At 35.8% G+C, this 72,089-nt stretch overlaps 1 protein-coding gene across 4 annotated transcripts; it reads left to right on the plus strand.

Moving 5' to 3' along the window:
* The first annotated feature begins 7,196 nt into the window (after positions 1–7,196).
* Positions 7,197–36,837, plus strand: DCUN1D5 (defective in cullin neddylation 1 domain containing 5). Of its 4 annotated transcripts, XM_060018035.1 has the most exons (8): positions 7,197–8,278; positions 10,291–10,382; positions 15,491–15,561; positions 15,973–16,064; positions 29,483–29,591; positions 29,675–29,779; positions 31,506–31,608; positions 33,423–36,837. In XM_060018035.1, exons 1-8 carry the CDS (start codon positions 8,193–8,195, stop codon positions 33,476–33,478), a joined length of 714 nt encoding a protein of 237 aa, XP_059874018.1. In that variant the 5' UTR covers positions 7,197–8,192; the 3' UTR covers positions 33,479–36,837. The 4 variants fall into 4 exon arrangements, with proteins under 4 accessions (XP_059874018.1, XP_059874019.1, XP_059874020.1 ...); XM_060018036.1 differs by lacking the exon at positions 10,291–10,382 and having other exon boundaries at positions 7,204–8,278; XM_060018037.1 differs by lacking the exons at positions 10,291–10,382; positions 15,973–16,064 and having other exon boundaries at positions 8,219–8,278.
* Positions 36,838–72,089: the final 35,252 nt, after the last annotated feature.

Here is a 72,089-nt window from a genome sequence, read left to right on the forward strand (position 1 = left end):
AATGATAAGAAATGCCAACATCGTCATTTTCAGGGCCCAGAGCAGTGTGGGTGCGAAGTAAATGTCTGAGACTATTTGCAGATCATTTATTGCCTTTCTAGGAATCACTGCCTTCGCTGACTAGGCTGCAGAGTCATGTGAACTAATCTGCTCAGTGCTGAGTAGGGAGGGCCTTCAGTAAATGCCCACATGTCACCTGTGGACTTTCCAAAGAAGTGATGCCTAACCAAAGCCAAAGAACTTGCTAAGTCCTAGTCAAACTGCCCTGTGTAGATCACGCTATTTTTTTCTTTTTTTCGGTATGCAGGCCTCTCACTGTTGCGGCCTCTCCCGTTGCAGAGCACAGGCTCCGGACGCGCAGGCTCAGCGGCCATGACTCACGAGCCCAGCTGCTCCGCGGCATGTGGGATCTTCCCGGACCGGGGCACGCCTCCTTCTTTGCAATCCTTCTTTGATTATGTGGACTACCTTAAGTAAATATCCTTTCTAGACTAGTAGAACTTGACTTTTGGTTGGCTGTACACTAAGGACTCCAGCTGATACATAATTATGTTCCCCTTAGAAGTTTTGATAGCACCTTCATATTTTCTTACTGTTTTCTTTGTTTGTCTTTTGTTTGGGATGCTTCCCGACCAGGGATCAAACCCACGCCCCCTACAGTGGAAGCACAGATTCTTAACCACTGGACCACCAGGGAAGTCCCTTACTTTCTCAACAATACAATGCTGTGATGTCTAGATAAAGCATATATTATTATTATATTATACAGATGCCAAAACTGAATCACAACACGATTAAATGTTTTATCCAAGGTTGCAAAGTTAAAAACGGCAAATACATCACTTTAATCGTGGTTCTTATTTTAAGAAACCATTTCCACTATGCCAACTTTCTAATATCAAGTTTGGGAAGTATATAGTGAGACAAAAACACGACATCCATGTATGCTTAAGGCTGTGAAAATGTTTATAAGAAAATACCTAAACATAAGCTCCCTGCACTCACTTGTGGTTTTCTCTGCCACCCATCCAAAAACACATGTTCACCATGTTTTCCTTTCCCTCTGTCATCATGACAAGCAATGTTCCAGATAGTGGCTACTCTCTCAATCTGAGTCCTGGAGTGGATGATAGCCAGTGTCAGGCTGTAACTGATGTGCTCTAGCACATTGCTTTAGGATGTAAGGGGAACATGGCATATGCTACATAGTTCTGCACTGCTGGGCCTCTTGAAAACACTAGGAGTTCTTGTAGGCTTTACTAAAGCTCCAAGATAGGAATTTCTGTTTTAACATCCCATTTATACTGTTTTCTTTTTCATTTTTTTTTCTTACGGGTATATAGTTGCTTTACAATGTTCTCTTAGTTTCAGGTGTATGGCAAAGTGAGTTATACATATATAAATACATATCCACTCTTTTTTGGATCCTTTTCCCATATAGGCTCATTACAAAGTACTGAGTAGAGTTCCCTGTGCTATACAGTAGGTCCTTATTAGTTATCTATTTTATATATAGTAGTGTGTATATGTCAATCCAATCTCCCAATTAATCACTCCCTCGCCTTACCCCCTAGTAACCATAGTGTGTTTTTATATCTGTAACTATTTCTGTTTTGTAGATAAGTTCATTTGTACCCTCTTTTTATATTCCTCATAAAACTGATATCATATGATATTTGTCTTTCTCTGCCTGACTTACTTCACTCAGTTTGACAATCTCTGGGTCCAACGATGTTGCTGCAAACAGCATTATTTCATTCTTTTTAATGGCTGAGTAATAGTCCATGGTATATATGTACCACATCTTCTTTATCCATTCCTCTGTTGATGGACATTTAGGTTGCTTCCATGTCCTGGCTATTGTAAATAGTGCTGCAATGAACATTGGGGTGCATGTATCTTTTTGAATTATGGTTTTCTCCAGATGTATACCCAGGAGTGGGATTGCTGGATCATATGGTAGCTCCATTTTTAGTTATTTAAGGAAACTCCATACTGTTCTCCATAGCGGCTGCACCAGTTTAAATTCCCACCAACAGTGTAGGAGGGCTCCCTTTTCTCCACACCCTCCCCAGCATTTATTGTTGGTAGATGTTTTGATGATGGCCATTCTGACTGGGGTGAGGTGATACCTCGTTGTAGTTTTGATTTGCATTTCTCTAATAATTAGTGATTTGAGCATCTTTTCATGTGTTTTTTAGCCATCTGTATGTCTTCTTTGGAGAAATGTCTATTTAGATCTTCTGCCCATTTTTTGATTGGGTTGTTTGTTTTTTTTGATACTGAGCTGCATGAACTGTTTGTATACCTTGTCGGTTGCTACATTTGCAAATATTTTCTCCCATTCTGAGGGTTGTCTTTTCATCTTGTTTATGGTTTTCTTTGCTGTGCAAAAGCTTTTAAGTTTAATTAGGTCCCATTTGTTTATTTTTCTTTTTATTTTCATTACTCTAGGAGGTGGATCAAAAAAGATCTTGCTGCAATTTATGTCAGAGTGTTCTGCCTATGTTTTTCTCTAAGAGTTTTACAGTATCCAGCCTTACATTTAGATCTTTAATCCATTTTGAGTTTATTTTTGTGTGCGATATTAGGGAGTGTTCTAATTTCATTCATTTGCATGTAGCTGTCCAGTTTTCCGAGCACCACTTACTGAAGAGACTATCTTTTCTCCATTGTATACTCTTGACTCCTTTGTCATAGATTAGGTGACCGTATGTGCATGGGTTTATCTCTGGGCTTTCTATCCTGTACCATTGATCTATATTTCTGTTTTTGTGCCAGTACCATACTGCCTTGATTTCTGTAGTTTTTGGTATAGTTTCAAGTTGGGGAGCCTGTGATTCCTCCAGCTCCATTTCTCTTTCTCAAGATTGCTTTGGTGGCTTGGGGTCTTTTGTGTTTCCATCCAAATTGTAAATATTTTTGTTCTAATTCTGTGAAAAATGCCATTGGTAATTTGATAGGGATTGCATTGAATCTGTACATTGCTTTGGGTAGTATTGTCATTTTCACAGTATCGATTCTTCCAAGAACATGATATATCTCTCCAACTGTTTGTGTCATCTTTGATTTCTTTCATCAATATCTTATAGTTTTCTGAGTACAGGTCTTTTGCCTTCTTAGGTAGATTTATTCCTAAGGATTTTATTCTTTTTGATTCAATGAGAAATGGGATTGTTTCCTTAATTTCTCTTTTGGACCTTTTGTTGTTAGTGTATAGGCATGCAAGAGATTTCTGTGTATTAATTTTATATGCTGCAGCTTTACCAAATTCATTGTTTATAGTTTTCTGGTAGCATCTTTAGGATTTTCTATGTATAGATTCATGTCATCTGCAAACAGTGACAATTTTACTTCTTCTTTTCCAGTTTGGATTAATTTTATTTCTTTTTCTTCTCTGACTGCCATAGCTAGGACTTCCAAAACTATGTTGAATACTAGTTGTGGGGGTGGACATCCTTATCTTATTCATGATCTTAGAGAAAATGCTTTCAGTTTTCACCACTGAGAATGATGTTTGCTGTAGTTTTCTCATATATGGCCATCATATGTTACCTTTATGCACACTTTCTGGAGATTTTTTGTCATAAATGGGTGTTGAATTTTATCAGAAGCTTTTTCTGCTTCTATTGAGATGATTACATGGTTTTTATTCCTTAATTTGTTAATATGGTGTATCACACTGATTAATTTGTGTATATTGAAGAATCCTTGCACCCCTGGGATAAATTCCACTTGCTCATGGTGTATGACTCTTTTAATGTGTTGTTGGATTCAGTTTCCTAGTATTTTGTTGAGGATTTTTGAGTCTATGCTCATCAGTGATATTGGCCTGTAATTTTCTTTTTCTGTGATATCTTTGTCTGGTTTTGGTATCAGGGTGATGGTGTCCTCGTAGAATGAGTTTGGGAGTGTTATTTCTTCTAAAGGTTTTTGGAAGAGTTTCGGAAGGGTAGGTATTAGCTCTTTTCTAAATGTTTGATAGAATTCACCTGTGAAGCCATCTGGTCCTGGACTTCTGTTTGTTGGGAGTTTTTAAATCACAGTTTCAATTTCATTACTTGGGATTGGTCTGTTCATATCTTCTATTTCTTCCTGGTTCAGTCTTGGAAGATTGCACCTTTCTAAGAATTTGTCCATTTCTTCTAGGTTGTCCATTTTATTGTCATATAGTTGTTTGTAGTAGTCTCTTATGATCCTTTGTATTTCTGTGGTGTTCATTGTAACTTCTCCTTTTTCATTTCTAACTTTATTAATTTGAGACCTCTTTTTTTCTTGATGTGTCTGGCTAAAGGTTTATCAGTTTTGTTTACCTTCTCAAAGAACCAGCTTTTACTTTCATTGATAGTTACTATTGTTTTCTTTGTTTCTATTTCATTTATTTCTGCTCTGATTTTTATGATTTCTTTCCTTCTACTAACTTGTGGTTTTGTTTGCTCTTCTTTCTCTAGTTGCTTTAGGTGTAAGGATAGGTTGTTTGAGATTTTTCTTGTTTCTTGAGGTAAGATGGTACTGCTGTAAAGTTCCCTCTTAGAACTGCTTTTGCTGTGTCATGTAGGTTTTGGATTGTTGTGTTTTCATTGTTATTTGTCTCTCTACTGTTATTTGTCTCTCCATATTTGTCTCTTATAGTCTTTTTTTTTTTTTTTTGGCCACCCCACGTGGCTTGAGGGATCTTAGTTTCCCAAGGCAGGGATGGAAGCCAGGCCCATGGCAGTGAAAGCACAGAGTCCTCACCACTGGACTGCCAGGATATTTCCATAGTCTTCTATCTCTGGGTTTATATATATGGAAGTATTTTACAAAATTTTGACCTATAAGGTTATTTTGAAAAATATCAATGTTAATGTATGGAAAGGAGAGTATTTGTATAGATCCAGGACCCCAATAATAAGTGGCATCCCACAGATCACTTAATTTTTGTATTGTTTGTTTTTCTGGCAAGTTGAAATGCCCTATTTTAAAGAAGTGTTAAGAAAAAAATAGACTATGTACAGGATATATGAATTAATATATTTCAGGGCACTATTTTTGGCTGCTTTGATATAGATACAACAATTTTAAACGATCTTTTTCATAGCTTCATGCTATAACCCACCCCCCAAGCTAAGGGATGAATATACAACCAAAATGTCAAATAGATCAAAGCTATGGCTCAGTTTCAGTCCTTTTGCCCACTGCCCCATTTGGCATAAATATATGTCCTCTGTCTTTATGGATGGATATTATTTAGTTATTTTTTCTATAAACTTCATGTAACAGTAAAATAAGATGAAAGAGAAAGGAAGCTTTGTGTCTTACCTAAAGTCACTGAGTGTCTTTGGAGCTGAAACCAGAACACATGTGTTTCTATTTAAGGTAAATGCTTCATCCCTCCCTTTCCTTCTAATTTACATTTATTAAAAAAAAATTATAGCACACAACAAAGAACCACAGTACTCTGTCATAGTTTGTTTCTCCATTCTAGGTGCTTTCTTTTTTTTTTTTTTTTGGCGGTATGCAGGCCTCTCACTGTTGTGGCTTCTCCCGTTGCGGAGCACAGGCTCCGGACGCGCAGACTCAGCGGCCATGGCTTACGGGCCTAGCTGCTCCATGGCATGTGTGATCTTCCTGGACCGGGGCACGAACCCATGTCCCCTGAATCGGCAGGCGGACTTTCAACCACTGCGCCACCAGGGAAGCCCTAGGTGCTTTCTTGATGAAAAATAATGTATATCTGTGTGTTGGTGAACAGCAGAAAAGATTAAAACCACTTAACTAGGCAATTCTATACTGCTCACAGTGATGCCCCTTCTATTAGAGCAATTGGAGTAATGGAATGCTTTATTTTGAGAATGGAGGTATAGTGGTGCATTATGTACTGATCAGGGAAAGCAATGAAGAAAATGATCTAAGTGATTTGCAGGGAAATCACCTTCCCTTTAATATCACTAACAAGCATAGATTATTGACCCTATTCTTTGTTCATAATGTTCTTTTAAACGTAAATAGGCTACATATATTTCCTCCTCCAAACTGTAAGCATCATGAATGCAAGAGTCATACCTGCCTTTTATATCCCTAATTCCAGCAGTTCCTAGTTTAAGTGATCACTAAATATTGTTTGAGTAACAGACTGAATGAGTGAATATCATACATAGACTCACAATTGTATTTTTTTTTCAGAGAATTCTATAGATGCAGGCAGGCTCCTATTCAGTCAGTGCATTCAGCTGAATCTCCAGAATATCCAGGTGTGATGGGGTCTTCTTCCTTACATCTGGAAGTGGCTCTTTATGGTCCAGTCACCTGTGAACTCAGAGACAATTATCTGCTCCCCACTCTCATGCAATAAACAACAGTGGAGAAGGGACACGATAACCACAATAAATATTCCTATTTAGAAAAGAAGATGTGCAATAGTCCCGGGTCCGTAACAATGCTGGTATCCTGCTAGACAGGCATTATGAGGGTTTCTTATCCTTCAAATAGGCCTTCATTCTGCTCCCTGTAAGGATATCCCTTGAACATTGTCCTCTGAGGTCTTCGTGCCTCTCCTTTAGATTTTTATCCCATTTCCTTTGTCCCATTTGGGAAAAGGGATGTTTAGCTTTTGTAGCTCACTTCTTGAAGAAATAAGCTTGGTTATGTCTAATAGGGTTTTGTTATTGTCCTTTGTTTTGTTTTGTGGGATTTTTTAGGCACCTTTTAAATCAACCTTACTGAGGAATGACATTCATACAATAAAAGGCATACATTTTTAGTTGTACAGTTCAATGAGTTTTGACAAGTATATACACCACCACCTTAATCAAGATATAGAATATTACTATTATCTAAAAAGTTCCCTTGTGCCTCTTGCAGTCAAGTCTTCCCCCTCCATCACCACCCCAACCCAAACCCCAAGCATCACTGATAGCTGTCATACACATAATTTTGACTGTTCTAGAATTTTATCAAATATCAGCTTATGTTCAATTTTCCAATTGTCCCATAAATGCCAAAACATTGTTTATGCCATTTGAATAAAGATTCAAAGAAGAACCACATACAAAAAGTGATTGATCTATTTTTAAAGTACCTTCTCAAAATTTCCTTCTCTCTCCCTCTTTCTAATAATTTGTTGTGGAATCTCGTCATTTTTCTTGTAGATCTTCTGACAGTCTAGATTTTGCTGATTGCACTGAGTTTTAACAGTTCTCTGTCCTCTACTTACAGATGCTATTTCTTTTTAGAGAATTGATCTTATTAAAAAAAAAATTTTTTTTTTGCCTCATGCACTTTTAATTGGGTTGGAGGATTACAGAATTCTAGAACAACATTCTTTTGATGCTAAGTAACAGGGAACTGCATAATCCCTTAGAATTGTCCTTCAAATTCCTCTTTACTAGGTCAGCGATCACCTACTGTCTCGGAAAGGTGAGCTCTGTGAAACAGAAATGGTGGAGCTAAGTTTTAATAAGAGAAAAAGTAATAAGCAGAGGTCAGGGACGACGGAGAAGTGGGGATGGGTAAGTGGGAGGCTGATCGATGGCCCATAAACATGTATTTAAGGGGTGGGAAACAACGTTAGGTTACCGCACGGAAGAGATCAGAAGTGAAACCTGGCTTACTTTACCAGGTTATTTTTAACGCCAACTGCAGAGTATTAGTGGTTTCATAAGACCTTTTTGGGGGGTGACTTTCAGTATTAGCACAGGGTGGAAGCTTCGTGAGAAAGGTCTGGATACACTGGACAACCTAAGGTAGTCAAACGATCAATGTATTCCAATTTCCCCAACCGCGGAGTCCACACAGTGTAACCCAGCTGATCGGAAGGTAGCGGGGACCCTCCAAAGCCACGCCCCTCCCAGCGTCCGTCTCTGCGCTTGCGTCACTTCCGGCCCTGGGCGATTCGCGTCCGGGTCGGAGTGAGCCTCTTGCTTTCCGAGTGTGTTACTGGTGGAGGTGCTACGCTGTCCGCGTTCTCTTCCCAGTGTGATCGAGCCGCAGTGCCTGCCGGCGAGGAGTATCCGCTGCCTCGAGCAGAGAAGGACGAGGAGGGGACCTGGGAGCGGGCAGCGGCCGGGCTGGGCCGCTCTGGGGCGGGCTGGCGACTCTGCTCCTTCGCTTGCTGCTGTCTCTGGGAACCGAGTGCCAGCACTGAGGAGTCTTCAGCTGACAGCAAGCCCCTTCCCCGGCTCCCCTGCCCGCCCTGCCGGGGAGGGCGGAAGATGCCGGTGAAGAAGAAGAGAAAATCTCCTGGGGTGGCAGCGGCAGTAGCGGAAGACGGAGGCCTCAAAAAGTGTAAAATCTCCAGGTACCACCTTCCCCTACCCTTCAGTCTTACCTCCTCTGCTGCAGGGCTAGAGAAGAAGGAGGCGGGCCGGGTCTCCGGGGCTCGGGCTGGGGAGAGGTGAACCCCCTCTGATAAACCTAGGTGGGAGGCGCGGAACCGCGCGAGTCTGCGCTCGGCTCCACCTCATGTTCGGTTTGTGTGCTCTGGCGCCAGCGAAGGGACTCGGAGAGTCGCCTCACGTTGAGCCTACGTGCCAGGGAGGGTGGAGAAACAGGAATGCGTACGCAAATTGCCCTCTTTCCCGTTACCCCCTACTCCCTTAATCCCTTCCCCCTCCTTCCTTCCAGACCTAGAAGTGAGTACAGATCCGTGCAAGGGTCACTTCTAGAATTTCTTTGTAGAGTGTGAAGAAAGGAATAGAGCACGAGGAATTTTGATCTGACAACTGCCATGGGAATGGTAGAAAAAAAGCTCCTTATGCTGTAATTGCCCTCCAGATTTAGTATTTGGAGTGATCTAACCCGGACCATCCCAGTAGGAGCCCCATTTTCTGGAAGTATATAGCGCCTCCACCTGAGCCAAGTCCTTATGTGCGGAGTTGGAAAGGCCCTGCGTGCGTTTTGTTTTTCAGCCATCAGGATGCTGTTAGCTCTCAATATAAATATTAATAATTTGAGAGCTATTGTACTCTGTATCCTCTTGGAGAAAAAGAAAAGGCAGAGCTGTAGTTGTATAGCTCTTTGATCCCCTTGTAGCGTGTCATTAAGGCATTACAGCAACGTTGTATGCTGCAAAAAATCATTGCAATTTAGGTGTGAGAAGTGAGTTTTTAAAATTCCCTTTTCGGGTGTCTTGACTGTATTAGTGGTTGGCACTTAATGTAACAACTTCAGATGCCACCATTTAAAGTAGCCAGCATTATAAAGAAGAGATAATGATAGAACTATCCTTAAAGAGAGGTCTGCTTAAAATGTGAGGTAGGTGACTTCTTTAGTCTGCATTATCCTTTTTGTAATTGGTTGAATTTTTTTCCTCATTACTGTGTTTGGCAAAAGAGCCCAAGGGTATTTCTTGGACTATTACTGTGAAAGATACTGCTGTTTTCTTATACCTCTTGATAACTCATACTAGAATTTGACATAGTTACTCCATTAGCTCATATTTTTTTGAAACATGCAAATTAGTTTTTTGTCACATTAACTTGTAGTAATCTTAATTGTATAATGTATCAAAATTATTTAAATTAAGCACATTAAAACTGCTGAGCAGTCAGTATTATTAGAACTCAGGTGATACTTTGCTCTATCAACTTAAAATTTTAAATATGGCACCCTTATTTTATATTACATTATTCAGTTGCATAAATTATAGCATTTCTAAGTCATTGTGGTAGTGTGGAACCTTGAGAAAAGGTTCTCTGTTCATTAAATCCTCAAGGCTTTGGCCCAATTATTTGAACTGGTATTATCTGTTAGGGTTTTTTTTTTTTCTTTTTAATCTGTGGAATCTAATTATAGCCTTAACTCATATTATCTTTTGTCTTTAAAATATTGATTTAAGCTTGGTAGATGATAAATAAACAACTCTTAATATATAATATTATTCTGAAATATTGATTCACTGAGTATCAAAATATACTTTGTAAGATTTGTTTTCAAATTATACACATATGTAATTTCCATACAAATCAGCAGAAGAATCACTGTAAAGATTTATACCCAACTACCAGTCCTGGATTGAGACCATCAGGTTGAACTTCTGTGTGGTCTTTTGAAATCTGGGGGAAATAATTTTAGTGATATTTTTGGAATTTGATAGTGAGCAAAGTAGCATTTGGGTTTTGTTAGACAGAAATTTTTATATATAGATTACTGTTTCAAATTGCAAGTATTTAACAATTCCAATTTTTCCCTATAACACCAACTGTAAAAAAAAAATACTTTGGTTTGAATTGAAGTAGTTCATATTGAACTTAGCTTTTCACTAAAAGTTGAGACGTGTTAAAATTCTTAGGCATTTGTGTGTTTTCTAAGCTATTGCAGATCCCAACCCCCTGCTAGACTAATAAGTGGAGAGGAACATTTTTCAAGCAAGAAGTGCCTGGCTTGGTTTTATGAGTATGCAGGTAATGAAATTAATATAAGAAGATAACAGTCACATGCTTTAAAACGTTCTTTTGGTTTATTCATTTAACAAATTATTTATTGCAGGCCTGCTATGTGTTAGTCCTTTGTGCTGAGATCAGGGTCAAGACAGAGGATTATGGTTAGGCTAAGAATTTGTTGCCCTTTAAGGCTGATATTTCTTTAAATATATAATTCAGTATATGTTTAATGGGAGGAGTGAAACTCATTTACTGTTAGTAAAATTTGTAAACAGATTCACTTATTGGTTTACATCCATTGGCTACAGTAGAGTTGGTATTCTGGAAAACACAAAGTATGTAATAAAACATTTTATATTTGTTTTTCTTTTCAGTTTTCTTTTGAAATTTTTCTGAACCATAAACTGACATTTTCTGAAACTCTTGGGAGACATAGTAAAAGATTTAAAACTCAGGTATATCATTACATGACAGATTTACCCTTTAATATAATTGCTATTTATTTAGCCATTCATTTCTACTGGAGATGCAATAATAAACAGACTGATATTAGTACAGTGTACTATATGCTATATTAGGAAGATGCACTGTGAGAGTTCATAGGAGAAATGTATGATCCAGCCTTGGAAGTTTCAGGGAAAGCTTCTTCAGGAAACTAATTTAAACTACAGTAAATCCTGTAAGTGGTGAATGAAAAACTCTAGGACTAGGGTGAAACTGTAGTTCAGAGGTAAAAGTCAAAGCCTGGGATGAGGCCAACGAGTTAAGCAAATATATGAAAAAGAACACTTGTTTTCCATTTATTATTAACTTCTTCATAAGCATATATGAAAAGAAATTTTTTTCCCCTTAGAATGATGTAGTTCTTTTGGAATTATTGATTTTAAAGTTTTTTTTTGTTTTTTTTTTCTTTCCTCCCCTTTGTTTCATTTCTTTTACCTGCCTCCCTGGTTGGGTTTTTTGTTTTGTTTTGTTTTTCCCCTTTTATCACTATCATTCTCAGAGTGTTTGTTTAGAATAAAAGTGTATATGCAGTCATTGTCTTGTATTTATTGCTAATCAAGTTAAGGTCTCAAGAGTACTTCGAACTTAAGGTTAAGGTTTAGGCTAACTGTATGGAAAATAAGACCATTTTGGAGGACAGTAACTTCACTGTTGGGATCCACTGAGTGATCCCAAAAGTATAATTTAAAAATTGTTTAGTAACAGAACAGATTCTTTCTAGACCAGAAAAACTGCTATTACTGGCATCCCAAGACAACCACTAACCCAAATTAAATAGAGGGAATTCATTTTCTTTTGACCTCCATTTAAAATGTTGACCCAGTATTCAAAATGCCAGTTTTACCAGTAGGTATGATAATGATACAGAATCAAAAGGTCAGTTATCTTATTTTGCCTATAAAGGGTACTAGATACCATAAAATTAGTCAATTTTTTTTTTCTTTCATGCTTGCTTGTTTTACTTCTCGTAGGGACTTTCCTGGGTAGCATAATATTTGATTTAAACATTTATTTCCTATACAAGCATTTTTTAATGGCCAGCAAAATAATTGCTATCTTTATTACAGAAATTGTGCTAATTATATAATTCTCCTATGACCATTCTGTTAAGTAGGTGGTGTTATCCTTATTTTCTAGACGAGAAAACTGAGGCTTAGATTAAGTGATTTGCCCAAGATCATACAGTGACAAGAATCTGGATTCAAACTCAGGTCATTCTGACCATAGAGCCTATGCTTTAACTACTACTGTCTTATTTTAAAATATGTACATGGCAGCTAGTTTTTCTTTTACAAAGAAAATATTAGTAAGTGTACTTTAGGTTAACTTATCTTCTGTCCTTCACTGAATGATGCATATTTATTGAGCACTTGTAGGTCAGGCACTGTGCTAAGTGCTGGGAATATAGTGGTAAACAAATTAGACAAAATCCCTGCCCTTGAGGGACTTGCCTTCCAGCAGGGAAGACAGACAGTAAATAAGTTAAGTAGGTAAGATAATTACAGATTGTGGGGGATTATAAAAGTAATAAATATGGTATGATTCAGGGATAGAAAGTAGAAAGTTGGGATGGACTTTCAAATAAGGTGAATAGGGAAGGTCTCTCTAGAGATTACTTTGGTCAGAGACCTAATTGATAAGGAGGTGCCAGTTGTTTGCCAAATAAACAGTAACTGGGATGTCCCTTTTTAAAATGGAGACAATAATTGTGCCTACTGAGATAATACATGTTAAGAAAGCACTTATCGCTGTACCTGGTTAAATATAGTCAGAACCCAATAAGTGTCAGCTATTATTAAAAGAGTAATAGTATTGCAGCATCAGATTTACTGGTTGTATATTTTCACAATACTGTTCCAAAATTAACGGTATAGTTCCTAGGTAGTTTATGTTGAAGGTACTGTGTCATTTCATTGAGCAGATTTTTTTTTTTTTTTCTCCTGAGCATCTGCTATGGCCGGCATTGTTATAGACCCTGCAGGTATACCTGGGAACATTTCCTTATGGTTATTAAAACATCAGAAAATTGATTTTTTTTTAAGTTTTAAAAATGTTTTACCACAAATCTTATTTATATATTATAGGTCATGTGTGATAAGCCTGATGATTTTGCCCTTTCATAACACCTCTCATCTTGAGTGCTATTTACATCAGCAAGGATTCAGTAATACATTGGGCCTGTTACTGAACAAAAGCATAGAAGGTGAAAAGGCATTTTTAAGGTCTTATAAAGAATCAGAAAAAAGGTGGGATAGAATGCATGATCCTAATAAGTAACCAGCTGGTAGAGTGAACTAAATCATTTTCATAGATTCTTAAGTTGAGTGGAAGCCTATTTTGTGCCTGAAAAAGTCAGTTAAATTCCACTCCAGAGGTTTTACCCTGGGAGTAGTTTTATTGAAGAGTTTGTTTCAATAAGTATAATTGATGTTATGCAATCTGGGGAAAAGAACATTAGTATAGACCTTGTTTTAGATTTAGATTTTTGCTATCATTATTTGCATTGCTTTGTGAAAGTCACTTTCACTTTGTGAAAGTTACAGAAGGGTCTTATATCTATCTTATATATCTCCATATAACATAATTTAACTTGATTCTTATCAAATTTTAATCACTAATCTCCCATTTTCTAGGGAGGCTATATTTTATGACAGTAACTGATATTTCTTGACATGACTTTCTCTTCTAACTACTAATGATGGCAGCTTTGAGGGCAAGTCTGCTTTCTTGTTGCATTAGAAAAGTGTAGAATATATTTCCATCATGCCTTAAGAAAAAAACTTTTCTTCCATTAAATTTTTTATCTGATTTTTACTTTCATCCAAACCACATATAAGGATTCATATTCAGTATTTTTTAACACCTTAATTGTATATGTGTGCTTTTAAAATTACATAATTAACACATTCTCATAAAAAACCCCTCCAAATATATATTAGGAAGTGAAAGTTTCCTGCAATTACCACCCCTTCACCTTTTAACACCTCACTGCATAACTAAGTGCAATGCTTATTTAAACTAGAAAATTTTTGAAAAGGTTTTGGTTTCAGACCATGTTGTGAACATCATCTTAGCAGCTTGGACCTTAACTGAGATAGTAAGAGTTTAACTGGTCACATATTGGATGGTCACATTCTTCTATGAAGAAAAACCATAGGACATTGGCTACATGTTGTGCTTGTGAACTAATGGTGGTGATATAAAATGCCACCTGAGCAGCCTTGGTCTAGTCTATGACTTACAAATCTGGAGTATTTTCAGTCCTTAAGAAAGGAAAACAAGTTTCTCTTAGCTACTTTAACAATAATATTTGAAGACTGTATTTTCTTTCAAAAACCAGGTGTGGTAAATATTTCTATCATATTTTATATTTTAAAATTTGTTTTACCTTCCTCATTATATTTCAGGTGTACAACATAATGATATATGTATATATCGCAAAATGATCACCACCTGTCACTACACATAGTCACAAATTTTGTTTTCTTGTGATGAGAGTTTTATGATTCACTCTCTTAGCTACTTTCAAATACGCAAAACCGTATTATTAACTATAGTCATTCTGCTCTATGTTACATCCCCAGGACTTACTAAGTTTGGAAGTTTGTACCTTTTGACCACCTTCACCCATTTTGCCCACCCCTGCCTCTGGCAACCACCAGTCTGTTCTCTGTATTTGAGTTTGGGGGAGAGGAAGGGGGTTGGTAGATTGCTTATACAAGTGAGCTCATATGGTGTTTGCCTTTCTCTGTCTGACTTGTTTCACTTAGCAAAATGCCCTCAAGGTCCATTCATGTTGTCACAAATTTGTTTTATCAAGTCAAAAAAGAGACCTAGCAATGATGTAATTACTATATGGGAATCTGATAACGTAAAAAATATGAGAATTGGTGTACTGACTTATATTTACTGTTACTAAGGAGAAAAATATAAGGAAAATGTCCTTAATTTTTGGACTAATAATAGACATAGCTAATTGAGGGATTAAGCATTTATTTCTACATTAAGATGACATAATGCTTATGCTTTACTGTCTGTTTTAGGACCAAGGAAAATATCTCATTCTGGAATCTGAATGTTGTAATTTCCTTACATCATTATTTTCATAATGTATCTTAAAACTAGTAAATTTTATTTGGGTATATTTCAGAAGGTTAATGAATGACCTTCTGTTTTAGTAAGAAACAGATACTCTCCTTTGTTTACTGTCTTGAATTGTGGGTTGGTACTGGCACAGTCTAGTAGAATAAGAAGCTCAAACCTTCTTGTGCTTCTTTGTTAATGCATTGTGAAAAATTTTCTTCAGAGGAGGTTCTCAGTAAACGTATTTTTAATGGATAGGTTCAAGTTATTGTACAAGCTAGCGATTGATACTAACGTTGCTTTGTTTTCTGTTTCCTTAATTATATTTTATAATGTGGTTTTCAAAGAGTATTTCAAAATTAAAAATTTTTTAACCTGGTGACAAGTATTTATACTTTATCAAAGGTATGCCAAAATTCAAATTCAGTTATTCACAAAAAATGTTATGGTGTATTCATAGATGCCTTTAACACAGTGACTTATGTTTTATGTTGATATTAAATTATAACAATAAAATATATAAATTATTTTTGTCTTTGAAGGTCCTGATGAAGTTGTAGGGCCAGAAGGAATGGAAAAATTTTGTGAAGACATTGGTGTTGAACCTGAAAATGTATGTTTTATTTCTAAGTAAAATGGAATACAAGTGGGGTATAGCATATTCATCAATTTCTAAAAATTGGAACACTTTAATCTTATCAGAAGATTTTGTTTCTTCATGAATATTGTAGATTTTCATTTAGGTTTTTTTAAATGTATTTAAATTGGGCACGTGTTCTCTTTCTTGATACAAATGTCATTTGTAATAGAGTAAGAGAGATTCTACCTTCAGAAATTGTTAGAACTTTTTCCTTTTAAGAAATTGGCCCATCTAAATTTCTTTACAGTTAATAATTCCAGAGATTGTACTCTTTAATAGTTAAAGGATGGAAATAGTTGTATAAAAATGCTCTCCATGATAAATATAGACATGATTATCTCTATGCTGACTTTTCCCCTATCCTTTATGTTCTGTTCTTTCCAGATTATTATGTTAGTTTTAGCGTGGAAATTGGAGGCTGAAAGCATGGGATTTTTTACCAAGGAAGAATGGTTAAAGGGGATGACTTCATTACAGTAAGAAATTTTTTTAAAAAACAAATTTGATGGCCTATTTGAAGATCTTAATTGATATTTTGTGCTTCGTAGTTTTTTGGGAGTAAGGTTTCACCTTAAATTAATCAAATTGGTTTGATCTAGAACAATCAGTTTAGGATTGACAAAATTTATATTATGGTCTTTGGCAAAATGAACTGTTACTCCAGTTTTCATATTCCCTAAGAAAGAACCTAAGAACAGTTCTATTAAAACTCATTGATTCTCTTGATGGGTGAATTAGAGATTCATGATCAAAGTTATTCACTCACGGGATGTTTGAGTGATAAGGGATTTCCTTCTCAGAATGTAGAATTCTACTACATGAGGAGTTTGTTCTTGGGCAGTCCTAAGCTCTGGGGCCTCCTCTCTCTTCAGTTTTACACTTGACTTAAAAAAGAAATTTGATATATAAAAAAAAGAATGTCTGTATGTGTATAACTGAGTCACTTTGCTGTACAGCAGAGATTGGCACAACATTGTAAATCAACTCTACTTCAATGCAAAAAAATTAAAAAAAAAGAAATTTGAAGAGAGTTACATGATACTTTTATTATTTCTTTTTTGCCAAATGAATCTCATGAATACAAAAGTAGAAATATTGTTTGGCTCCTGTGCAACCGTTAGCCATTTTATAGTTGTATACTTTCAGTTTAGGATGCTGCCTTGGGACGCTTTTATAAGTTATAAAATTGCTTCTTTATAAAAATAATTTGATTTTGGCTTTTCAGAGTAAAGTGTGCTTAGTTTCAGAGTCAGTTAGTAATTGTGTATTAATTTTATATTATGTCATGTTCCTGATGTTCATGCAGGAAGTTATTAATAGTCAACATTCTAAAATAGTTAGAGCAAGCATAAATTTATAATATTTTTGAGCCCCAAACTGGAGGTTAATTAGCCATGTGATTTCCTGTTGTGATTATGCTTTTATTAACACACTTAACTGTTCTTTACTCCTTGTTTGCCTATCCTTAAATTTCAAAATACTTGGTTATTTTTTTTAAGTGTATTTGTTCATATGAAACTTAAATATTTATATTTGGATTTTCAGTGTCTAATGTTTTGTAATTCTCCTTTTTAACCAGTATTAACATTTAGATATTTTGTGTGTGTGTGTATGTGTGTGTTTGTGTATATATATAAATATATATGTGTGTGTATGTATACACATACACATATGTATATGTATATATATTTGTTTAATGTAAAAATCTTTGCTCATATGAACCAAATCATAGTTCCTAGAATAGAACATAAAACCAACCCTCTCACTTTTATTACTTATAAGTGAGATGAGCAGTCTGAGACTCAGAGAGGTGAAGAAAATTTTTGCCAGAGTTTACATAGTTCTTAGTGGCAGAGCTAGGACGTAGAATTTAAATTTCCTGAATACCAGTCTACCATACTGTACTTCCTATTGCATCATCCCTTTATGTATATTCCTTTGTTACATTCTTTATAAAATAGACGGCCATTATTAACTTTTAAAATCATAGTATTTATAACCAAGACTGCCATTCATCTAGGTGTCATGACATGTCAAATTAAAATGTTGATTCTGAAATTCTTTGGGCTGTTTCTCACCATTCAATTAGCTTTATAGAGAAAGACAAAATATATAAGATTATGCAAAGAATATAAACTAATTTCATGTAGCTCAGTCTGTTTTATTAAAATTTATATCAGTTGTTGCATGGCTTGTCAATTGTAAGACATTTTATTTGGCATTACAACTGCTTTATGTACTATTCCTACTGCTTTTTTTGTCTATTGCTTTTTAAAATATCTCAGCTAACAATTGTTTGTGTATTTTTAAACCAAAAGTTTCTAATTATTTATGTTTTTGAATTACTTGATATAATATAAAGAGCCTCTGTATAACAGAAATATGTAAACACAAAGTGTTTCTAGTATTTACTTGTGAATAATTAGCATATAGCCTTGGGTATATGCTAGGGAAATTGATGAACCCATGAACATGTTGTTTATTAGCGTATCTTTCCAATAGGAAGTTCACAGGCTTTACAAAATAAAAGCAATATTTAGGACTTAAAATTGACCCAGAGGTTTCTGTTTCATTCATTTATTATCCCCTGCCCATCTGCTTAGAACTGTATAGTGTAGATCTTTAAAGCTACTAAAATTAGGCAAGCACTCTTGACTGGGAAAATGTTATTTTTTTTTTTACCCCCAATGATCTAGATTGCTTTGTTGAAGTACAGAGTATCTTCTCTTAATTGGCTTAATCTTATTACTCCCTGAATCTTCTTGTAAAGAACTTGCTAGGAATAAAATAGTTTAAAATGTAAACCAATAGAGACAAAAGAATCTATAAAACTTGTTTTTTTAAAAATGTATAGTTGTCTAGTATACTTGGTTTTATATAATCATTATAAAATGTAAAATTTCACAGACTTGATTCCTTTTATAGATTTTTCATATTTTTAGGATTTAATTTAATCTGGACATAGTTATTTGATGGTTCCTAAATCATCTTAATGTAGTTATCAATTATTTCAAATTAATGAATTTTAACACGTAGAAAACTTTAAGTAGAGCTCTGCTAAAGAATAGAAACAGTCTGGTAGTTAAAATGTATATTATGGTCAAGAATAGGGGACTGTCATAATCATGGTTAATTATAATCTGTAACTGTATAATGCTTAACAGTTTTCAGAATACTTTTTTTTTTTTTTTACATTTATTTATTTTAAAGCTGTTATTCATACAGACTTTCCACAACTGAATTGTCCTTCTCTTTTGTGTGAAAGAATTTATGGGTATGAATTGGTATATAATTGGACTAGAATGGCCATTTTTTTAAGTTTCGGGGATGTTATTGCCGTATCCTTTCCAGATACTTTGCTCTATTTCATTTTCATCATTGTTTAATAATAATCAAATTTCCCTTCAAGTCAGATTTAATTTAGGAGATATTTAAACACCTATTTTATCTAAAGTACTGTGCCGCTTACTGATGATCACAATGAGGCATGGGACACAACTCTGTCCCTTAGTTACATTTCATTAGGGCGGGAAAGGCATTACTGCAGCCATACTGTAACCATAGGCATACTGTAACCATAAATCCAGGTGGGATGGGACAAGTACTAGAGTAAAAGTACCAAATACTATGAAAGCACAGCTGCTAAAGAGGTTAATTCCAGCTGAGTAGACGGGAAAGTCTTTACTGTAGGTGTGGCATTTGAACTGGACCTTGAAGAATGATTAGGATTTTGATGGTTGAGGGTATAGGAAAATGTTTCAAGAAGAAATTGTGAGCAGAACCTTGAGAAAAGAAAACATATGTCTAGTTTGCTAGAATCAAAAGGTACATAAAGAAAATTGACAGAGTAGTTTTAAACTCCAGATAGTTGGGATAATGGCTACATTATGCAGGGCTTTGACTAATATGTTGAGAGAGTTCAAACCATATGTTTTAGTTTGGGAAGCCATCAGAGATTTTTGAGCATAGGAATCATCAAAGATTTTGGGGATAGTTTTCAATAGAGGAGGTTTTTTTTTTTTTTTAGGTCATAGACTCTTTTGAGAACCTTAGAAAATCTGTGGACCTTATCCCCATTAAGATGCACATCTGTAGAGGCAAGATTCCAAGGATACTTGAAAATTTTATTCTGGCATACCTTACTGGAGCGGATAACTTTTCTCATATCTACTAGCTGAAAGTTTGTTGTTGGAGCATCTACCATGCTGTTAGAGAAAATTGTGGGCATATATCTTTGACAAGAGTATACTTGATTATGATAATGAAAAAAAGAGCCAAAAGGATAGCATCTGACAAGAATGGTAGTAACTAAGCTGTCTGCCAGTAGACTACAAGTTGTACACCTTCTGATCTCCATATTGGGCATTGTACTTTGAAGATTATAGGCTTAACTGGCTTCACTTTCTTTAGGAGAGAGGAATGGGGAACATTTATACAATTTTTTTGGTGGGAGTGGAAGAGTTGAATAGATTGGATGCTGTGGTGTCTGTGGTGTATGACTATCATTCACTTAGCATTTTGGGCCCAAGTACTAATTGCCATTGGCATTCTTCCCCTTTGCTCTCCCCCAGAGTCATCAAAACAATTTCAAAATGCCCCCGCTCCACATTTCCAAATACCCCCCAGAGATGGATTGATTGTATGGTTCGGATTGATACACCTGATTCAGAGAAAGTTCTAGTCTATGGCCATACCACTCTCAATGCGCCCAATCTCATCAGAGAAAGTTCTAAATCCATAACTTGGTGAATAAAATTCTTCCTGTTATACATCAGTGTGTCATGGCATTCTTACTGACTTAATGATTAAGGAAGATAACCTCACTTAGATCTAATATATAAATGAAAATTTTTTCTCATTTTAAAGGTCTTAAGTGAAGCAGAAATTCAGAAGCCTCTCTTGTTAATCAGATGTTTCACAATACTCAAGAAATTAATTCCTAAGCCTTTATGTTGAAATTTAAACCCATTTCACTGATTCTAACAGCAGTGACCTTGGAGATTGCTGTCATATTGTGCCAGTGTTCCCTAAAATCTGTGTGGTTTTATTTGATTGTTATTTTAAAAAGTGCTATTCTTACTTTCCATGCTACACTAGTTAAGTATGCATTTCTTTTTAGTTCAGGGGAAATAGTCTTTCTAAACTTGCCAAGTTAGGAGGTGTCAACATTATTAACTCTTGTGAGTCTATTTTGGGGCTAGATTAACTATAAGAATCGTGTTTAACTGCTTGGGCATGATTACTGGTTTTGCTGGGTCTGGTCACGGTCTATAATAGATACAGAAGTTCGTGCTCTTATTTTTTTCACTCTTCTCCAAGAAGAAAACATTAATTGTCAGTTCTATTAAATTATTTCTCAACTGAAAGATGTAGATAAGCGATTATAATGATAAGAAATAGTTTGGAGCGAGCCACCAATGTGAAGATGATTTTTCAGCCATTTGCCTCAAAAGGAGCCTGTCAAGCTAAGAACTGTGCTATGCATTTACTACCTGATTCTCATTTAATCTTACGGTTGTCTCTTACTGTTTTTGTGGTTTTAAAATGGGAAACAGATCGGTAAAGGTTAAGTAACTTGCCTAAAGCCACATGACTGGAAAGTGGAGAAATTGGAATTTTAACTGGTCTGTATTTGACTTGAAACTTCATTCTTTATCTCTGTCTTAAGCTTGTTGAGATCATATCCTAAGTAATATTGTCACTCTATGTACCTATGGAATGTAAAATATTTGGGAAGGATTGTAATCTCTTGGATTCTTATCTCCTTGAGAGACTTGTCAGTCACTACTTATACACTTTACAATTTTGTTTGAACTACAGTTTTCCACTAACCTTTCCCCAGGTAGGAATTTTGAAACTTCTTGTAATTAAATTAATATATCATCTACTTTGTGGTTTATTATTTAACATAATCTTGTTAAATAATACTTTTATTTAACAAATAATTTTGGAGTGCTTCTATATGCCAGGCCCCATGTTAATATGCCACGAGGATGATTTTCAAACTCTGGTGGTAGTGAGAGATAACTTTTGAAAGTAGGGAGGTATCCTTTAACTTGTTTGCCTTCCTGAATCGCAAGTCTGTTAAGATTCTGCATGAGATTTTGTGTGAAAATGTGAGTCACATCACTAAAAAAAATGTGAAAAGCACTGCTTCAGGAAGCTACAAAGATTTACAGAAAATGAGGCCCCTACCTAAAATAGATCATGATGGGGAAGGGAGTACATGTAACTAGCTACTTTAGTACTAGTACCTTCTGAACATTTTCAGTTGATAACTGGAGATATTGAAGACTTCATTTCCTAATTTTCAGACAGCTTAATAGTAGCATATAATCTGAGAATTTGTTTCTTTTCTGTATTCTTCTAGTAGAAGTTAACTGCATTTTCAACTTTCATTAAAACTTTTTCATATAATGAAGAATTTTTGTACTAATAGAAGCCATTTATTGAAATAGTAAGTAATAAATTTCTAATAAATGATAAGAATAAATTTTTCTTGTTTCTGCATGAAACATTTTGTGCACTCATTCATATGCAAGGAACTAGGCCCCAGACAAATTAGATGATTAACTTATCCAAATTTTGATTTTTGTTTCTGGCAGTTATGGCATCCTAAATGTGCAAACAAACCATTTCCCATATTAAACAGTTAAATGTCGGATAAATTATTAAAGCATCTTTTAAAAAAACACACCTGGACTTGAATGTAAATTAAGGAAAATAATCAGAGGCCAGAATTTATAAGAGATGGTGATTCCATAGGGATCTACGGAGCTGGCATTTACCCTGAGGATACCTACCTATTCTTAGTCACCTAGGATCTTGTCGTTTATCTGTGCATGTTGGGAACTGGAGACAAATTGCAACGAGAATCAGATCAAAACCTCCTATATTTAGTCATTGAGGCCAAACCTACCCAATAGATGGAGACTTGATTGCTTGGGCTTGGTTCTGCATATACAGTTGGAGGCAGAGGGCTTCTGGTTGAGAGAATTCCTAATTAAAAGCTCTTTGTGGGGAGTTCCCCAGTGGCCTAATGGTTAGGATTCCGGTCTTTCACTGCTGTGGCCCGGGTTCAGTCCCTGGTGGGGAACTGAGAACCCACAAGCCGCATGGCACGGCTCTTCGTCAGATTTAGGCACAATCCAGAAACGTATTTTGGAATTGTCCCAGGTAATCAGTACTCCCATGTGTTTCATGGAAGCAATTCTTCTGTACAGGAAAGCATTTTAAACAGAAGCCTCAATTTCTGCAGAAAAAATTTCAGTGATCATTAACAATCAGAAATCACTGAACAAGTTGTGAAACAGATCTTAAACTTTAAAATAAGACTTTAAGGCTAGTATTTTGAATAATTATAGTCTCAGTATAAAATAACTACATTTAATGTGTTTTAAAAGAAAAAAGAGGAATGGTCTCAGATGATCAGATTTCAGATAATTACATTTCTAAAAGTGAAATATATAAAAGATTTAAAACTCAATAGGTGAGCTGCAAAGGAGATAGATGTAAATAAAATAGGAATCAGTGACCTACAATATCTGAGGAAAATAGGAAAGAGGTTAAGAGCTATAGTGGATAAATTTTTTTTTTTACTGTTAAGTTTTGAGAGTTTTCTCTATATTCTAGATTTAATTCCTTCATTGAATATGTGGTTTGCAAATATTTTCTCCCCCTCTGTAGCTTGTGTTTTCATTCTCTTCAAAGGAATTCTGCAGAGCAAAAGTTTTAAATTTTGATGATGTCCAGTTTATCAGTTTTTCCTTTTTATGTGTTTTTGGTGTCAAGTCTTAAGAATTCTTTGCCTAGCTCTAGATCCCGAGAATTTTTTCTTACATTTTTTCTAGAAGGTTTATATTTTTACATTTTACTTTTAAATCAGTAATCCATTTTGAGTTGATTTCTTTAAAAAGTATGAGACTTAGATTTTGGTTTATTTCTTTACCTGTGTATGTCCACTTGCACCAGTACCATTTGTTGAAAAATCTCTTTCTCCTATTGAATTGCTTTACACTTCTGTCAAAAATCATTTGGGCATATTTGTGTGGTCTTTTTCTAGGTTCTCTGTTCTGTTGATCTTCTTCCACTACCGCACAGTGTGGATTACTTTAGCTACATACTAAGTCTTGAAGTCAGGTAGACTGATTTCATCTTTTTTCAAATTTTTTTTAAGCTACTACAGTTTCTTTGCTTTTCCAAAAATTTTAGAATAATCTTCTATATTTACAAAAAAATCTTACTGAGGTTCTTGTTAAACTGAATGTGAATTTCAGAATAATTACATCTTTACTTTTTTGACTCTTTCAATTGGTGGAAGATAGGTATGTCTCCATTTATTTAAGTGTTTGGTTTCTTTCATCAGTCTTGTGTCAAACATATGTCCTGTACATGTTTTGTAAGAATTAAACCTAAATATTTCATCTTTATTTTGACCACTGTAAGTAGTATTGTATGTTTAATTTTAGCATCCACATGCTCATTATTAATATATAGAAATATAATTGATTTTTGTATGTCCTGTGACCTTGCTGAACTCACTTATTCTAAGATTCTTTTGTGTGTATTCCTTGTGTTTTCCACAGACAGTCATGTCATATGATTATGACATGAAATAGGGACAGTTTTATTTTTTTTTCTGGTCTGTATGCCCTTTATTTCCTTTCCTTGAAATATTGCATTGGCTAGAACTTCTGTGTTGAATAAGTGTGGTGAGTGCAGACATCCTTTTTTGGCTCCCCATGATGAGGTAAACACGTCAGTCTTTCACCATTAAGTACTTTTTCTGGTAGGTTGTTTGTAGGTGCTCTTTATCAAGTTGAGGGAGTTCTCCTCTATTTCTGTTTTTCTGTGAGTTTTAACATGAATAGATATTATGTATTTTAAATATTTTTTCTGTGTTAAATCATATAATCATGTAATTTTTCTTTTTTTAGCCTATGAATGTGATTACATTGATTTTTGAGTACTGAATCAATCTTGCATACCTGTAATAAATCCCACTTGATCATGGTTTATAATTATTTTTATATACTTCTTAATTCTACTTGCTAATATTTTATTATGGCTTCATGAGGGATATTGGCCTGTAATTTTATTTTCTTTCTTTTTCTTATTTATTGAGGTACAATTGACATATATAACATTATATTAGTTTCAGGTGTATAACGTAATGATTCAGTATTTGTATATATTGCAAAATGATCACCACAATAAGTCTAGTTAACATCCATCAGTATACATAGCTATAAATTTTTTTTTTCTTGTGATGATTTTTTTTAAATACTGTCTTTTTCTGGTTTTGCTGTTAAGGTGATACTGGCTTTATAAAGAATTGGGAAGTTTTTCCTTATAGTTTATGTTTTGAAGGAGGCTGTAGAATTGGTCTTCAAAGATTGGTGGAATTCTCCAGTGAAACCACCTGAACCTGTAGATGTCTTTTATAGATGTTTTTAACTTTTGAATTCAATTTATTAATAATTTAATAGTTACATACTCAAATAGTTAAAATTTTGAGTGTTGTATTTTTTTTTTCTTTTTAAGGAATTGGTCCATTTCATCTTAAGTTGTCAAATTTATATCCTTTTGATATCTGCAGGTCTGTAATGATATCCTTTGTTTCATCCCTGATGTTGGTAATCTTTGTCTTCTCTTTTTTCTTTGTCATTCTTGCTAGAGACTTGTCAATTTTATTGATCTTTTCCAAAGAATCACATCTTTGTTTCATTGATTTTTTTCTCTAGAAAAGATTCCAAAGGTAGGAGCTTAGATTATTGATTGAGACTTTTTCTCTTTTCTGATGTTTGTATTTAGTGCTGTAAATTTCCCTGTCAGCACTGCTTTGTGTCTCACAAAATTTGACATGTTTTTTCATTTTCATTCAGTTCAGTATATTTTTTGGTTTCCGTTGAGACTTGCTCTCACCCATGGATTATTTAGGAGTTGGCTGTTTAGTTTCTAAGTGTTATTTCTAGTTGGGTTTCATTGTGGTCAGAGGACATATTCTGTGTGATTTCAATTCTTTTATATCTGTCAAGGTTTGTTTATGGCTCAGGATTGAAAAGAATAAGTATTTTGTTGCCATTAAATAGAATGTTCTATTAATGTCAATTAGATCCTGTTGATTGATGGTGCTGTTGAATGCTTCTATATGTCTACTGATGTTCTGTGTAGTTGTTCTCTCAATTGCTGAGAGAGAGGTGTGGAAATCTGTAACTGTAATTGTGAATTTGTTTATTTCCCCTTTCAGTTCTATAAGTTTTTGTCTCATATTTTGCAGCTCCATTGTCTGGTGCATACATTTAGGATTGTTATGTCTTGGTGGATTGACCTTTTGTCATTATGTAATGTTCCTCTCTATTCTGTTAATTTCTTTGCTCTGAAGTCTACATTAGCTGATATTAGTGTAGACACCCCTCTTTTCTTTTGGTTGTTTCTACAATATATCTTTTTCCATTCTTTTACTTTCAATCTGCCTGTATTATGTTTGAAGTCAGTTTCTTCTAAATAGCAGAGTTAGGTTTTTTGTTTTTTTTTTTTACCTACTCTGTCAATCTCTCTCTTATAATTGTTATATTTAGGCTACTTATATTTAATTTAATTATTGATATATTAGGGTTTAAGTCTGCCCTGTATTTTATAATTCAAAAAGTTCCATTTGGTTCTTTTATATATTTCTTTCCTTAGACTTTGTATTTCTTTGCTGGTAGTGTCTGTCTTTTCATTTGTTTTAATTTGTTCATGATTGCTTTTTGAAGCATTTTTATAATAGCTGCTTTAAAATCTGTGTCAAGTAATTCTAAACATCTCTATCATTTCAGTGTTTGCATCTATTGATTGTCTTTTTCCTTTCTATTTGAGATCTTGGTTTTGCTGTGGCAAGCAATTATTTTTTCTTCTCTATTGAAACCTGTAAGATTTGAGTATTACATTATGAAACTCTGGATCTTATTTAAGCCTTCTGTTTTAGCTAGCTTTCTCTCATACCACTTAAGCAGGAAAAGTGAGGGCCACTACCTTATTACTTCCAGCCTATAGAAATCAAAGTTCCTCACTCTGCATCTGTTGACATCCGAGGAGGGAAGTCCTCATTACTGTTAGCAGACATGAGAGTTTTAGGTCCCACTAGGCCTCCAATGATACTTTCTTGTTCCCCAAAAAGTCTCTATTGACACTACTAGGGTGGTGGCCTTGTTCCTGCAGTGATGGTGAAAGCCCTGACTCTTTATAAATCCTCCTCTGACACTACCTCAGGTCAGAGGAGGATTGGCTGCTTTTTACTAACTGGTGGGAGTGGAATTTCATGTTCCCCATGTGGTTTCCACTACTGACACTGCAGAATTTGAGAGGGCAAACTCCTTATACTCTGGTGAGGGTAGACCATTCAGGTCCCCATTCAGTCTTTGCTGGCGTTACTGGGGTTTGAGCCAGTTTTTTCTTTGGTGTTTGACGGGAGAAGAGTGTTTCTTTCTAATGTTTTCTGTCTTGTTAGGCTGCTTACTTTTGACTAGTGGGAGAGCAGGCTTTTTGTTTGTTTGTTTTGTTTGTTTGTTTGTCTGCCCTCATTGGCATTTCCGTTTTTCTGACTCCTTCATCTCCAAGTCTGCGATAGACAAGGCAAAAAGAAAACCCAGGGAACATACTACTGTATTGTTTCTCAGATTCTTTCAGAGTCTTCTTATGTTTGTTTTATATATAATGTCTAGGGCTTTTAGTTGAATTAGCAGGAGAGATAGGGAAGAGAACGTTTACTTCATCTTCCTAAAAGTAGAAGTTATTTCTTGTATCTATTTTTTTAAAAAGCAAACCTTCTGCCCTCCTTCACTATTCCACTTTAGAGCTCTTTTCTCTGCTCCATTTTAGAACCAGACTCTTTGAAAGCAGTTGTCTATGCTTATTTTCTCCAGTTTCTCTCTTCTCGATCTTTCTTTTAAACCTATTCTAGCAAAACTTTTATCCCTGCGACTCCTCTGAAACCACTCTTGTTAAGGCTTCATTTACAAGTGAATAATCAAATCAATAATACTTACAAAACTGTGGCTGAAGCTAAAATTGTACTTAGAGGGAGGTCTATAGTGTTAAATGTTATATTAAAAGAGAAGAAAAGCCTGAAACCAAATGAACTGGTATCTAATTTAAGAAGTTAGAAAAAGGATTAACCCAAAGAAAGCAGAAGAGATAAAAAGATGTCCAGACCTTACTAAAATAGAAAAAAGATACAATTGAGAGAATTAAATTATGGCAAGGTGATTAAGAAAAGCAAAGAAAAGGCAAAAATATATAAATATAATAATCATATTAGAAAATATTATAAATATTTTAATTGGCATATTTAAATAAAATTATATATGAAATAAATGATCAGAAAAGTGTATAAATGACCAAAACTGATTCAGAAAGACATAGAAAATCTGAATGGTCTGATAGCCATTTAAAATGCTGATTTAGTAATTAAAAGGTTTTCCTTCCCTCAATGAAAAGGCCCAGGTGGATTTTCAGTTGCTGAGTTTGGACAAATCCTAATTCCAGTGTTCAGTGAACTTTTTCAGAAAACAGAAGAAAGGGTACTATTTCTCATTTTTTTTTGTTTTTGAAGCTTATGGTATAAGCTTGTTATAGAACTACAAAAGAGAGTGTGAAAGAATAAAATTTACAAGCCAGTCTCACTTATGAACATAGCAAGATATCTAGCAGTGTATAAAATAGGTAACATGACCAAGTTTGGCTTATTCTAAGAATGCAAGAGTTAAGTAACACTAGACATTTACACCTTAATAAAACAATAAGTTACTACACATCACAATTTTGATTTAGAATAGTGAAAGTCTTGGTTAAAGCTGAGAATGCTAGGTGTCTACGTCATGAGTACTAAAATTCAGTTTTGAGTGGAATACAGTTGGTCACAGTAGATGGTACAACTAATTTGATCAGAGGGAGTCAGATGATCTCAGAGAGCGCAAACTGTGAGTTAGGTTTTGATGAGTAATATTTTGTCAAAATGTTAGAAGGAACAGCATATCAAGTAGATAAAATAATGTGTGCTAAAGCATAGCTGTGACATTTGGGAATAGTAAGTGAAATTATAACTAGAGCACAGTTATATTTTAAGGATATTGGGCCCTGGCAGGAGATGAGACTGGAGATTTGTGCCAATTGTGAAAGGCTTTGTCTGCCTTGCTTCTTCCTAAGTAGGGGAATATATCAACCCAGGGGGAGTCAGAAAGCCAGTAAATATTTTTGGACATTCCATCTCTTTAGCTTCTTATACTTCATGTCTAGTCTTTAGAAATAACACGTATTACTTGTTTGCATTCTTTTGTATATGTGCCTTATGTGAAGTTAGGTGCTATCACTGATTTACTTTGATTTTTTGTTTACTAAAAATGTAGGAATCTGAGTTTATGACTGAATCACTAATGTATTTCCTCTGAGTTATATACTAAACTTGTAAAAGCAATCATGGCTAATCTCTTTCACCAAGCTGGTGCCTAAGAACTTCCCAGTGAAATTTGTATCAGACGCCTGATTAATTTTATTTGTTCTGTCATCTTAACTTTATTTGTGGTAAAAGCACATTTTAGTACATCTCTTTTTATCAAATATTTGTGATTTTATTCGAGTTTTTGATGGAGTTGTGTTTTTTTTTAAAGAAAAGTTATTGGAGTGAACTTTCATTGATTGCCAGATTTTCTTTTATCATCTTTCCTTTTTGTATTACATTGGTAGATACAAGGCAATAGTTTGTTATTCTAAATTTGTGAATCAGAGAATTTTAAACCTAAATTAACTTCATAAATGTGCTCAGTTTTTTCTTTAATGCATTCCTTCTAACCCCTAAAGATGCTTTTATTTAATTTTCTTAATTATGTAATATGTTTGATTTTTTTAATTTAAGGTGTGACTGCACAGAAAAGTTACAGAACAAATTTGACTTTTTGCGCTCACAGTTGAATGATATTTCTTCATTTAAGAATATCTACAGATATGCCTTTGATTTTGCAAGGGTAGGTGGAATTTCCATGTTTTCAATTTTAATATTTTTTTAATCTTGAAACCACACTTAGGGAAACTTTTACCTTTATTTTAGGATAAAGATCAGAGAAGCCTTGATATTGATACAGCTAAGTCTATGTTAGCTCTTCTCCTTGGGAGGACATGGCCACTGTTTTCAGTATTTTACCAGTACCTGGAGGTATGTATGTGTTTTTATTTTTAAAATAATATTTTAAAACTTAAGCTGATTGAAAATATTCCTTTAATTGAAGAAAAACAAGTAGATTTTTTAATACTGTGCTTTTTAAAAATTCTGCTTAAGTGTTTGAAAATTTGTTAAAATGTGTATGTATCCGCTGTCATTTTTAGACATGAGTTCATGTTCATTAACATATTCTGTACATAAGTTCATTTTTATTCCCTGCCTTGCAACCCCCCACAAAAAAAAAAGATAAAAAAGAAACCTTCAGAAAATATATTTTAGCACAGACATCCTTCATGTAAAATTAGTTTCTTGGGATTTTTGCAGGAAAGAATATATGCTAGTGCACAAATCTCAAGCTTTCTAAATCAGGTTTCTCTCTGTTATACAGGGTATTAGGCTGAAAAAATCAATATAAGAGAACCAATTTTAGTATTAAAACGTAGGTTCAATCTAAAGAATTAGAATAAACTTTATGTACACAAATATGAGGATGTACTTAAATATAGTGATTACTGAGAAATGTATGCTGAATTTATGAAGAAAGTATTCTTTTAGGTTTATCATAGCACCTTCTGTATGTGGTGGTTTGAAGAAGATACTGTCCTTTTTTTCATTGCTTTCTTTAGTTTCCTATCTGTTTTTGTGCTTCTTTCTATTTTATTTTGTTTATTTCATTTTATTTCATTTCATTTCATTTTTTTGTATACTTCTCACTTCTCACTGTTTCTTGAATACAGATGCTTTTTCTTCGAAAATAATTTCTCATAAAGCTGGTTGTTTATCATAACAAGTTCCCCAGATTAGTTTCGTTTAAAACTTGTGATAATAGACAGTGGTATAAGAAGGTCTTATGTGAATGGGTTTGTGCACACTTAAATCTTTAAGCCTAATAAAGTAGATTGGTTGATGGATGTTATCAATCTTCCTCATATTAGTAGTTTTGGGGCAACGATAAGTATAACTCTGTAAAAATATTCCCCTCTAAAAGGAGCTGAGAGAAGTAAATATTTTCAAATGCTTGTTATGTGGAGGGTGTTTGACATACATTATCTTTTTAAATCTTTATAACACCATTTTGAATTATGTTTTATCTCCACTTAGCCAATGAATAACTTTCCCAAGGTCACTCAGGTAGCAGAAGTGAGATTTGAACCCAAGTCTGTACCCTTTCCATTGCCTCCAAAGATGCCAACTTCAAAATGTGCTAAACAGTAAATCTTACGTAAAGAAATGATTTAGTGAGAAGCAGTAGGAGGGAATTTACTGTGTTGGGAAACATTGTATAGCTTGATCTCATTGGTGATTACACAAGCATATACATTGGTAAAAGTTTATTGAGTTTTACCCTTACTATTAGTGCCCTTGACACTCATGTTATTCCTCAAGAATGAAAGAAGGGGACTTCCCTGGCAGTCTAGCGGATAAGATCCATGCTTCCACTGCAGGGGTTGGATCCCTAGTGGGGGAACTAAGATCCCGCATGCCGTGCCCCGCCCCCCCCAAAAATTAAAGAATGAAAGAAAAATAAAGGGAAAAATAAATTTGATGAAGTTGACATCTAAATGACCCTGAGGATTCTCTTAGAAACACAAATAATTAAAAGAGGAATAAATGTTTTAGGAAAGACTAAATCACAAAAAGGTTATAACTGTGTTTATTGAAGTCAAGTCCTAATAAATAGTGCTTGTTCTGTAATCCAAAAATTATATCATTTCTACAGCAATCAAAGTATCGCGTTATGAACAAAGATCAGTGGTACAATGTGTTAGAATTCAGCAGAACAGTCCATGCCGATCTTAGTAACTATGATGAAGATGGTGCTTGTAAGTATAATGTTTTCCTATGAAAGTAAAATTCTTAAAACTATTAAATGAGAACGTGGATTTGTGTAGCATTACCATAAAGGATTTAAACTTCCTAACAATTTCTTATTTAATTGTGTGAGAAGTGTGGAGGAGGCAGGTGTAGAAGGTACAGAACTTAGATTGAGCAACATTATAAAATCTGTGCTGGTAAATGAAATATTTTCGGTTACTTGGTAGCTAAATTTAGAATATAATTTCTGCAGCTGGAAGCTAAAATTCTGCTTTATTCCTGCCTTTCCTGGCATTTTCCTATGAAAGAAAAGTAAAGTCATGATTTTAAAAATAGGAAAGCAAAACCTCAGCTACAATAGCAGAAGCTTTAAAATTAATATCATAATAGCCATTCACCATATGGCAAATGATGTCAAAGTAACTTCCCTCAGGAATTATTGAGTAAACAGGAAATGAAATATTTACAATTTTTTAATCCTTCAAATTAAAATATCTGTCCATCCCCTTCAGTGGAAAATCCAGAATGCCATAAAATAGAACTTTGAAGTAATGATAAATTATTTAGATAAGCCAAACGAATTCTCACGATAAATTAAGTTTTTATTTCCCACCATCAGTTTGGTTGCATATGTTGTTTTAATGTTGTGAAGGGTTACATAGAAAAGATACATTCCTATAAATGTAAACTGAAATTATGGACTTATTTTTGTGACACTGAAGAAACAAAATACTGAAGAAGGGATAACTTTATTTCTTTCTATATATATTGTGTCTTCCCCCTGCAAAATAGTATAAAATTTAATATTTTTAGAAATAATACCTTACAGCAGTAAACTGGCAGCCCAAGGACTATGTCTGGCCTGCAAATGTGTATTTTCATGTGCATTTGAGTCAACATTATAACTGAGACATTTTGTATAAAAATAAAAGCTCTGGATTTGCTTGAAAAGTTAGAAAATCTGACAAAACTGTTCCTGTGTTCTTTTATAGGAATTAGGCTGGAACCAAGTAGTGGCTTATGTTGGACTTGCATTCTGGTGTGTTGGTCCACAGTATGCCAACAACTAGGTTGCTTTTCAGTTGCCATTTATTATTATGCTGGTCTGCTGTTTTTCTTACAGTAGAGAAATATGTCTATCGAAAGCAAGAGGAAAAGTGAGACCACCAGAGGGTTGTGTGCTTTAAGAAGAATAGGGCAAGCATATTTCTTTGTGGCAATGAGTTTCCTACATTTACAAAAAATAAACAGTGAGCTTATTTAAACTACCTATCTGACTTTTGTAAGTAAATGAATTTGAACCCCCTGCGTTATAAAAATATCTTCTACAATAGTTCTTAAGTCAGGTATTTGTTAGGTACTTGCTTTGTGTTCAGATTTATACTAGGTCCTATTACTGGAACAATATATAAGTCTCTAATATGGCCACACCTTCAATAAACTGTTACAAACTTCTTGCTGAGGTAACAGAAATAGTACGTTAAACACTTTTCAGATTGTTTAATAATTAAATGGCAGAAAGCTGTGGGCAGTTAGAAAAAGAGAGAGGTTAATAATGACTTAGTATTGGAGAGTTCATGAAACAAATCTTGAGAAGCAGGTTTCTACAAATATCTATTGTGGAAAGTCCCTTACGTCAAAAGAAAAAAGAAAAAAGGCTAAGAAAGCACTCATTAAGTAGAATAGGGAGGCTGAAAGGAAACCACCTGGAGAAGGGAAGGGTCAGTTCCCTATCATCACCACAGAGTTTGTGGGGAGTTTGTTTTATAGTTGGAGAGATGTGTTCCCTGAACTCTAATAACATTGCTCCTTTTATTTCTAGGGCCTGTTCTTCTTGATGAATTTGTCGAGTGGCAGAAAGTTCGTCAGACGTCATAGCAAGAACTATTGTGAAGAAAATGCAAACCTTTAGATCCTTACGTGTGTACAAGCTAATGAGACGAGGAAAAAAAAGAAAAAACCAAAGGGGTGCATTTTGACTCATATGAAAGACTTCTCATAGTACTTTTTTTTCCTTTTTTTTAAAGGAAGTTTTCTTGTTACATGTTATGGGCATTGAGCCACACCTCTTCCGAGACTGAATATTGAAGTTTTTGTTTTGAGTTATGTTTATAACATTTATTTCAGAACAATAAAGATTCAGATTTGTGACAAAGGCCTTAAAGTGAAGATGTCCCTTGAGTGTCAGAGTGGTATTTATTTTTGTAAATTTTAATTCTTGAATTTTAGAGGTCTGTCATACCGGGAGTTTGTGGAATTTTAAAGATTTTAAACAATCTTAATATTTGGCAGTGTAGTCTGCTGATGGTATAGCTCATTATATTCATTTCTGCACAATTAGAAAGAATATTTATTGGCCTTGACTTCTGGGGTAATGATTTTCTGATGCAGCTAATAAAATACATTTCTGGATATTGGAAGTGCTCCAGCTTTCAGCTGTGGTTTTCTGTGAAAGCTGCCAACATACTGTGCACATACTCTATCTGCACAGTTTAGAATTGGAAAGATTATGTCTAGTTATTTTTTTTCCTAACCATTAAATAGTATTGTCAATAAGCATAAATCAGCATTGCATGTATATTCTTAATGTGAATTTTAAGTTTTCTGTATTCTATAAGTTTAAAAATTTCATTTATATTTGAAAGAGCAAGGTTCATATATTAATGGTTTCAAAATCAGACAGCCTTATGAGAGAAATTAAGACTAGTATTGAAGCTGTGTCATCATCATTATTGTTGTTGTTAGTGGCATATATATATGATCTTTTTTAACTGTCATTTTGTGATTTGGGGAGTTTTGTTGAGGGCACCCCTCCTCCATCTCTTTTTTGGTCATAAGGGAACCTTAGCTCTGATGTTGTGGACTTAGTTAAAATATATATTGGAAAAAATATATAATAGAATAAGGACTTATGGGAGAACTCTGGGTGTAATTGTGACCAACTCAAGGGTGCCATTTACATTGGTACAATTACATTGCTAATTATCATATTTCTGACTTGGCAATAAAGTATCTTGAGGACAGGACAGCCTTTTTTCTAATTCACACGAAAGGCATCTTTTGGACTAGCAGCAGGGCTGTTTGTACATTCCTTTTCAAACCATCCAATGTCCCAGTGATATGAAAACCTTGTTCACATTTACAGCCAAGTCACAACCTCCGTAACATTCCTAGTTTCATTGTATGAGTGGAGAAAAGTAAATAAGTTACTTTTCCATAATAAGGACATTTCTATTGGGATTTAAGGTAAAGGTTGATTTTTGATGGTGAGTTTATTTAATGAGTGATTACAGAAGTGAATATTTATGGGAGAATAGCATTTTAAAGATTTTTATTTTATTTTGCTTTTTGGTTAATGGGCTGGGAGAAAATGATTGCTGTTTTACTTCTTAATGAAATCACTTTGTACAACTTTGTAAAACACTGGTATAATATGGAAAACAATTTTTCCCTTAAATGTCTGATAGTTAAGGTTAATTTTCCTGGAATACTTGTGCTAAGTATTAGAATCACTGAATTACTGGAACTGAGCATACAGTGTTATGACATTATGAATGATGTTTTAATATTAAATTTGTCATAAGTACAGTCGATCCTTGAACAACATGGGTTTGAACTGTGTGGGTCTGCTTATAGGCAGATTTTTAAAAATAAGTATGCAGTCAATCCTCTGGCTCCATGGATGCAGAACCTGTGGATGTGGAGGGCCAACTATGGAACTTGAGCATCTGCAGATTTTGGTAAACTTGGGGGCTCCTGGAAGCAGTCCCCTTCAGATACTGAGGGACAACTGTAAAGCATTTAGATTTTTAGACATTTGAGTCTTGATAATTTGACTTTTCAAGGAACAACTTCTGAACTTGAAGAATATTGCCAATTTTTATTTAATTCCAAAACATATAATTTAAAATGAAATTTTACAAGTTGTCAATATATGGCCTGAACAAAATTTATTGTCTTTGTCATCTTCAATATTAAAGTGAAATAAGGAACACTCAAAACTTATAGATGACCTTTAAATAAATAAAATATATGAAACTGTTTAGTTTGCTTACTTATCCAAAGATACCTTTTAGACTTTGAACCTGAAAATTTAAATGAAACTTACTTCTTCCTTATGTCAACAGCCCACTTATACCCAGGCCATGCTTGCTTTACTCTCTTGCTCTTCCTAGTTCTCTTCACTTCTTAGAGTCATTCATTTATTTTAGAAGCAAACTTACTCTGCCTCATTCATCTCAGAATGTGGGCTTGTCCTTTCTTGGCTTTTCTTTTTTTAATTTATATTTGAACATAATTTATTGGGAAACTACTGATCAAGAGGTTAAGTGGTATAAGCAAAGAAGATAGTATTAAGGAGCCTGCAGTATGAAAAAGAAACCTTCTAACTGTTGGAGCTCTTTTAGCTAGTTAGCTTTAAGTGCCTTCCCAGAACTCCTGTTGTAAAATTTTCAGTATTACTTCCTTCATGTGGTATGAAATAGTCAATGGTGCTTTATCATTGGAAACGACTTCTTACAGAATAGCATACAGATGTTATACTACTGGAAAAAAGTAGAGCCAGGTGTTGATTCTCAACTGTGAGAGGATGGAGAGTTTGTCCCCCAAACCCTCGGAGCCAGTAATTTTTAACAAGGAATGGTATCTTTAGGAAATAGCCTAGGGATTCAGGTAACTTACTTGAATAGGAGATAAAAAATGGTGTATTGTGTGACTCTGTTGCAATGTTTGTCTTTTATTGTCTAATGGTTTCTTGTTTTTCGAATGCTTCCAGTAAACTTCTTGACATAATCCACTTTTGACAGTAATAGTATTTTTATGTATAATGTATAGGTTTTGTTGATTTGAGTATTACTTTGTTTGAAGTACTCTAGATTAGTGTTTCTTAAATGGGAATATGAGGGCCTTCTATGGGAATGTTAGATTGACCCTTAAGAGTACTTCTCTTAAATACAAATGCCTTTGCATCTGTTGAGCCAAAAATTTATCTTTAACAATATTGATGCTGTCACTGTGTGAGGAGGTGAGGAAGAGAGGAGAATTTTAAGATAGAGTTTTTAAAGCATACAAGTTAATGTAGAGTATTAATAATGAAACATTTTACTTTTTAAAAAAATAAATTTATTTATTTATTTATTTTTATTTTTGGCTGTGTTGGGTCTTTGTTGCTGCTCGCGGGCTTTCTCTAGTTGTGGTGAGTGGGGGCTGTTCTTCGTTGCAGTACGTGGGCTTCTCATTGCGGTGGCTTCTTGTTGCGGAGCACGGGCTCTAGGCACGCAGGCTTCAGTAGTTGTGGTGCGTGGGCTCAGTAGTTGTGGCTTGTGGGCTTTTGAGCGCAGGCTCAGTAGTTGTGGCGCACGGGCTTAGTTGCTCCGCGGCATGTGGGATCTTCCCGAGCCAGGGCTCAAACCTGCATTGGCAGGCAGAATATTAACCACTGTGCAACCAGGGAAGCCCTGAAACATTTTACTTTGAACTATTTCTTCATCAAAACATGTCCCTTCTCCTTAAATGCTATGGGAAGTTACAAAAGCATTTATTGAAATACATTATGTACTCAGCTTGAGAAGCCAGTAAGAATACTAATTTTTTTTTAACTGCTTTCTTGAAGTGTACTTAAAACTGTTGTGATAATTCATAATCTCATAAAGTTTTGTTCGGGCTTTCAAGGCTCCTATAGCCTAAAGTTTTGTAGCACATCTCTCATGTGCTTACCAAATGTCTAAAGTATCAAATAAATTGGGGACATTTTAATACATAATTTAAATGCATTTCTATGTTAAACAAAGTGAAAAGGCAAAATAATCTCTTAATCATACGTCTAAAGAATTCTTAAAGAGGAATTCTCTCTTCTTGAGGTAGTATTGCTTCTTGACTGATACTGGCAATCATTACATGGAAACATTTCAAAGAAGGCTTTATTTACTCTTCAGGAGAAAAGAGAAGTAACAGCAAAATATCTTTGATATCCTGAGGAAAGGCCAATCTGGATTATTAAATATTTTGGATCATAATTTTTTTATATAAATTTATTTTTTATTTATTTATTTTTGGCTGCATTGGGTTTTCGTTGCTGCGCTGGCTTTCTCTAGTTGCGGCGAGCGGGGGCTACTCTTGCGGTGCGTGGGCTTCTCATTGTGGTGACTTCTCGTTGTGGAGCATAGGCTCTAGGTGCGTGGGCTCAGTAGTTGTGGCTCCCGGGCTCTAGAGTGCAGGCTCAATAGTTGTGGCACACGGGCTTAGTTGCTCTGCGGCATGTGGGATCTTTCCGGATCATGGCTTGAACCCGTGTCCCCTGCATTGGCAGGCGGATTCTTAACCACTGTGCCGCCAGGGAAGTCCCTAGATTATATAACTTTTTAATGAATATAGTTTTATTACTTTCATAAGTATCTGTTAACAAGCAGACGAACAAATTGCTTAAGACTTGATCTTTTTTGTTGACAGACATTGTTACCTGTAAGTAGTACTGCCGAAGCCCAAAAAAGCAGTCTAAATTTTATGGTCAAATTTATATAGATTATGTAAAGATAAATTCCTGCCCCAAGCCTCAGGTGAATTATCTCTAATTCACTATTTAATTGTAGAGACTCTTCTTGTGAACTTTTACTTCACTGGACCAAATCTTTAGATCTTTTAAAGCACAATTTATTTACCTTTTCTCAAATATCAGTCTTAATAAAACATCATAAATTTGCTATATCCACTTTATAATCTTTTATATCCTATACAGATTGTGCTTCCTTTGCTCCTTTCCTAGACCAGTTGTTATTGGTTTGATCATTTTCTTTTTATTTTGTGTGCTTTGTCTGTAATTTATTAAACCTTTTATAATATGGCTCAATTTTGCATGGGTTCTGGTTTATCATGTGTTAAATATTATTTAAAATACATCCAGTAAAAAGGTTAGACTTTAACATGAGTATGGATTCTTATCTTACTATGCCAATTTCATTGGAGCTTTGTTTTATTTATTTTGTGGATCTATGGTCCATAAATGTAAGAGTTATATTAAAATTTTCTTAGTTTTTCCCCAAGTTATATCATTTTGAAGAAATTTTATCCTTTGCAATTTTGGTGTTCTCAGCTTTAAAGTAATAATGAAAATTGTGCCACACATGACGTATTGTTTTACATATAAACTAAAATTGTGGATATTATGAAATACTCAAATACAGTACTTAAAATTATTTTTAAAGCTAACAAAAATAAGCAAAATGGGTATGTATGAAACCAGCTTTACCCCAGACTCAATGGTGTGTGTGTGTGTAAATAAACTGAGTGTTACTGGGTATTACCCGTAATTTATTTTTCCATGTAGAAAATAGCTTCTGGATAAAAGTCCGTCACATATTTTGGTGAAAAGAAAATGTGCTTCCATATGATTGCTTCCAGTTGCATTTGAGCCATGAAAGATGAAAGGCTAAATTATTTAAACAACTTGTCATTAGAGACTTAGTGTTATTAAGTTATCAAACTTAGCAAAATTATTTTTTGTGAGTATTGAATTAAGTGCAATTAGTTTACCTTTAGTACGTTCCCCGTATTCTATTACGCAAATCAAATGGCTTATAGCAAGTTTATACACAGTTATTTTTAATCTACAAATGTAGAAACCTTACCTGTTTTTGGATTTATATCATTCCTTGGAACTACTTTAAATATTGAGAGAGTTTTTAGAAGTAATATCAAAGAAACCTGAGTTGGTTTCCTCTTTGCCACATCCTTGTTATGTCACTTTTAGACAAGTTACTTGACTTCTGTCATCAGTTTTATTGTCTGTAAAATAGCGATAATAATACTTACCAGTATTGTTGTGAAATTCAAATAGGGCCCTATCCACAGCACTAAGTAAATGTTGAATGAATACACCTTGGTATTTAAATGAAAAGCAATTAGTCAGAATAGTTCTTTTTTTTTCTAACAAATTTTTCCATCCTGTATAAACTGGAATAGCAGAGATTTTGTGTTTTATTCTACCACTTATTATATCTGACTTATTCATATTCCTCTTGGACTAAATGTTTCAATAAATCCCAAGCATCTAGTATGTTCTGAGACGTGTTCTAGGCATAGAATAGACAACTATTTCTGACCCTTATGGGATTTTCATTTTAATTGATAAAATATGTTAAAAATTGATAAAATATCATATGGTGGCATGCTATTAGGGAAAATAAGTCGAGGAAGGGGTCTGGGGAGTGTGTGAGTATAGGGTTGCCATTTTAAATGGAGTATACACTGATGAAGTGATATTGAGCAGAAGTCTCAAGAAGCAAACAGTTAAGCCATATGGATAATCAGGAGAAGAGCATTCCAGGCAGAAGGACTTTCTGTTCTTCAGTAGTCAGCTCAGGACTACTGTTCTGAGCTGGTAGTCTGCCTGGTGTTTTTAAGAAATGGCAAGGAAATCATTGAGACGATAACGAGCAAGACGAGAATATTAGCCAGGATTAGAAAATGAAGTTAGAGAGATTGGGAGTAATGATTGTGCCTGATTGTAGTTAATCATGTAGGGCACTGTAGGCCTTTCCAAAGACTTAGACTTTCATTGAGTGAAGGGGGAAGCAGTTAGGGTTCTGATCAAAGCGAGGATGGAAGTCTGTAGAATTAGATAGGAGGGTAATACAGTAATCCAGATGAGAAATGGCGTAGTTTGAATGAGACCAAGGGCAATGGAAATAATAAGTGGTCGGATTCTGAAAATATTTTGATAATAAAGCTCATAGAATATGCTGATGGATTGGATGTCGGGTATGAGAAAGAAGAATCAAGAATGACTCCAAGATTTTTAGCTTGAAGAACTGTGAATGAAGCAGCCATTTGCCAAGATGAGTAAGACTCAGGAGCAGGTTTGAGGACGGGAAAATCACGAATTTAGTTTTGGATATGTTATGTTAGTTAAGCCTATTAGATGTCCCGAGGGAAATGTAGAGCATGCAGTTGGATATTTGAGTTTGAAGTTATAGGGAGGTCTGAGCTGAATGTGTACTCTATATATATATATATATATATATATATATGTATGTATCATATGACATCATTGGTGTATAGCCTTAGTTTAAGTCAGGGCATGGATAGATCACTTAGTAAGTATAACCAGAGAATAGGCCTGAATTGAAGATATGTGATTAGTGAAATTTGGGGCCAACTTTTGTGATTTTTCAATTACAAATGTGATGTTAACATTTTCTGCTACACACAAAATCATTACCTTCCACAATGTTATGGAAGCTCCGAGATTTAAGAAACAAGATTGATAATATATAAGCATATGACAAATTTAAAAGGGGGAATGCCGTTTTATTCTTGTAATGAGGCTTTTTGTTTTGGGACAATACAGTTTTGCATTTTAATATATCTGAAATGCTAGTTCTTTTTTTCTGATACTTGGAAATTGCTATTCTGATTCAATTTGTGAGTTTTAGCACTAGAGGGCAGGCTTGCCTCTAGACTGTGAAGAGCTGTGAATGGATTAATTTAGCCAAATGTATTACTGTACCTATATTCAATCCCAATTAATGAATGGATTTGTTTCTCAATCGACAAGTATACTATCTACTATATTTTTTCAATTGCTGGGAAAGCATAAAATTAGGCTAGTGGTTGATTTTAGTATATCTAGGATCGACAGTTGATACTTGCATATGAAGTCCAAGGAAACACAAGCATAGCTTACTACAGTTACGTTAAGATCTTATATAGAGGGTCCACACATATATGAGCATAAGAGAATTTGAAGCCAGTCAGAAGAAATATTGGTCATGAAAACATTCATTCAGGAAATGTATTGAGCTGTTAACTTTGTGCTATCACACTCTTTATCTTTTGTGATAAAGAGTTGCGGCTCCAAAAATAAGTAAAATATAGTCCCTGCCTAAATAAGCTTTGGTGTAGCATCTTATAGCATTTACTGTCTTGTGCTGTATCTATTTAAATGTCTTTTTCCTTCAATAATAGAAATCATGACTCATTTATTTTTGGTACTTCCTAGTGCCCATCACAGTGCTTGGTACTTAAGTTAGTTCATAGCGTATGGATAAATGAATGAAAAAAGACAGGGAAAAAAAAACAGAGTCAAGGCCTTTGCAGAAATCTATTTTCTTTTCATACTTTTTCCCTTGCAGGAAAGCCCTTCTATTAACAAATACAAAAAGGTTGTGGAGATTATTCCAACTCTCCATCTTTGCGCCCACTCCTTTTGCTGATAGTCTTCATCTCCACCCATGATCAAGAGCAGTGAGTAGAAATACCTATGGCATTTATTGAGAATGGAGGTCTAGCCTTTTGATGGTCACTGAAGTGGAGAAGAAGGATAAATGTGGAAATGGACGGCTCCTGTCTGGCCCTTGTCAGTTTGAGGTGAAACCAAGCTTTCTGGGATGAGGACACTTCTCCTTTTCCCACTGTTCACCCAGAAAGTTTGCCCACACATAATCCTTCTGCTCCCCAGTCTTTTTAGGGTCCCTACTTCTACATGCTAGTTCCTCAATTTTCTTACCTGTAACATGAGAATAATAGTCCTTACCTCATAAGATTGTTTTGAGGATGAAATGAAATAATGCTTGCAGTAAATATGAGCTACACTGGTGTCTGGAAAACAGATCAATTGGACTTGGTAGGATGGATTTGTGTTCATTAAGTGTTGCTTATTATATAATAGAATGAAATAAATGGCAAAATAAAGTTGATCCACTAAATCAGTTACATTTAGAAATGCAAACCTTTTGACAAATTAGTCTCTAATATTAGTCAGTGATACGAACTGATTTATTTGCTCCATTAATGTGGGGCATTATAGCGAAATGGTCATTCCTAGGGATATTAACTGTGACTAAATGAGATGATCAATTTAGAGTGCACTCGGCACCAAGTAATAAACACTCGGCACCATTAGCTGCTGTAGCTGTCTTTAAAAGTGGACCAATTTGACCTCATAGTAAGGACTCTTTTTAAGACAAATAATTAAAAATTATAAAGCCAAGATACTGTGTGTTATTACATTATTTGATTCTCTTAAACCTTGTTTCATTAATGTAAGTAGCAGGATTCTTTTCCAAAAGAAGTTGTACTTAGAAGCACAGTATCTAAAACAGGGCAAACTGACATGCTCTGGTTGAAATAGGAAGCTCTGAGTCTTTCCCTCTCACCACCCCCACTGCCACTATCACTTCTGAGAAATCTCAGAGGAACCCCTAGCTCTGACCAGCGTGTTTGGAAACCCACTGCTTCCACCTTTGCACTTTGGCCTGTCAAACGTGAATAAAGTAATAGAATGAGAAAGCCCAGACTCTGCATAATTCTCTCTGCATAATTTTTTAATTCTCTGCATAAAAGCCAAAATGTGGCTGACATTGTTTTAGTATGGAATAAGATGAGATATATTTCAGCATCATTGGAAATGTTTATACTAGTACTATAAAGTTTATGATAATTCTTAGGTTCATTATCTAGAGTTGGTCTAAAAGGAAGTGTTACATGAGAACTGCCAAGAGAGATTTGGAATAGATATAAGAATGAATGAATGAATGTCTAGCTGAGGTCCCTTTTTTTTTTTTTTTTTTTTTTTTTTTTTTGCGGTACGCGGGCCTCTCACTGTTGTGGCCTCTCCGGTTGCAGAGCACAGGCCCCGGACGCACAGGCCCATCGGCCATGGCTCACGGGCCCAGCCACTCCGCGGCATGTGGGATCTTCCCAGACTGGGGCACGAACCCATGTCTCCTGGATCGGCAGGTGGACTCTCAACCACTGCGCCACCAGGGAAGCCCGCTGAGGTCCCTTTTTACATGTAAAAAAGAGTGTAGTTATCCTTGAGTATTATAATCTTTAAAGGAGAAACAGCTCTGTGAACAGGGATGATGTTCATAAGTGTTCCTTGCTCTGTGTCCACAACATAATAAGGGTTTAAATAGATGTTTATTGAATGAATGAAAACATTGATGTGTCTATCTTCTTTCAAGTAACTACAAGTTACTTGAAAGATGGGCCATGTCTTATCTTTTTGTTCCCAGTGGTAGCACAGCCAGTAAATTAAGAGTTTCCTTACTGAATTAATAAATGAATGAATAAATGTACACGTGTACATAAAAAATTTACATATCTACGTTCCCATTAGACTAAGGTTCTTGAGGGAAGAAACAATGTCTTCAGCTCTTAGCATAGTGCCTCACTCATAGTAGGCTGTCAAAATGTTTGTAGAACTGAATAGAATTTAAGTATGAATAGCACCAGAGTAGGTCCACATAGACTGACACAGTGCCTTCTAAATAGATACTAAAATTATTTCATAATTGAAGACAGAGATCCCACTAAGCATTTTCTGAGTTAGGACCAGTTGAATAATATGAGCAACAAGCTTTAGGAGTTCAGAGGAGGAAGAATTCTTTGAACTGAAATGGTCAAGACAGCTTCTCAGAGTCAGTGAGACTTGACGAAGGTGGGTGGTACTTTGGTGTTTTAAGTACATGAATTAGACAGCTGGAGAGGAAAGAGGCTGGGAACTGGGAGACTGGTAAGGAAGGCACAGTGTGGAAAGAGCCCTGGGCTTAGAGAGCAAAGATCTGTATTCTGAATTTCTGTTTTGCTGCTTACTGGCTATAGGGCTTTGAGATTACTGTAGTTTCCTATTCCTCTTCTGTGAAGTAGAGGTAAGGCTGTTGTTCATATTGATATTGTACTTCAAAGTGTTTGTAAAATGCCAAGTAAAACATAATGCTGCGCTTTGAATGCAGTGGGTTCCAAATAAACTTTTGTTGAATGACAAAGAAAAATACGATATTAATTAATGAAAAGAATGGGAGCCCTGGAATGTCAGCTCCTGCAATCTGTCAGGAAACCTGTTGCCTCTTATGGGAAGAAAAGTAAATATGTGAAGCCACAAAATCTCATGATCAGAAGAAACATTTTTGGATCAGTTGGAAACTCCAATGAGATGCTAAAGTTATGTCAGAGGTGAGTAAGTCATGAGCTCTTCATGCTGACATTATTTCTAAGATTGCTGCCTTATTGAAGGAAGCAAACCACAAGATAAACCATGAAGAACAGCTTTTTGAAAAAAAGCTTCCTGAAGGATGAATGCTTCATTTGCTTTAACTGCTTACATCTTTACTTACTAATGAGTCATTTTTCCCCCTTAATTGGTAATTTGTTTTGAATTGGTCATAAGATGGTTACATTGAGTAGTCTGGTGTTACACAATAAATGAAAAAAGTTGACAGGCCACCAGCTGAATAAGGGAAAATATGATTCTTTTTGAGCTGAAAATGTATGAATTGGTAATAGTCCTTATGATGTAAGATTGGATTTATTGGAACTTTTCTCTTATGTTCAAAAGTCACAGCACCTTTCTTTGCCTCTGAAATACCCGTATCTTTTCTGCCTCCTGTAGTCATTGAGGGTTCCACCCCTATTCAGGGTCTGATTACTTTTTAAGAAACATCCTTTCCTTCCTGCTTATCTTTGAACCACTATCATTTTATATATACTTTTATTAGAGTGTTGATAACACTGTATTATAAAGTATAATTTACATATTTGTTTTCTTAACTAAACTGTGATCTGGAGAGCAGGGATTGTGTATTTTTGCCTTTTATTTTTCCACTGTTCACAATTAGCCACAGTATAGGGAAAGCACTTAGTAAATGGAACAAATGAATACATGAAGATGAACAGATAAATAAATGATTTTGCTTATGTAAGGTGTCTATCTTTTGTCTATTTTTTTTCACTGTATGGCAGAAATTCCAGTACAGCCCTATCTTTAATGTTGACCTACTATTAAAGTTACTAAACAAATGTAAATCAAAATAAGAAATGCATATTAAAACAATTATGACATTTTTGCCTCCAAAATTGGCACAGATTTTTAAATTGATAATACTCATTGTAGATAAGGGTACAGGGAAACAGGAATTTTTATATTTTGCTGAAGGAAATATAAATTGGCAGATCCTTTCTGGAAGAAATTTAGGCAAATATGTTCAAAAGCCTTAATAATGTTCATATTCTCTCACTTAGCAATTCTATGCCTAGGAATTTATCCTACACGATAAATTAAAAATTTGTAAAACATTTTAATCATATCATATTTTACAGATAGAAAAAAGGGAAATAACCTAAATGCTTACCAATAGGAAATTGGTTATATAAATTATAATATATTCATACAGTGGAGTACACCATCTTGAAAAATACATGCTATATTATCAAAGGGGGGAAAACAGGTTTAAAGCAGTATGTACAATTGGTTACTCCAGTGTATGTGTAAATGTACAGAGAAAAGACTGAAAGGTTTTACACCAAAATCAGAAAAATGGTAGCTTCTTGATGAAGGAGGAGTTTTAATTTTTACTTCATTCTCTGTATTTTCTGTATTGAATATGTTCAATGAGTATGTATTACTTTGGTAATTTAAAAAAGTAAATAAAGGTTATATAAAGAAGCATGCCTTCTCCTTTGCTGATTTTACCCATTCTTCCAATGAAGGAAGAGAGACTAACCTTGAAACAGGAATTTTCACCAGGACCCACTGTGGTAGATCATTTTCTCTACTTGTTCTGCCCCTGTTGCCCATGGTAGTCATAGGTTACGATTGGGGCCAGTGCAGAAGTAACACTGATTGATTGATTCATTCAGGAAATATTTGTTGATATTCCTACTGGACCTTGGAACTTGGGATATAAGGGCAAGAATCATGTTCTTGAAAACTAGTTGTATTTTGAAATTAACTTTTTAAACTAGGAATTTAATAAAGCGTATCTAGTCCATCCCTCTCTCTTTGGAGACAGAAATGGATCCCAAAGAAATTTCCCCAAGATTGAATGGATACTAAATGGCACATCTAAACTTGAATTTTAAAACTCTCCTTCTACTCCACTGCTCTTTCTGGTCACTTGGGCCTCTCATTTTGTAAAACTCTAATCTGTATAAATATAGATTCTCAAAAAGAAATCTTGTACTTGATGCTTATATATCTTCTACAATATCGTTAATTGGTAGCCTTAACTTGCTTTTTCTCATAGAATTTGTAGTTAACAAATGCTTCATATCTATGAATATTCTGTATTAGTCAATGTTAAGCTATTGCTCAAATTGTACTTTTATTTTTAACCTCATAAATAAAATTGAATAAAGCCAATTAAAACCTTTGCCCCATCAACATAAATTTGTTGCTCCTTACTCTTGGGGAGGGGCCATTCAGCTGGTCAGTAATCCATCTACCTGACATGTTTATATTATGCACAAAGATTATTATATAGATTTTGTCAACTGGTGAAATATAGATACCATATACTTACAGGACAGCAGTACGCTACTTGCAATTTACCAAATTTACTATTCCTTCACATGCTACTCTCACCATCTTGAAAGGTGTCCCCTGGCTAACTCTCACTCATCCTTTGAAACCCCTAATCCCAGCATAGATACTGCTTTTACTGGGAAGGCATTGCTCACCTGCACCTACTCCCCAACATCCTTTCTTACCTTCTATATATAGCATTGGTCATGTTACGTTGTATTGTCTTGAGCCCTTAAAACCAAATATGTGGTCTTTCATCTTCCTACTATATTTAGTTCAGTGTAAGACCCATAACAGGTACTCAAACAAATATTTCCTTGTTGATAAGATGAAGAAATGAATGATGGAGTAAATATATTTCCTTACCATGTTAAAGAGTAAAGAAAATGTAGTTTGAGATGAATTGTTTTCCATGCTGGTTCCTTGTGATCATCTCTTCCTTATTATGATTCTTTAACCTGGTGTATATTTCTCCTGTGTTGAAATAAAGTCCTCAGAGGGCTGTAGATGGGAGAAGCCACCTTCTTTATTTTTGAAAAATAAGGAAAAATGTGTGCCCATCCCAAATTCTCTAGGAGCTGGGCCTCTTGTTCCCCACCTTTTCCTCAGCATCACAGACTGTGCTTTGGTTATCACATCTGTGTATTCTCTGAGAATTCTGGGTCCAGATATTTGGATTCAATTCAGAACAGCAGTGTGATATGATGGGATAACCATCACACAGGGAACTGAGGAGGTGATTCTAGTCCAAATGCAACCACTGATTTGCTAGGTGACCTTAAACTACCCATTTATTTTCCAAGGCTTCAGTTTCTCATCTGTAAAGTGAAAGCATTGGATTCTATAATCAAGCTCCCTGTGAGACAGGCTGGGCCCTGGGACCTGGGACCCTTTGCTGCAGTGCTTGCACCTGGACAAATGTCTCCTCGAGCAACAAAATACAAAGAAATTGTAAGAGACTAAAAATAACTGCACGCATGTGCAGTTGGGGCAAATTATGGACAATAAGATACAAAAATACCAAAAAAAAAAAACCCAACTGGAGGCACTGGTGGGGGAACCTCGGACACCTAAGGGGATGGGAGGAATCCACGTGTGACCAGGTAGGACGTGGGAGGGAAGGAAAGGGGGAAGAAAAGTTGAGGTGGGATGACACTGGCGCCCCTGAGGGGAGCTGGGGGAGGGGAGAGGTTCCCACGCTCGGAGGGGTCCACTCACAGTGAGGGGATCAGCAGGGATGGAGAAGGACCTTTGGGGGATTGGGGGATCAGAGGGGAACTTGGCCAGCATCTCCCCTGCCAGTTCAGGCCCCCACAAGCCTGCTGGGGTCCTGGGCCTGAACACCAAACCCTGCCCCCCGCTGGGGTCCCTCTGGTTGCATGGGACCCCAGGCCTGAGCCCTGCCCCTGTCCCCACACCCCCGCCAAGGCCTCTTCCTGTGGCGTGGGTGCTGGGCATAAGCCCCGCCCTCCCAGGGCCCCCTCCAGCCATGCAGGTCCTGGTGGACCTGAGTACTGCCCCCGACAAGACCTCCATGGACCTCACGGGTCCTGGCCCTGAGCCCCACCTCCACCAAATCCTCCTCTGGCCGCAAGGGTCCTGGCAGCCCAAGTGCCACCCCTAACGGGGCCTCCTTTGGCTGAGCGGGTCCAGGTGGGCCGAGTGCTGCCTCCCTCCAAGGCCTTCTCTGGCTGCGCCAGCCCCTGTGGGTGCACCTGTGGATGCCTGCACCCCAGCTGACCTGCTTGGACATGTGTGCTCCAGGCCAGTTTCAGGAACAGATGCTGGTGAGAAGAAAACATGCAGAGATGAGGCTGACACAGTGGGTCCAGAGACTTATCTAGAGGTCTTGGAGGCCTACTGGGGAAGAAAGGATAGGCTGTAGCTCACCGTGGGGGCAAGGACACTGATAGAGGAGGAACCAGGGAAATTTTTACCTTTTAATTTAAATTTTTTAATTTATTTTTTTATCTTTTATTTTTATTCTTATTTTTTATTCTTTTTTTTTTTCTGTTGTGGTTCTCTTTTGCTTTGTTGTTGTTTCATTTTTATTGTTAATTTTTTTAATATATTTTTTATCTTCCTAACTTTATTTTTTGTTATTGTTCTGCTTTTTTTTTTTTTTTTTTTTTTTTTAATGTGGCTTGCATGGTCTTGGTTCACAGGCCAGGGGTTGGACCTGAGCTCCTGTGGTGGGAGTGCCAAGCCCAAGCTGGACTAACAGAGAACCTCACACCCCAGTGAATATTAATTGGTGTGAGCTCTCCTGGAGGTCCTCATCTCAGCACCAAGACCCAGCTCCACCCAACTGCCTGCAAACTCCAGTGCTGGACACCTCAGGCCAAACAACCAGCAAGAAAGGAACACAGGCCCACCCATCAAATAAAACAAATGAGATGACAAAAAAATATGTTACAGACAAAGGAGCAAGGTAAAAAACTATAAGACCAAATAAATGAAGAGGAAATAGGCAACCTACCTGAAGAAGAATTCAGAGTAATTATAAAAAGATGATCCAAAATCTCAGAAATAGAGTGGAAGCATGGATCAAGAAAATACAAGAAATATCTAACAAGGACCTAGAAGAACTAAAGAACAAACAAACAGTGATGGAAAACACAATAATTGAAATGAATAAATACCAAAGGAATTTCCCTAGGTGGGAAACACAAGAGAAAGAAAATGTCTACAAAAACAAACCCTAAGCAATAAAGAAAATGGTAATAGGAGCATACATATCGATAATTACCTTAAATGTAAATGGATTAAGTGCTCCAACCAGAAGACACAGACTGGCTGAATGGATAAAAAAACAAGACCCATATATTTGCTGTCAACAAGAGACCCACTTCAGACCTAGGGACACATACAGACTTAAAGTGAGGGGATGGAAAAAGATATTCCATATAAATGCAAATCAAAAGAAAGCTGGAGTAGCAATACTCATATCAGATAAACTGGACCTTAAAATAAAGACTGTTACAAGAGACAAGGAAGGACCCTACATAATAACCAATGGATCAATCCAAGAAGAACTGTAAATATTTATGCACCCAACATAGGAGCACCTCAATACATAAGGCAAATGCTAACAACCATGAAATGGGAAATCGACAGTAACACAATAATACTGGGGGACTTTAAAACCCCACTTACACCAATGGACAGGTCATCCAGACAGAAAATAAACAAGGAAACACAAGGATTAAATGACACATAGAGCAGATAGACTTAACTGATACTTATAGGAAATTCCACCCCAAAGTGGCAGAATACACTTTCTTATCAAGTGAACACACAACATTCTCCAGGATAGATCGCATTTTGGGTCAACAAATCAAACCTTGGGAAATTAAAGAAAATTGAAATCATATCAAGCATCTTTTCTGACCACAACACTATGAGATTAGAAATCAATTACAGGAAAAAAAACTGTGAAAAATACAAACACATGGAGGCTAAACAATATGGTACTAAATAACCAAGAGATCACTGAAGAAATCAAAGAGGAAATCAAAAGATACTTAGAAACAAATGATAACGAAAACACAACTACCCAAAACTTATGGGTTGCAGCAAAAGCAGTCCTAAGAGGGAAGTTTATAGCAATTCAATATCACCTCAAGAAACAAGAAAAATCTCAAATAAACAACCTAACTTTACATCTAAAGCAACTAGAAATAGAAGAACAAGAAAACCCAAAGTTAGTGGAAGGAAAGAAATCACAAAAATCACAGCAGAAATAAATGAAATAGAAAAGAATAAAACAATAGCAAAAATCAATGAAACTAAAAGCTGGTTCTTTGAGAAGATAAAGAAAATTGATAAACCATTAGCCAGACACATCAAGAAAAAAAGGAGAGGTCTCAAACCAATGAAATTAGAAATTGAAAAGGAAAAGTTACCATGGACACCACAGAAATACAAAGGATCATAAGAGACTACTACAAGAAACTACATGCCAATAAAATAATCAACCTGGCAGAAATGGACAAATTCTTAGAAAGGTACAACCTTCCAAGACTGAACCAGGAAGAAATAGAAAATATGAACAGACCAATGACAAGTAATGAAATTGAAACTTCAATTAAAAATCATCCAACAAACAAAAGTCCAGGACCAGATGGCTTCACAGGTGAATTCTATCAAACATTCAGAGAAAAGCTAACACCTATCCTTCTCAAACTCTTCCAAAAAATTGCAGATGAAGGAACACTCCCAAGCTCATTCTATGAAGCCACCATCACACTTATACCAAAACCAGGCAAAGATATCACAAGAAAAGAAAATTACAGGCCAATATCACTGATGAGCATTGACTCAAAAATCCTCCACAAAATACTAGCAAACTGAATCCAACAACACATTAAAACGATCATACACCCTGATCAAGTGGGATTTATACCAGGGATGCAAGGATTCTTCAATATACACAAATCAATCAGTGTGATACACCATACTAACAAATTAAAGAATAAAAACCATATGATCATCTCAATAGATGCAGAAAAAGCTTTTGACAAAATTCAACACCCATTTATGACAAAAACTCTCCAGAAAGTGGGCATAGAGGGAACCTACCTCAACATAATAAAGGCCATATATGACAAACCCACAGTAAACATCATTCTCAATGGTGAAAAAGTGAAACCATTTCCTCTAAAATCAGGAACAAGACAAGGATATCCGTTCTGCCCACTATTACTGAACATAGTTTTGGAAGTCCTAGCCATGACAATCAGAGAAGAAAAAGAAATAAAAGCAATCCAAATTGGAAAAGAAGAAATGAAACTGTCACTGTTTGCAGAAGACATGATACTGTACATAGAAAATACTAAGGATGCCACCAGAAAACTACTAGAGCTAATCAATGAATTTGGTAAAGTTGCAGATTACAAAATTAATGCACAGAAATCTCTTACATTCCTATACACTAACAACAGAAGATCAGAAAGAGAAATTAGGGGAACAATCCCATTTACCATTGCAACAAAAAGCCTAAAATACCTAAGAATAAACCTACCCAAGGAGTAAAAGACCTGGAGTCAGTAAACTATAAGACACTGATGAAAGAAATCAAAAATGACACAAACAGGGCTTCTCTGTTGACACAGTGGTTGAGAGTCCGCCTGCCGATTCAGGGGACACAGGTTCGTGCCCTGGTCTGGGAAGATCCCACATGCCACAGAGCGGCTGTGCCCGTGAGCCATGGCCACTGAGCCTGAGCATCCGGAGCCTGTTGCTCCACAACGGGAGAGGCCACAACAGTGAGAGGTACGCATACTGTAAAAAAAAAAAAAAAAAAAAAGACACAAACAGATTGAGAGATATACCATGTTCTTGGATTGGAAGAATAAATATTGTGAAAATAACTATACTACCCAAAGCAATCTACAGATTCAGTGCAATGCCTATCAAATTACCAATGGCATTTTTCACAGAATTAGAACAAAAATTTTTACAATTTATATGGAAACACAAAAGACTCTAAATAACAAAAACAATCTTGAGAAAGAAAAACTGAGCTGGAGGAATCAGGCTTCCTGACTTCAGACTATACTACAAAGCTACTGGCACAAAATGGTACTGGCACAAAAACAGAAATATAGATCAATGGAAGAGGATAGGAAGACCAGAGATAAACCCATGCACATATGGTCACCTAATCTATGACAAAGACTAGGTGACAAGTCTATGACAAAGGAGTCAAGAATATACAATGGAGAAAAGACAGTCTCTTCAATAAATAGTGCTGGAAAAACTGGACAGCTATATGTAAACAAATGAAATTAGAACAAACCCTAACACCATACACAAAAATAAACTCAAAATGGATTAAAGACCTAAACGTAAGACCATAAGACCAGACAGTATAAAACTCTTAGATGAAAACATAGGCAGAACACATTTTGACAAAGATCACAGCAAGACCTTTTTTGATCCACCTCCAAGAGCAATTAAAATAAAAACAAAAATAAACCAATGAGACCTAATTAATTTAAAACTTTTGCACAGCAAAGAAAATCGTAAACAAGATGAAAAGATAACACTCAGAATGGGAGAAAATATTTGCAAATGAAGAAACTGGCAAGGGATTAATCTCCAAAATATACAGACAGCTCATGCAGCTCAATATCAAAAAAACAAACAACCCAATCAAAAAATGGGTGGAAGACCTAAATAGACATTTCTCCAAAGAAGACATACAGATGGCTAAAAAACACATGAAAAGATTCTCAACATCACTAATTATTAGAGAAATGCAGATGAAAACTACAATGAGGTATCTCCTCACACCAGTCTTGTCATAACCTCCTAATGGTACCATAGTCCTAAGCTCTAATGAAACCCATTTTACATTATACCGTTATTACAAGTTTGTCTATATCTGCCACCCTCCACTTCCACCAGACTGTAAGTTTCTCAAGAATGAGTATGCATAGCACATAATAGGCTTGTTATACAATAAATGTTTGCTGTTATGAATATCAAATAAATTTTATATTGCTATTTTACTGCTTCATGTCTATTAAATATATATTCTCAACATGGGAAAACACCTAAGCACAGATTTACTCATACTTCTGTGGTAACATTTACACTTCTGGGTACACAGTAGGAGACGAATGTGAATAAAGCACTTCTGTATTCAATAAGAATTCAGTTTTTGTTAATGATTTAATGTAAAACTGAGCAAATATTTAATTTATATATTAAAGCAAAATGGGAAGAAAAATAAAACAAGTCTTCACTCAGTCTTATTTCTGAAAGAATGGCTCAGCAGGGGGCTGAGCAAGGTTTTGTTTACAAACTTGGTTTCCATAGCTGGGTGAGCTTATGTACTGACCAACAATCTTTCATAACCAGCTGAAACATTGTCTCCTGATGTGTTCTTATTTTGTGGCCAGAACATGACGTTGGCAAAATTATCCAAACTATTACAGCCTAAGCCACTCTAGATACAGCCAAGAAGTTCAGTTTTACAAACAGAAATGTGTAACTAGTAAATCTAAGTGGAAATTTTCTTACTTTTAGGCAAATGATTTTTTTTCTCTGATTAAAAACATGTTTAGATAGATATTATTTTGGATATCTAAATCACTGTAAAATACTGTTCCTGTTTCTGTTTCATCTATAAGAGCATCCAACAGACAAATATCTCCTATTCTCCAGTTCTCTCTGAGAATAACTAGTGCAATGTGTTCAAGAATGTATAAAAATCAATGAAAAGGAATAAATCTTAAATTGAGAACAAAGTTTTAGAGATGTTGTACTTAGGCTTGTGAATTAACAAACTATCTTATTCTTACAGAGTTAAGCCTGAGTGATCACCCTCCAACCAGCTAAATAATGGGAACACCAAGGGATGTTCTGTTTGCACCCCACTTTCTCTATATCTAGGTCCTGTCTTATTGTCATACTCACTTCATAAAACTATTTCCTAGCAACTTCATGGCACCCCTCATACTGCAAGGGAAGAAGGGAACTAATATTGTGAGATACTGCTATGTGTTTAGTACTTTAAAAATATTATCTCATTTAATCCTTACAATTCTTGAGGCGGATTTCGTACTCAGTTGACATATGGGAAAATTTAGACTCAAAAAGTCACACAGATTATAACTGAGTTAACTAATACTTAATACCAAGATTTTTATTTTTAAGTCTGGTATGCTCATTACTGTCCCAGAATCGACTACCACATAGTAAGTGGTCAGTGAATTTTTGCCGAATGAATGATTGAATTCTGTGGATGACTAATGAATATCACCTTGAATCTCTCAAAATTTCTTTTTTCTTTCCTCCCTCCCTCCCTCCCACTCCCACTCCCTCTCTCTCGCTCTCTTTCTTTCTTCCTCTCTCTCTTTTTCCCATGGTAAACATTTATTTAAATGGATTTAGGGGTCACCTGACCCACCCTCCTCCATGAGTAGAAGTTACCTCCAAAATATGTTCTCAACACAAAGTCCTCCAGCTCTTGTTGGCCTTTTTCTGGAAAAGAAAGATCATTAATTTGTGAGGCAGTCTGTTTCATTCTTGTGTGGTCCTTATTAGAAAGACTTTCTTTGTACTGAAATAAAATCTGCTTCTAAGTGGAAGGATAACATGGTATTATGGGAAAAGCATAGGTCTCGGGTCAGAAAATTGGAATTTGGCCTGTAACATTTTCACTTTAGGCAAACCCCAACTTCTCTGAACCTGTTTCCTCACCTATAAAATGGTGGTAACAGTGTCTGCACTGCCTAACTCTCAGGGTCATTATGAGAACCACATTCTGTGGTTCATAGGACATGGGACAATTCTTTGCAAAGAATGAATCCCAATAAAAAGTTGGTTTTTCCTATTTCACCCTCGGGGACTTCACAGAATAATTCTACTCACTGTTAAAGAAAACAATGTCATGTTTCATTACATCTTCCTTTCTTTAAACTAAAGAGCTCCATTTCCTTACACATTTTTAAAGATATAAAATGAATGGGTTTTATATAAAAAACCCTTCTGGTTACCTCTTGCTGAATCCTCACTAATATGTCAAATACTTCCTTGAAGTGTGCCCAAGAACTGGACCCCACACTGCAGAATCATTCTTACGCCACACTGCAGAATCATTCTTACCAGCATAGAATGCAGTGTTGTAACAGTTCTTGGCTTGGATATGTTGCTTTGATAATGCAACCTCAAATTACACAAGTATTTTCACCCATTACACTTCTCAGCTAACCTATGTTGAGTTTGTGTTTGACTAAGAGTCAAGTCCCCTTTATATTAGCTGCTGTCAAGTTAGGTCTTCCAGGTCCTGTATTCATGTGGTTGTGTTATTTAACCTAAATGTAGACTGCTACATTTATTTATTTTTATTTAATTCATCATGGTTTTAGCCCATCATTACAGCCATTATAACTTTTTTGACTTATTTTTATCTACCAATGTATAGCCACATCTACAAGTTTTATGACATCTGAAAAAATGATAAGCAAGTCATTTCTGGTATTAGCTACATTACTGGAGAAAATGTTGAATAAAGTAAGCTTGAAAAGAACCTTGTGAGTGTCTTTTCTTCTCATTAAAGATTTCCCTCTAATCTTAGTTACTGAACAGTTTATTGCAGTTATTTGTGATAGAACTGCTTCTCCCTTGTAGACTGTGAGACCACACCTTGGTCTTCTTAGTACACCTAAGGCTTAACATAGTACTTGGCAAATAGAAGCCACTTTAAGAGTTTATAATTGGAGAATTAATGAGTGAATGAATCAACATATTAAGCAATATGCTTTGGGTAAGTTTATTCAACTAGATATCTACCCATCTAACATAGCCAACATTCAACTTACATTTTCCTTTTTTAATTCATAAAAGTACTAAGAGATAGTTTGTCAGATATACCCTAAATCAGTAGAAGTCTTTCTTTGATCTACTGATTTAATAACCCTGTTTTAGAAGGAAATTCGATCTGCTGATAAGAAGATTTTGGTGAACTCATCCATACTTATTTATAGTTAACACCCATTTCTTCTTAAGTATTCACATAGCTTCTGTTCAATTGCTTCCTTCAGAATTTTGCTTCATTATCTCCTTACCTAATTACCATGTGTACATCCCTGTGGGATGTACATTAATGCAAGTACTTTCTCTTCCATCACCTTCTTCTCCCTTCCCTGCTCCCTATTTTTGCTCCTTTTTCTGCTCAATCTTTTCAAGTTATAGTTTTTCTTAAATGCATTATTGAGAATAGACTCCTCTTTATCTTCAGTTCTCCTATTTTTATCCCTCTCCTTTCATATTGGATTCTTCCCTTCTTTACACTGAAGTTGAATAAAAGTAAATTTATAAGTGTGTTAAATAAAATATTGTGTCTCAAGATTGCATTTCTTAAAACAAATCCAAAAGAAATTTTATCTCTACCTAAACAAAACTAAAATCCCTGCAACCAATACAAGCACATTTTAAAAAAATCTGTTGACAGATGAGTGGGTCAGTGGTCCTCAGATGGAGAGCTTTTTCCTTCTAGAGGAATTACTGCAACTTGGGTGATCAACAAAGATCCAAATAGAAAGATTCTGATGTTGTGTGGTGTTTTATAAGGCTAGTTCTATTTCCCCAGAAGACTAAGAATATTCGATTAAGTCATTGTGAATTCTGTCTTACTTATCATCATCGTTTAGCTCTTGAGTCACAGTTTAGATTTTATCATAAGGGCAGATTTGGCTTAGGTTGGTTCTCTGAGAGTAGAGTTAAATGAAGCTGTTGATGAGCATTTATGTTTAGCTTGAGGAAATAGCCTCTTTTGTGCTGAAAGCATATACACAATCCTCTGCTGTTTCTTGTGTTTTGATAACAAGTAGTGTTTTTCTAGAATGGAAAATATGTGTCATTCTCTTAAAGATTTATTCTAATCTTAATCTGAAAGTAATTAGCAGCTGCATTTCCTTATATACAGTCATACATTTTACCAATAATTTTTACTGCCAGGTCCAGGGGTACCATTTTGATCCGCATGCCAGCTTTTCCAAAAGGTTATCCATGATGATAATATCTTTTATATTTGGGTTATTTTGAGTGCTGCTTTTTACTTTTTACTTAAGAAATGTATGAATTTACACTTAGAATATTGGTTTACCCCATTTGATAGTTGTCGTATGACAAGATATAATCTCAGAGTTTTCAATCAGTAGAAAAAATACACAAGGCAGAAAGTCCAGAAAGTAATGTAAAGGAAGTTTTAAAATGCAGTCCCATAAGTACTGTCTCAATCAGGAACTAAATTAATATGTGATGTAAGGACTGTGTCAACTTCTAGGGGCACACTGAGGATTTTAGTTAGTACTGACGTGACTACACCTCATGTTAAATACTGTACTTCCTCAAGGCTACCATTGAAGTGTTATTCAATTCATTTATTTATCTATTTTTCCTATTAGACTGTGTGCTCCTTGAGTGCAGGGTCTGTGAAAAATATTTAGAAGCAGAGCAACTAAAAGTCTAGTTTGAAAAATCCCTCTGACAAACTACATAATCTAGAAAAATTAATCTTTTGATATCAGTGTAATAAGCTATAGAAGAGGAATAGCATGGTCCTTTTTGTAGTTTTGTAGTTATCATAAAGATAAAATGAAATACTATAGATAAAAGTAAAGTAATTTGAAATGTAAAGAATTTATGCAAATGGAGGAACCATGAATGAAAAGACTTAATATTTGCCTATAAACAAGATTAAAAGGTAAATGGCGAATTGGGAAAAAATATTGGCAATACACAGGCCAGATGAAACATTGTTAATTAAATGAAATACATAAATTGCATTAAATATATAAATGCAAAACTACTATAAATATGGGAAATATTTAAAGTATCACTTACAATAGCACCAACAAATATGAAATGCTTACATAAAAGTTCAACAAATGTATGCTGAAAACTACAAAACACTGATAAAATAGCTAATAGAAAGAAGACCTACATAAATGGAGAGACATACTATGGTCACAGACTGGGAGAATATTTATTACAATGAACTTTCTCCCCAGATTGAGTTATAGATTCAGTACAATTCCAAATAAAATCTCAGCATTCTATTTTTGTAAAAATATACAAGTTGATTCTAAAATTTATATGAAAAAATAAAAACACTGAAATACTCAAAACAATTTTGAAAAAGAAGGTTGAAGAATTCCTACTACTTGATTTTAAGACTTATTGTAAATTGAGAGTAATCAAAGTAATATGGTATTGGGAAAAGTATAAATCCAGAGATAAATGGAGGAATTGAGTCAAGATATAGATCTACATGTGTATAGTCAACTGATTTGTTTGTTTGCTGTTTGTTTTACAAAGGTGAGGTGCTAGGGCAATTCATTGGAGAGAAGGTAGTCGTTTTAAACAAATGGTTCTGAAACAATGATCCATTTCTTACATCATAAGCATAAAGTGAACTGAAAAGGGATTATAGATCTGAGTATGAAACCTAAAGCCATAAAACTTCTGGAAAAAAACATAGAAGAAAATCCTTGCAACTTTAGGATAGGCAAGTATTTCTTAGATAAGACACAAAAAGTATGTGTCATAAAAGAAACAATTGATAAGTTTGACTTCATGAAAATTAAAGACATGTTCTTTGAAAAGCTGCTGTTGAGAGAATGAAAAAACAAGCCACAAACTGGAAAAAAAATTGCAAAACACATATCTGATAAAGAGCTGGCATCTAGAATGTGTAAAGACACATAACTCAATAATAAGAAAACAAACAGGTTCATTTTTTTTATTTTAAACAAACACTTGGTTTTTTTTTGGGGGGGGGGGCTTTTATTTATTTATTTGTTTTGGTATGCAGGCCTCTCACTGTGGTGGCCTCTCCCGTTGCCGTGCACAGGCTCCGGACGCACAGGCTCAGCGGCCATGGCTCACGGGACCAGCTGCTCTGCAGCATGTGGGATCCTCCTGGACCGGGGCATGAACCCGTGTCCCGTGCATCGGCAGGCGGACTCTCAACCACTGCACCACCAGGGAAGCCCCAGGTTCATTTTTAAAATAAACAAAAGATCTAAACACTTTTAAAAAGTAGATGTAGGAATGGCAAATAAACACTGGAAAAATGTTCATCATTATTCTTAGAGAAATTCAAATTAAAACCACAGTGACATATCACCACACACTTATTAGAATGGCTAAAGTGGGAAAAAAAAAAGAGAAAAGGAAAAAGAAAACAAACTTGACAATATCAAGTACTGTCAAGGACATGGACCCTCTGGAACTCTTTTTTTTTCTTTAATGTCTTTATTGAAGAATAATTGTTTGCAATGGTGTGTTAGTTTCTGCTTTATAACAAAGTGAATCAACTATACATATATCCCCATATCTCCTCCCTCTTGTGTCTCCCTCCCACTCTCCCCATCCCACCCCTCTAGGTGGTCACAAAGCACGGAGCTGATCTCCACGTGCTATGCGGCTGCTTCCTACTAGCTATCTATTTTACATTTGGTAGTATGTATAAGTCCACGACACTCTCTCACTTCGTCCCAGCTTACCCTTCCGCCTCCCTGTGTCTTCAAATATATTCTCTATGTGTGCATCTTTATTGCTGTCCTCCTGCCCCTAGGTTCTTCAGAACCTTTTTTTTTTTTTTTAGATTCCATATATATGTGTTAGCATATTGTATTTATTTTTCTCTTTCTGGCTTACTTCACTCTGTATGACAAACTCTAAGTCCATCCACCTCACTACAAATAACTCAATTTTGTTTCTTTTTATGGCTGAGTAATATTCCATTGTATATATGTGCCATATCTTCTTTATCCATTCATCTGTTGATGGACACTTAGGTTGCTTCCATGTCCTGGCTATTGTAAATAGAGCTGCAATGAACATTGTGGTACATGACTCTTTTTGAATTACGGTTTTCTCAGGGTATATGCCCAGTAGTGGGATTGCTGGGTCGTATGGTAGTTCTATTTTTAGTTTTTTGAGAAACCTCCATACTGTTCTCCCTGTGGCTGCATCAATTTACATTCCCACCAACAGTGGAAGAGGGTTTCCTCTTCTCCACACCCTTTCCAGAATATATTGTTTATAGACTTTTTGATGATGACCATTCTGACCAGTGTGAGGTGATACCACATTGTAGTTTTGATTTGCATTTCTCTAATGATTAGGGATGTTGAGCATCCTTTCAAGCGTTTGTTGGCAATCTGTGTATCTTCTTTGGAGTAATGTTTATTTAGGTCTTCTACCCATGAGCAGGAGCTCATGAGCTGCTTGTAAAATTTGGAGATTAATCCTTTGTCAGTTGCCTTCATTTGCAAATATTTGCTCCCATTATGAGGGTTGTTTTTTCCTCTTGTTTATGGTTTCCTTTGCTGTGCAAAAGATTTTAAGTTTCATTAGGTCCCCTTTGTTTATTTCTGTTTTTATTTCCATTTCTATAGGAGGTGATTCAAAAAGGATCTTGCTGTGATTTATGTGAAAGAGTGTTCTGCCTATGTTTTCCTCTAAGAGTTTTAGAGTGTCTGGCCTTAAATTTATGTCTTTAAACCATTTTGAGTTTATTTTTGTGTATGGTGTTAAGGAGTGTTCTAATTTCATTCTTTTACATGTAGCTGTCCAGTTTTCCCAGCACCACTCATTGAAGAGGCTGTCTTTTCTCCATTATGTATTTCTGCCTCCTTTATCAAAAACAAGGTGACCATAGGTGTGTGGGTTTATCTCTGGGCTTTCTATCCTAGTCCATTGATCTATATTTCTGGTTTTGTTCAGGTACCATTCTGTCTTGATTACTGTAGCCTTGTAGTATAGTCTGAAGTCCGGGAGCCTGATTTCTCTGGCTCCGTTTTTCTTTCTCAAGATTGCTTTGGCTATTCGGGTTTTTTTGTGTTTCCATACAAATTGTGAATTTTTTTGTTCTAGTTCTGTGAAAAGTGCCAGTGGTAGTTTGATAGGGACTGAAATGAATCTGTAGATTGCTTTGGGTAGTATAGACATTTTCACAATATTGATTCTTCCAATCCAAGAACATGGGATATCTCTCTATCTCTTTGTATCACCTTTAATTTCTTTCATCAGTGTCTTATAGTTTTCTGCATACAGGTCTTTTGTCTCCTTAGGTAGGTTTATTCCTGGGTATTTTATTATTTTGATTGCAATGGTAAATGGGTGTGTTTCCTTAATTTCTCTTTCAGCTTTTTCATCATTAGTATAGGAATGCGAGAGATTCCTTTGCATTAATTTTTTATCCTTCTACTTTAACAAATTCACTGATTAGCTCTAGCAGTTTTCTGGTAGCATCTTTTGAATTCTCTATGTTTGGTATCATGGTATCTGCAAACAGTGACAGTTTTACTTCTTCTTTTCCTATTTGGATTACTTTTATTTCTTTTTCTTCTCTGCTGTGGCTAAAACTACCAAAACTATGTTGAATAATAGTGGTGATAGTGGACAACCTTGTCTTGTTCCTGATCTTAGTGGAAATGGGTTCAGTTTTTCACCATTGAGAACGATGTTGGGTGTGGGTTTGTCACATATGGCCTTTATTCAGTTGAGGTAAGTTCCCTCTCTGCCTACTTTCTGGACAGTTTTTATCATAAATGGGTTTGAATTTTCTCAAAAGCTTTTTCGGCATCTATTGAGATGATCATATGGTCTTTCTCCTTCAATTTGTTAATATGGTTTATCACGTTGATTGATTTGCGTATATTGAAGAATACTTACATTCCTGGGATAAACCCTGCTTGATCATGTTGTATGATCCTTTTAATGTGCTGCTGGATTCTGTTTGCTAGTATTTTGTTGAGCATTTTTTCATCTACATTCATCAGTGATATTGGCCTATAGTTTTCGTTCTTTATGACATCTTTGTCTGGTTTTGGTATCAGGGTGATGATGGCCTCATAGAATGAGTTTGGGAATGTTCCTCCATCTGCTATATTTTGGAAGAGTTTGAGAAGGATAGTTGTTAGCTCTCCTCTAAATGTTCGATAGAATTCACCTGTGTAGCCATCTGGTCCTGGGCTTTTGTTTGTTGGAAGATTTTTAATCACAGTCTCAATTTCAGTGCTTGTGATTGGTCTGTTTATATTTTCTATTTCTTCCTAGTTCAGTCTTAGAAGGTTGTGCTTTTATAAGAATTTGTCCATTTTTCCAGGTTGTCCATTTTATTGGCATAGAGTTGCTTGTAGTAATCATTCATGATTCTTTGTATTTCTTCAGTGTCAGTTGTTACTTCTTTTTTATTTGTACATTGTTGATTTGAGTCTTTTCCTTTTTTTCCTTGATATGTCTGGCTAATGGTTTATCAATTTTGTTTATCTTCTTCTCAAAGAACCAGCTTTTAGTGTTATTGATCTTTGCTATCATCTCCTTCATTTCTTTTTCATTTATTTCTGATCTGATCTGTATGGTTTCTTTCCTTCTGCTAACTTTGTTTTTTTTCTCTAATTGGTTTAGGTGTAAGGGTAGGTTGTTCATTTGACATGTTTCTTGTTTCTTAAGGTAGGATTGTATTGCTATAAACTTCCCTCTTAGAACTGCTTTTGCTGCATCCCATAGGTTTTGGGTCATCGTGTTTTCATTGTCATTTGTTTCTAGGTATTTTTTGATATCCTCTTTGATTTCTTCAGTGATCTCTTGGTTATTAAGTAGTGTATTGCTTAGCCTCCATGTGTTTGTATTTTTTACAGATTTTTTCTGTAATTGGTATCAAGTGTCATAGCATTGTGGTTGGAAACGATACTTGATATGATTTCACTTTTCTTAAATTTACCAAGCCTTGATTTCTGACCCAAGATATGATCTATCCTGGAGAATGTTCCAGGAACACTTGAGAAGAAAGTGTATTCTGTTGTTTTTGGATGGAATGTCCTATAAATATCAATTAAGTCCATCTTGTTTAATGTATCATTTAAAGCTTGCATTTCCTTATTTATTTTCATTTTGGATGTGATCTGTCCATTGGTGAAAGTGGTGTGTTAAAGTCCCGTACTATGATTGCATTACTGTCCGTTTCCCCTTTTATGGCTGTTAGCATTTGCCTTATGTATTGTAGTGCTCCTATGTTGGTGCATAAATATTTACAATTGTTATATCTTCTTCTTGGATTGATCCCTTGATCATTATGTAGTGTCCTTCTTTGTCTCTTGTAATAGTCTTTATTTTGAAGTCTATTTTGTCTGATATGAGAATTGCTACTCCAGATTTCTTTTGATTTCCGTTTGCATGGAATACCTTTTTCTATGCCCTAACTTTCAGCCTGTATGTGTCCCTAGGTCTTAAGTGGGTCTCATGTAGACAGTATATACACGGGTCTTGTTTGTGTATCCATTCAGCCAGTCTATGCCTTTTGGTTGGAGGATTTAATCCATTTACATTTAAGGTAATTATTGCTATGCATGTTCCTATTACCATTTTAAAAATTGTTTTGGGTTTCTTATTGGAGGTCATTTCCTTCTCTTGTGTTTTCTATCTAGAGAAGTTCCTTTAGCATTTGTTGTAAAGCTGGCTTGGTGGTGCTGAATTCTCTTAGCTTTTGCCTCTCCGTCAAGGTTTTAATTTCTCCATAGAATCTGAATGAGATTCTTGCTGGCTAGAGTAATCTTGGTTGTAGTTTTTTCCCTTTCATCACTTTAAATATGTCCTGCTACTCCTTTCTGGCTTGCAGAGTTTCTGCTGAAAGATCAGCTGTTAACCTTATGGGAATTCCCTTGTATGGTATATTTTGTTTTTCTCTTGCTTCTTGTAATATATATTTTTTGTATTTAATTTTTGACAGTTTGATTAATATGTGTCTAGGCATGTTTCTCCTTGGATTTATCCTGTATGGGACTCTCTGTGCTTCCTGGACTTGACTAACTATCTCCTTTCCCATATTAGGGAAATTTTCAACTATAATCTCTTCAAATATTTTCTCAGTCCCTTTCTTTTTCTCTTCTTCTTCTGGGACCCCTATAATTTGAATGTTGTTGCATTTAGTGTTGTCCAGAAGTCTCTAACACTGCCCTCAATTCTTTTCATTCTTTTTTTTTAATTGTACCCTGCAGTAGTTATTTCCATGATTTTCTTTTCCAGGTCACTTCTCCATTCTTCTGCCTCAGTTATTCTGCTATTGATTGCCTCTGGAGAATTTTTAATTTCATTTATTGTGTTGTTCATCATTGTTTGTTTGATGTTTAGTTCTTCTAGGTCCTTGTTAAACATTTCTTGTATTTTCTGAATTCTATTTCCAAGATTTTGGATCATCTTTACTATCATTTCTATGAATTATTTTTCAGGTAAACTGCTTTCTTCCTCTTCATTTGTTTGGTCTGGTAGGTTTTTACCTTGCACCTTCATCTGCTGTGTGTTTCTCTGTCTTCTCATTTTGCTTAAATTACTGTGTTTGTGGTGTCCTTTTCACAGGCTGCACATTCATAGTTCCCATTATTTTTAGTGTCTGCCCTCATTGGCTCAGTTTCATTCAGTGGGTTGTGTAGGCTTCCTGGTGGAGGGGACTAGTGCCTGTGTTCTGGTGGATGAGGCTGGATCTTGTCTTTCTGGTGGGCAGGACCCATTCCAGTGATGTGTTTTGGGTTGTCTGTGACCTTATTATGATTTTAGACAGCCTCTCTTTTAATGGGTGGGGCTGTGTTTCTGTGTTGCTAGCTGTTTGGCATAGAGAGTTCAGCACTGTAGCTTGCTGGTTTTTGAGTGGAGATGGGTCTTAGCATTGAGATCGAGATCTCTGGGAGAGCTTTTGATGTTTGATGTTATGTGGAGCTGGGAGGCCTCTGGTGGACCAATATCCTGATTGCGGCTCTCCCACCTCAGATATACAGGCCTGACACCCAGCCAGAGCATGAAAACCATGTCAGCCACACAGTCAGAAGAAAAGGGAGAAAAAAAGAAAGAACAAAAGAAAAAGAAAGAAATAAAGTTATTAAAATAAAAAAATTATTAAAAATATAAAAAATAAAAACTAATAAAAAAAGGAAAAAAGAAAGAAAGAAGAGAGCACCGAAACCAAAAATCAAATCCACCAGTGATAACAAGAGCTAAAAACTATATTAAAAACAAAATGGACAGAGAGAACCCTAGGACAAATGTTAAAAGCAAAGCTATACAGACAAAATCACACAAGGAAGCATACACATACACACTCACAAAAAGAGAAAAAGGAAATATATATATATATATATAAAAGGAAGAGAGCAACCAAATCAATAAACAATTCTACCAATGATAGTAAACTCTAAATACTAAACTAAGAATAACATAAAACCAGAAACCAGTCAGTCACATACAGCAGACCACAAGTCTACAGTTGCTCCCGAAGTCTACCACCTCAATTTTGGGATGATTCTTTGTCTCTTCAGGTATTCCATAGATGCAGGGTACATCAAGTTCATTGTGGAGATTTAATCCCCTGCTCCTGAGGCTGCTGGGAGAAAGTTCCCTTTCTCTTCTTTTTTCTCACAGCTGTTGGGGTTCAGCTTTGGATTGGCCCCACCTCTGCATGTAGGTCACCTGAGGGCATCTGTTCTGCACCCAGACAGGATGGTGTTAAAGAGTAGCTGATTAGGGGACTCTGGCTCTCTCAGGCCATTGGGAGGGAGGGGTAGGGAATGCTGGGAGAGCCTGCCACAGCAGAATCCAGCGTGATGTTGCAACAGCGTGAGGCGTGCCATGTGTTCTCCTGGGGAAGTTGTCCCTGGACCACAGGACCCTGGCAGTGGCAGGCTGCACAGCCTCCCAGAAAGAGATGTGTGGATAGTGACCTGTGCTTGCACACAGGCTTCTTGGTGGCTGCAGCAGCAGCCTTAGCATTTCATGCCCATCTCTGGTGTCAGCACTGATAGCTGTGGCTCACTCCCTTCTCTGGAGCTGGTTTAGGCGGTGCTCTGTATCCCCTCTCCTTACACACCCTGAAACAATGGTCTCTTGTCTCTTAGGAAGTTCCAGACTTTTTCCCAGACTCCCTCCTTGCTAGCTGTGGTGCACTAGCCCCCTTTAGGCTGTGTTCATGCAGCCAACTTCAGTCCTCTCCCGGGGATCTGACCACCGAAGCCAGAGCCTCAGCTCCCAGCCCCCACCTGTCCCAGCGGGTGAGCAGACAAGCCTCTCAGGCTGGTGATTGCTGGTCAGCACCAGTCCTCTGTGCGGGAATCTCTCTGCTTTGCCCTCTGCACCCCTAATGCTGTGCTCTCCTCCATCGCTCCGAAGCTTCCCCCACACCACCACTTGTCTCCGCCAGTGAAGAGGCTTCCGAGTGTGTGGAACCGTTTCCTCCTTCACAGCCCCCTCCCTGAGGTGCAGGTCCCGTCCCTATTCTTTTGTCTCTGTTCTTTTCTTTTTTCTTTTGCCCTACCCAGGTACGTGGGGAGGTTTCTTGCCTTTTGGGAAGTCTGAGGTCTTCTGCCAGTGTTCAGTAGGTGTTCTGTAGTAGTTGTTCCACATGTAGATGTATTTCTGATGTATCTGTGGGGAGTAAGGTGATCTCCATGTCTTACTCCTCTGCCATCTTGAAGGTCACAACTAGAACTCTTATACATTGTTGATGGGAATGCAAAAATGGTACAGTCAATTTGGACTACAGTTGTTTGTCAATTTCTTACAAAGTTCAATATACATTTACCATGCTCTGAAATATTTAGCCACAGGAAAAGAAAAAATATGTCTACACAAACATTTCTATATGAATAATAATGGAGACTTTACTTTTTTAATTCATAATCACCAAAACCCAGAAATAATCAAAATTTACAGCACCTGGTGAATGGCTAATACACTGTGGATATGCATAGAATGAATACTACTCAGCAATAGAAAGAAAAAAAACCTGATATATGGATAAATCTGAAATGCATTATACTAAGTGAAAGAAGCCAGATTAGAAAGACTACATACTGTACGAGTTCATTTATATGAGATTCTGGACAAGGAAAAACTACAGGGACAGAAAACAAATCAGTGATTAGTAAGGAGAAGAGTTGGGGGCGAAGAGAACTAGAGAGATTTTTTTTTTTTTTTTTTTTGGCTGCACCATGCAGCATGTGTAATCTTAATTCCCTGACCAAGGATTGAACATGTGCCCCCTGCATTTGGAGCATGGTGTCTCAATCACTGGACCACCAAGGAAGTCCCAAGAGAGAATTCTTTTCGGGTGATAAAACTACTCTATATTTTGATTGTACTGATGATTATATGAGTGTATTCTTTTGTTAAAATTCATAGAAAAGGGAAAATTTCACTTTTTCTAAATAATATCTTACTTACCCTGACTATAAAGTATAATAAAATGATTTTTAAAAAGCAAATGACAAATTGGGCCAAAATATGTCTAACATGTGGGACAGCCAAAGGGTTATTTAATATATACAAACTTTTATAAATATATAAGAAAAAGATGAACATACCAATTTATAAATATCTAAAGGATTTACTCTAACAATTTACAGAATAAAAATAAAAGTAGCCTATTAACTTAAAAATGCCTCATTAATTTAAAAGACTTTGGAGGGAGATCAAGATCAGCCAAGATGGTGGAGAAGAAAGACCCTGATCTCACATTCTCTCTCAGGCATACCAAAATCACAACTATTTGCAAAAAAAAAAAAAAAAAAAATCAATGGAAAAGACTGGAACCTGCCAGAAAAGATCTTCTACAACTAAAGATATAAGGAAGGAACCACAATGAGATGGGTAGGAGGGCAGACGTGATATAGTCAAGTCCCATATACCTGGGTGGATGAACCACAAACAGGAGAATAATTATAATTGCAGAGGTTCTCCCAAAGGAGTGAGAGGCCTGAGCACCAAGTCACGTTCCATAACCAGGGGTCCTGCACCAGGAAGATGAGCTCCCAGAACATTTGGCTTTGAAGGGGCTTACTTTCAGGAGATCAAGAGGGCTGGGGGAAATAGAAACTTCACTCTTAATGGCTCACACAATATCTTACACACTCTGAGACCAAGGGCAGAAACAGTAAGTTAATAGAAGCTTGGTTCAGACTTACCTGCTGATTTTGGAAAGTCTCCTGGAGAGGCAGGAGGCAACTGGAGTTCAAACTGGGGACATAGACACTGGCAGCAGCTATTTGGGGAGCTTGTTCTACCACATGGACACTGGTGCTGAAAAGCACCATTTTGGAATCCTCCCTCTAGCTTACTGGACCAAGACCCAGCCCCACCCTAGCTCAACAGCCTATAGGTGCCAGTGCTGGGACTCCTCAGGCCAAGCAACTAACTGGGCAAACACACAGTCCCATCCATGAGCAGACAGGCTGCCTTAAGACCCCTGAGCCCACAGCTGCCTCTAGACATGGCCCTGCCCTCCACAGAGCCCAGGACCCATCCTACACACCAGTGCACAGGCACTAGAACTGGGACCCTCAGGATCCTTCAGCCAGAGATCCTAGGACTCAGCTCAACTCACTGGTGGGCAGACACCAGCCCCAGAATTGCCTGGTCCCCAGCCCTATCCCCCAGGATGCTTGCACTAGTCTTGGAACCAGCCTCACCTACCAGAGGGCAGAAACCAGCCACAAGAAAACCTCAGCCCTGTAGCCCACAAACCTGGATCACCCAGTAACAAGCCAAATCCTGCCCTGGGACCAGCTGGGCCCTGGCCCCACCTACTAGCAGGCCAACACTAGCTTTGGGACAACACAGCCCCTGCATCCAATTATGTCAGGAACCAGCCGCAGTTCCACAGTCAGATGCCACATAACCTGGTCCTGCCAACTAGCAGCCAGCAGCCTTTGCACAAGGCAGGGCCTGGCAACCAAATGGACTGAGGGCCAACAAAGCCTACCAAACCACTGACATAACCTGCCACAACAGAAGGTCCCACACATTCCTCATAGGGGGAACCCCTAGAGCATGTAGCTCAGGTGACTAGAGGGGAGAGTGCTGCTGTAACACATAGGATGTCCCCTACAAAAAGCCACTTCTCCAAGGTTGGGAAACATAACCAAGCCATCAGATACATAAAAATAAAAACAGAAACTTAGGCAAAATGAGGCAACAGAAGAACATGTTCCAAATGTAGGAAGATGATAAAACCCCAGAAGAGGAACTAAGTGAAGTGGAGATAGGCAATCTACCCAAGAAAGAGTTCAAGGCAGTGATCATAAAGATGACCAAAGACCTCAGGAGAAGAATGGATGCAAGAGAGAGAAGTTATATGTTTTTAATAAAGAGTTAGAAAATATAAAGAAGAACCAAAAATGAAGAATAACTGAAATTTTAAAATACACTAGAGGGAATCAGCTGTAGACTAAATGATGCAGAGGAATGGATCATAAAAGGATTTATCCATAAAATGGATTATTTATCCATAAAATGGATAAATAAAAGGAATTTATAATCCATAAAATGGATAAATAAAAGGAATCCAAATTGGAAAGGAAGAAGTAAAATTGTCGCTGTTTGCAAATGGCATAATGCTATACATAGAAAATCCTCAATATGCCACCAAAAAACTACTAGAACTCATCAGTGAATTTGCTAAAGTTGCAGGATACAAAATTAATATACAGAAATCTGTTGCATTTCTATAAATAAACAACAAACTATCAGAAAGAGAATTTAAGGAAACAATCCCATTTGCAATCACATAAGAAAGAATAAAAAACTAGGAATAAATTTAACTCAGGAAATAAAACACCTATATCAGAAGTCTATAAGACACTGATGAAGGTAACTGAAGACAACACAACAGATGGAAAGGTATATCATGTTCATGAATTGGAAGAATTAATATTGTTAAAATGACCATACTATCCAAGGCAAAATACAGAGTTAATGCAGTCCCTAACAAATTACCAATGGCATTTTTTCTCAGAAGAAGAAAAAATAATTTTAAAAACAAGGAAACACAAAAGACCCTGAATAGACAAAACAATCTTAAGAAAGAAGAACAGTGCTGAAGGAATCACACTCCCTGACTTCACAATATACTACAAAGCTACAGTAATCAAAACAGTACAGTACTGGCACATCATCAGACACATAGAACAATGGAAGAGAATAGAGAGCTCACAAATAAACACACATATTTATGGTCAATTAATCTGTGACAAAGGAGCCAAGAATATACAATGGAGAAAAGACAGCCTCTTCAATAAATAGTGCTGGAAAAACTGGACAGCTACATGTAAAAGAATGAAATTAGAATATTCTCTAACAGTGTATACAGAAATAAACTCAGAATGGATTAAAGACCTAAATGTATGACCTGAACCCTTAAAACTCCTAGAAGAAGACACAGGCAGAACAGTCTTTGACATAAATTGTAGCAATAGTTTTTTAGATCTGTCTCCTAAAGCAAAGGAAATAAAAGCAAAAATAAACAAATGGGACCTAATTAAACTTTAAAGCTTTTGCAAAAAAAGCAAAGAAAACCATTGACAAAATGAAAAGACAACCTAATGAAGGGGATACAATTCTTGCAGATGATATAATTGATAAGGGGTTAATATCCAAAATATATAAGCAACACATACAACTCAACAGCAAAAAAACAAAGAGCCCATTTAAAAAATGGGCTGAACTGAATAAACATTTTTCCAAAGAGGACATGTAGATTGGCCAACAAGCACATTAAAAGATGCTGAACATCAATAATCATCAGATAAATGCAAATTAAAACCACAATGAGATATCATCTCACATCTCTTTGAATAGCTATCATCAAAAAGAACATAAGTAACAAATGTTGGTGAGGATGTGGAGAAAAGGGAACTCTGGTACACTGTTAGTGGGAATGTAAATTTGTGCAGCCACTGTGGAAAACATTATAGATTTTCCTCAAAAAACGGTAAATAGAACTACCATATGACCCAAGAATTCCACTCCTGGGTATACATCCAAAGGAAATGAAAACAGTATTCAAAAAGATACGTGCACCCCAATGTTCATAGCAGCATTATTTACAATTGTCAAGATATGGACACATCAACAGTTGAATGGGTAAAGAAGATGTGGTATACACACACATACACACACACACACACACACACACACACACACATACATACAGTGGAAATTCTACTCAGCCATAAAAAAGAATGAAATTCTGGATTTTTAAGATTGCCTTTTTATGCAAATTAGAACAATGTACAATTTTTGTGAGGAGTGCAGTGAAGTTGGCACTTACATACACTAACAGGAATGTGAAATAATACACCTGAGGGTGTCAGTTGGCAATATGTTTTAAAATTATTAAATAGTATGCATATTTTGGCCTAGCCATTCTACTTCCTGGAATTTATTCCAGGAATTATTCATAGCTATGTATAATGATTTATATGCAAAAATGTTCATAGGATCTTATTTATAATGTCAGAAAATTGGAAATAGCTTGAAAATCAAACATAAAGGGATTGGTTAAATATGTTATGGCACAGAAATTGGTTACATATATTATGACCATTAAAAATTGCATTGTAGAAGACTTTTTAATGTCATAAAAATGTTAATGGTATGATGTTAAGTAGAAAAAGCAGTTTTCAAAATGATGTGCATGCACAGAATGATTCTGATTTTTAAAAATAAATTGTATTAATGGAAGTAAAAAAATTCCTTCTTATGATTTATCTGGGTATTATGCTAGTTCTTCAGTGAACTTGCAATACTTTTGTTGTAATATATTTAAGTTAAACAATATAAGACTCATAAAAATGTAGCATACTTATGTTAACATCATCTAAAAAGACCACTTTGGTAGAGTTG

This window comes from Delphinus delphis, chromosome 8 (genome assembly GCF_949987515.2).
Source record: "Delphinus delphis chromosome 8, mDelDel1.2, whole genome shotgun sequence".
Taxonomy (NCBI): domain Eukaryota; kingdom Metazoa; phylum Chordata; class Mammalia; order Artiodactyla; family Delphinidae; genus Delphinus; species Delphinus delphis.

Bases quoted from the DNA above. Each gene is read 5' to 3' on its own strand.
- DCUN1D5 (XM_060018035.1), top strand. From the start codon at position 8,193: ATGCCGGTGAAGAAGAAGAGAAAATCTCCTGGGGTGGCAGCGGCAGTA. The intron at 29,592-29,674 runs GTAGGTGGAATT...CCTTTATTTTAG, and splicing joins ATGCCTTTGATTTTGCAAGG to GATAAAGATCAGAGAAGCCT. The intron at 29,780-31,505 runs GTATGTATGTGT...TCATTTCTACAG, and splicing joins TATTTTACCAGTACCTGGAG to CAATCAAAGTATCGCGTTAT.